This window comes from Chelmon rostratus, chromosome 1 (genome assembly GCF_017976325.1).
Source record: "Chelmon rostratus isolate fCheRos1 chromosome 1, fCheRos1.pri, whole genome shotgun sequence".
Lineage (NCBI taxonomy): Eukaryota > Metazoa > Chordata > Actinopteri > Chaetodontiformes > Chaetodontidae > Chelmon > Chelmon rostratus.
This window is the reverse complement of record NC_055658.1, coordinates 31,060,951-31,131,084: the sequence shown is the minus strand read 5'-3', so window position 1 is coordinate 31,131,084 and position 70,134 is coordinate 31,060,951. Positions and strand designations below refer to the sequence as shown.

Below are 70,134 nucleotides of genomic sequence, written 5' to 3'. Positions count from 1 at the left end.
AGTAATATAAGCAGTGTTCAGGTCCTCTCTGTGCCGCAGGCAGCTGGTTTCATGGACAGTAAAGCTGTTTACCAGTAGTTAACCAGAGTGCCTAAGTACATGTATTCAAATACTGTACTTAAATAGAGTTTTAGGTACCTGTACAATGAACTTGTACTATTTTTATCCTGCTTGACACTTTTACTCAAATATATTTCAGGGTGAAATACACAGACAGTCTCATTTAAATAATTGTTCAAAGCTTTTTCTTCTTTCCTATTAATCATCTGACAACCCCTCACATATATCTGATGACCCTTTGAAGGGGCCCGACCCCTACGTTGGGCACCACTCGACTGAATAGCTAGCTGTATATAAAGTAGTTGAAACTAGATTGAACTGCAGCAGCTCCGACAATAAGATGCTGCTCTAACACTGATGGATCAGTGTTACGACAATGTCAGGACCAAGGAGACATGTTACTGCAGAATGAGTACTTTTACTGCTGATACTTTAAGTAGACTTTGCTTCTAATACTTCTGTACTTTTAATTGAGTTGTGCTGAAACGGTTTCAGAGACGTGTTGATTCAACTGTACGGTCACTTCTGAGGATGCAGTTTGTGCTGCTGTTGAACTGTGCTGCTTTATACTGATAGGTGTTTCTATTATTTTGTCCACCCCATTTACGTCAGTGAAGGTGGACTAAACAATACAATCGCCTGTTTGTTCATGGAGAGAGGATTTACTGCAGAACTGTTGTATTTGACTACACTAGTTTAAAGAACTGGTATCTGACAGTATGTTTTATTTTATTAAATTATTAGATTATTATTACTGTAACAGCCATTATTAAAAAATGTCAATCTTTTGGATTATTGATGCATAAACATGTGAGAAGAAATCTCCATCTGAAATGTCGTGGTGGACATTTAAAGTACAAGTACCAATGAATTGTACTTGAACAGAAACAGCAGCACACAGTCAGCCTGCAGGACCCAGTGTACAATAACTGAACAGCTCCTCCTGGTGGACGATCCTCAAACTACTACAGATTAATATGTTAATGAATTATTATACAATCAAAATCTGATCATAATAATCTGATTATTATATTTTTATTTAAATTAGCTGAATTTTTTTGTTGCTCATTCAGTCAAGTTTTTAGGAGCTCTTCTGTATTCTGAGATACTGTTACTTTACTTGAATACTCTTTTACTTTGTTACTGTTCTACACTACTGCAGTACATGACTCTACTTTATGCTGCTACATAAAGAAGCCTCATAAAATGTAAAATATTGTTAGAGATTAAATAATCCCACAGTATGAAGTTTAGTTTAACACTTTAACATGAGCCCATTCTTTATAAAAAGTACAGGTAAACGTACAGGTGTCCTGTTTTCATGGTAAACACAGTTTTCTCTACATACTGTACTATGATTAAGTCGTCAGGTATTTATCATTCAGGGCGGCTGTGGTTTAGAGTAAGTCACTGACCAATCAGAAGCTCGGGGGTTTGACCCCAGTCTGTACTTTCAGTCGATGTTTACTTGACTTAAGGAACCGAGAAACAGACAAATTGCACACTTATCACATTTGTCTACAAGCTTATGAAAGCAAAATCACTGCCTCTAATGCATCTTCTGTATATACTCACACAATGGCTTTGAGTTTGCAGCCACTGTCGGTCATCGTCACGTTTTTCACCTTTCCCTTAGGGACAGGTTTCCTAACACAGACTGGACAGCATTGTTGAGCCAAAAGGTGCGGCGCAACTGGAGCTGTGAACACACAAACACACACATAGTAAATACTCTTAAATACAGTTCAGATCGACGGCTCACGCAGAAATCAAGCAGAGTGACTGACCGGCAGAGATGTGGTAAAGGCAGCAGATCAGAGTCAGCAGCAGCAGAGTCACCAGAGTCTTCATGTTTCCCCGACAGAGACAGACGAGCTTCAGCTGGATCTCCTTTAATCTTCAGGGCTGGTCTGTGTTGGAGACCTGCTCTGGCCCCCCTTTATATGCATCTGATGTCTCCATAGTTGGTTACATTCTCAGAATGTGCGATTCAGTGATTCCCCCTCTGTTTCCTGTTCTTCTCTTTTCTCTGTCACTGTGACTATTTTCTGCACTAAGAAGAAACTGAAGATCATAACACGTAGAACAATTCTGCAAAAAGCCTTACAGAGAATATAATCTGGGCTTTCACCGTTTATTGTAACTTGTTCCTTGGACTTGATGTAACAAATATCTGTTTATTCATGGTTAACTGACCCTGAGGGCAGCGGTGGGATGTAACTAAGTACATTTACTCAAGTGCTATACTTAAGATGGCGCTGGATGACCAGCGGCTGGTTACGGTTGCTCTGACCCGTTTTCTTACTTTTCCTTTTTTCTATTGTAAATAAACACTTTTCTTTATCTTTCTTTAAAGTGGGCGAAGCACGAGAGATATTATTGCACTTTTATTTTGTTTGCCACTGTTTTTTCATTTTTCAGCGCTGGGCGATGAATCAAACTGTTACTTCAACAGATTTGATTCTCCCCCCACCCCCTCTGCCCCCTCCTTCCCGCTCCCCCCTCTTCACACGTCTCCAGCCAAGTGGGCACTTCCCCCCTCCCCAGACCACCTTCACCTGCCCCCTGCTCCTCCACACCCACACGAACTGTTGCACAGACTATTTGCACCTCCATTTGCTGTTTTGTGCAGAGCGCAGCTTATATGAAGTTTGCAACAAGTTCACAGAAATATCTTCACGGTTTTGTTTTTAAAGTGAAATGTTTTTAAAAGATTAATGCTTTCTGCCTTTTCTCATATGAACTCACTGCATAATGAAAACCTGCCAATGTGCAGAATAACAGCAGCAGCAGCAGCTCATGTATTAGTGTGATTGGTAGCAGCTGTGTGAGGGACCGAGCAGGCAGGCATAAGAGGGCACAGCTGGATTTCCACAAAAAGATTTATTTAGTTACAAGAAATAAAGTCAGTAAATAAAGCTCTGGGCCCATAAAAGAGGTCAACTGAACAAAACTTGAACCGAACAGACCAAACCAACCTGACGACGACAAAAACAGACCTAATGAGCTGCATGCAAAGGGGAACATATATACTGCCTGATCAGACCACTGTGACAGGAAGGGGATGACAAAAAACAAACATTACCAACTAGACTGCAAACAAAACAAAACAGGAAGGAATATTTTAATATTTCAACCTAAACAAAAAACAAAAACCTCTACTTTAATTTGAAGAAATAAAGAAAATCCTAAACTAAACATTCTGAATCCCCCCTGATGCTGCAGGCACTTGGTACAGTCCAATTATCCACTTCCTGCATTCAGCAGCTCTGCTCCAGCAGACTCACCTTTGCACAGGTGTGGTCTGATGTCCCTCAAATAGACAAACTGCAGTGTGACAGTACAGAAGCTAACTAAATGTGCGCTACAAATAGAAACTAAATGTAAATTTCTCTTTGGAGATTAATAAAGTATCTATCTATCTATTCAAGATTCAAGATTCAAGAGTCTTTCTTGTCATTGCGCATGTCAATGAAATTTTCATTGCAACCCCCATGTTAGGAACAGATGGTAAGAAAGATAAGAAGACTAGAAAGAATAAAATTAAGATAACTACAATAAAATAAAATAAACCAACATGCAATAAAAATATTCGTAAAGCAATTAAAAATATAACAGAATGAAAATATACTAAGGCAATAAAATATACTAAACAATAAACAATAAAATATGGAAGTGAAATGTGCAAACAGAATAAAATATACAAGCAATCTATCTATCTATCTATCTATCTATCTATCTATCTATCTATCTATCTATCTATCTATCTGTCTGTCTGTCTGTCTGTCCGTCTGTCCGTCTAATGTTCTGTCAACTTATGCCAAATAAATACAAATGTGTTTTATGAAAAGAAAAGATACGTGTCATCCTTTATGTGTTTGCTGTCTGCATGTGCAATGTGGATGTCACGGGGTCAAAAAGGTCGACCAAAAGAAACGTTAAATGTTAAGAAAACTAAGGTGAATGTAGGAGGTTTACAGCAGCTGCAGCCATCACAAGCTGTTTGTCTATATGTACGACAGCAGCAGTAATAGTAAATAGCTGACATAGTAATGGTAGTACTAGTAGTAGCAGTAGCAGTAGCACTGCTAGTCGTATTTGCAGTGTAAGCAGCAGCAGTTTGTCGTTGTGAGTAGTTTGACTCGATCTGATTTTCACTTCCTCAGCTGATCCAGAAACAGCACAGCAGCGTTTCTGAGAACAAACTGTTGATGTTTGAAATAAAAATAAATGTTTTCATTATTCTAGTTAGAGATCACGTTTGATGAGGAAATGTGAAGTGAAAGTGAAACAACTTCACTCTCTTTTTCCTCATTCACCCGCTTTTTTTGTTCCTGTTGCTCACTTTAACAGTAATTAATTAAAAATAACGAGAGACTGAAAGGAGGAAAAATGAGCCAATAGAAACAACGAGGGTCAAAAGCAGAGATCGATAAACAGCTGAAAAAGTTTGAGCAATTCTCTTCAACATTTTAAGCAAGATTAATGAATTTTCTTTGTTTTATATAATTTTAGAGTGTAAAAAAAGGAAAGCAGCACCATCAGCAGAGATCGAACTGTCAGGAAGCTTTTACCAAATCTCAGAGTTAATTAGGTCGATGGTGCTGAGGCTTGTTCTCAATCATCGTTAGGACAAACAGATGCAAATGTAGAGCTTTATAGCCAGAGACAGACTGAGCCAGTGGGGCTCCTCTAAGAGCTGCCTGCACTCTGATGCACCAAAATCCACGACGGACGGTCTCAAGCTGAAGGTTTTGCAGTGGTCCTCGTCACCTAAAACCTGTGGATAGACCTCGAAGAGCAGAACGTGGAAAACAGGCCAAGAATCTCACAGAACTAGAAACCTTCTGAAAGAAAAAAATGGGCCAAAAGACTGAAAAACAAGCTGTGATAGTCCGAACTGAGCAGGCAGGGACCCAAACTTTGTCCCGGGCCCTTTTCTATTTTTGTTATTTTAGATAAAACAAAGTATCGCCTTAGATAAAAGATAACAAAGTTTAAAATATGAAAGAGCTGTGTCAGCTTTTATTTTATGCTGTTTGGAACTCTCTTAGTTATTCACAGGAACAGGAACCTTTTCATGCCACTGTCAGGAAGTTAAACGTAAAGTCCATTTACACTCGCAGATACATCGCTGTGGGAGTACGTATGAGTTCAGACTGCACAGCAAATGCATGCAAGTCATCCAGATTCAAGGAAAACAAAGAGAAATGAGACTGAAAGTTTAGAATCAGGTCGACGTGACCACTCGTGGATAAAATGACCTCAAACTGCTGATGAGGAGAGTTTGTCCACATGTTCAATAAAGGGAAAGATAAGATAAAAATACATTTTATTAATGCCCAGCCAGGGAAATTCAGGTGTTAAAGGCAGCAAAGCAGCAACAGAGCAGAAAATAGATCCGGATCTCAGCTGCTCCATTTGAAGACACAGCGTAACGTCCTTGATCCATTCTGCAAATAAATAAAACTAATTAGGACCAATCGTTGTGCCGGTGAGATCAGTGACACTACGTTCTGCTGAAGGTATAACAGGTTTCACCTTGTACAGATCAGGATCTAACGTTTGGTTGCAGATGCGTGAGTGAGCAGCAGGACCAGGACTTCTGGATCAGACTCTGAGCCGCAGCACACAGTGGTGGATGGACGTGGATCAGGTCTGAATGAACAGACTGAGATCTCAGATGGTGTCGGGGATGGAAGGTCTCGGTCAGCGTTGGAGGATTGATGTGTTGGACTGCATCATGCGGTCTTGGGTTTGTGTCAGACCTTAAACCGGTTCTGTAAAGGGGCAGTTTGGAGGAGGACGAGGAAATATAACCTTTCACGGCAAAGCTTGTACGTATCTAAAAAATGAGATTAAGGAATGTTTTAACTTCTAACTCAGGCATCGATTGAGATTGTTTAAACGCTGGGTCTGTGTGGACCAGGGTGAAAAGAGGCTTTGAGGGACTTGGAGCTCCATAGTGGACCAGCCCAGACCTTCACCATCTGAAACTGTCGAGAGCCAAATGAAGAGTTGAGTCATATTTGCTGTTCAGTAATGATGAAAGCAGTAATTCTGCATAACGTCTGCTTTAACTTCTGATACTTCAAGCACATGTTACCACTTTTACTCAAGCAGAACTTTGAATGCAGGACTTTTACTTCTAAGAAAGTATTTTCACAGTGTGGTACTGCGTTCAGTACTTCTTCAGTCAGACTCTAACTGAAGAAGATGTTTGGATGAAGGTTGTGATAAGTTCAAATGACTGAGATTTATCAAGCTGACGATCCACAGCGAGAGGATGATGATGTTCCTTTGCTTCTTCCTCTGAATTAGAAATGAAGGAAGTTCTGCCTGTTTGATGCAAATTAGGCAACAAGTTCGTAGAAAGACTGCCGAGGGGAGACGAGGAAGTGAAGAGAGGAAAAGAAAACGACTGAGCCAGACGATTCTGCAGTGACGTCACTGCTGTTAGCGTTTTGTTTGCTATGAATTAACCCTTTAACAGACAGTTTCCTCCCTTTGTCCCACTGCAGGAGCTTCACGCTGCCTGGAAACATCTTTTCACACACTGTCTGACTTACATACATGCTTGTTATGATAAAACTTTACTGATTCCCAAGATGGGGACAAGGACAACAGGTGCATAAAACTAAAATCAGAGGAGAATGAATATGTAAACGAGAGCATTAAGAGACAAACATTACAAACTGGTGAGATCATCAGCAGCGTAGAGTCAAATGTTGACAGTGTGCACCACAATGATATGATTAAATAATGGTACTTAGTGTTGTCTGTGTAAGAAAAAACAAGACTATGATGCCTTCATCCCTCAGTCCTCATCCTTACACTGTAATAAATTTCACTGTAAAATTACAGTAAATTACTGGTTAATAATTGCATTACTTTCACAGCAATTAGCTGTAAATATTTTCACAACAATTTACCGTAATGAATTCACAGTACTTTACTGTAATTATTCCACAGTAATTTACAATAAAACAACAACACTTTACCGTAAATTCATGGTTGCCATGCCCAAGGAATTAACGTGATATAGCAGTAATTAGCTGTGGACTTACGGTAAACTAATGTGAAATAAGTACAGTAAATTGCTGTGAAAATATTTACGTTGAATTACTGTAAAAGTAATGCAATTATTAACCAATAATTTACTGCAAATTTACATTTTAATTAACAGCGTAATATATTGTAAAATCAATTTGTTAATTGTAATTTTACTGCACCCTCTCACTTTATGCTCAAAAAAGAAAAGAAAACAAAATAATGATTTTTTTTTTTTTTTTCACTTTTTAATCAAGCTTGCGATAAGTGCAAAGTGCAATATTACATTTAACAGGAAATTTTCCTGGGCAAACATGCTGCCAACATATTCAGAACAAGCATGCACCTTGACAAAATGTATAAAATGTGCAACAGCAAAAATGTGCAACAGTTAACCACTCACAGGAAATACAGATTTTTTTGTCTCTTACATAAAATCAAAAATAAAGAACTAACATTTTAAAATGTGCAACAGCAAAACTGTACAACAGTATAACCACTACAAGCGATGTTTTAAAGGAACAGTTCAACATTTTGGCAAACTGGCCCATTGCCATAACCCCTATAGTCATAGTCAGTAGGTCCATTATCTTTAATTGTTGGTACAAGCTATTTTTTTTAGATAAGGACTAACTCACAAGTTTTTAAAAAAACAAAACAAAACATTCTACCTTTTATGACCGTCTACATTGCCTGCCACTCGAAATCTACCAGTTTGCGCATTAGAGTGCTTACATGTGCGTTGATCCCTCCACGCTTCCTCTTTGTCTTCGAGCCAGTTTCTGGATTGATACCCAGGAAGCATCTGGGAAAAAAAAAACACAAAAATTGAAGTATTTTCAATATTTTAAATGATATGGGGGGAGGGATATTTTTATCTGGTATCAGAGTCTTGGATAAGTCAAAGATTTGTAAAAAAACAAAAACAATTTTTGATGCATAACTGTTCCATCAGTAGATGGCGATAATTACGGTCTTTTGTGTGTGTGTGTGCATTAATATTTTCATTTTTGAGTAAAAAACGGTGTCAACTAAAGATCCAATACAATGCTAATTTTGAAATTACTATACTGTAGCCTACCTCTGAATAAACTCCAAAGTGCAGGAACTGTCTTCAGGGTACTGAAGATTCAGATTGTAGCTGGCAAAAAGCGCAGCCAACCCGCTCACGATGTTGCTGTATGGTCCCATCACCACTCGTTCCTCAATCGACAACATCCACGCCCTTGGCTTCATCAGGTCACCTGAAATAAGCAGATGTGTGCTGTCATAAAGATGTGGAATGCTGAATGTGTCATTGAGATGATCAGCAACATTTAATGCTCAAAGAAAAAATTATCAGAAAAGATCACAATCAGAAGAGATGGAGATAAGACAAAATTTAGCAAGAAAATTTTCAGTCAGCCAGTTACAGTAAGTGAAGATATGTAATGAATTTATAATCATTTTTAAAATACTGACAGTTTTCACATTTTTCCTACAAATATAAAGTTAAAATCAAAGTAACAATACCTTGTACAATCAAGCAGGGGGTGCTTGGCAGCTCCTGTGTCCTTTGTATATCAGCGGCAGTGGCACATGGCTGTAAAATAAAATCCCTGTATCATACATCTGTTCCAGCAAAATGTGTGCTTACTTATGCAATCACTACATGCTTATTTCTCTTCTTAAAAACTTACATCAGTCTCAAGCATCAGGAGTAGAAGGACACACACAGCCTTGTCTGATGTCTCTGGCTCGTAATCAGCCACGATTTCTTCAATTTTGGGATGACGACTGAGTTCCTGGTAAATGGGAGGCATGAGATAAATATATTGCTGAAAAAAGTGTCAATTAATAAAATGTTACATTCTGCAATTTTTGCTATTTTACTGATATCATAGGCCAAATTTGCATTTGGTCAACTTTTGTAGAGCAGTATCTAAATGTGTATTTACCTTCATTCTTAAGGCCATTAAGCATCTTACGGAACTGGATTGGTCGAAGGCCTCTCACCAGATCATTCTCTTCAAGTAAAACAAGGTCTGCTCTACTCTCAACACCAAGCTCTTCCAACACCTCCAGCAGGGATGTAAGAGATTGAGCAGACAGGCCAGGTAGATGTGTTGAGATTGCTTCCCTTATGTCTTCACGATTCATGTTCTTTAAGATAGGAGAGAGTGACAGACAAATTGATTACAGCAATGTACAGTCTTCAATTAATGGTGCTTTATTTATTATAACAGTGGGGGCCCTAAGAGTGCCACCACTAAGACGAACAATTCCCATCTTAGTTTGTTTCCACTTGCAATACCTCTGTTCATCAAGGGTAACAGTCATCTCAATAAATAAAAAATAAATACGCCAATTTAACGAGTTTCAACTGTACTATGATAATAGAAATTAAACCATACATTTGTTCCACTCCCATAACTTTTAGACCCTCAACACACTGTGTGTCATGACCACTCTCTCCCTCAACTGCAAAATAACCTGCCAAACCTCATTGTTACAAGGATCTTTGATCCTGTCTCCCACCAAGAGAGGTAGTAGTCTTAGCAGGCACCAGTTTTGAACTGCGTGCCCACTTAATCTCTCACTTCCAGGGAGGACATCTGCTGGTTTGTCATTTCCTTGGTATTTGAGTCATAAGAGACAATACCCTCGAACAAGTCGTGGCCTAAGCATGGTGGAAGGCCAGGTTGACAGACATGGAAATGAGCCAGCTGGTTAAAAGGAGAGTCACACTTTATGCCACATACTAAGTCAGTGCAAGTAGTTGTTAAATGTTGCAAGTGACTTTGGTAAGACTGTTCTGTTCTAGGGGTACCGCACAACAGGGGTTCGTTCAAAAATGTGGCTCTGTCTACCTCACAGTAGCGACAGAAATGATCAGCCCGGCTGAAGTTTTCTAAAAAGCCACCAACAGAATGGGATCCCAAGTTATCTCCTGAAATGGCAACCAATGTACCTTTTACAACACTATCGTCACTTGTCACAAGATGAAAGAGAAACGTAAGCTTACGTTAGCGTAGGTGTTTTGCACCGTATCAAACCAACTATCTAACTTGCTAACGTTACCGCAGCCACAGCCTCAAATCAAAATGTGGAGCAAACGGTGACACAAAACGTCCCTTTAGCTCACACAAACAGTTAATCAAACCAACTAACCGTGTTAATCCTCCGGGTGATTGTCCCTCGCGTCCCTTCGGTGAGGTGGGTGTCACTCGGTTTGACTGTGTAGAAATAAACGCGTCAGAGAATAAAGAGTGATTAATACGACGAACGTCACACTAGTTTAAAATGTCAATACAGTGAACGCAAAGGTGGAAAATGAGGCTGAATTACCTTCTCTTGTTCTCCGGGAGGGTGGTACCAAGTCCATGCACCGACAGTTAATAATATTTGAAAAAATCCACGGCAGGTCCCACAATTCAGTGCGGTTCATGTAATTTGCTGTGTTTTTGTGTGGAGAGTCTTAATACGGTATTTTGCACTGAAATAACACAATTAAATGCTGTGAAATCCCAGTAATAATTAAAACAACAAATAATACAGTAGTTTACTGTGATGGCACTGTTTTTACAGTAAACTTCTAAATTACAGTGTCATACTGTGAACATTAAAGTTAAATACTGTAAAGTAATAATACTGCAATTTAGAGTGAAGTTTTACAGTTGACTATTGTGAAATCCTGGTAATTATTTACAGTGTATATATTATCCTTCATCATCTTTGCCCTCCTCCATCCTTAATACACATTAAATCATTATTAACCTGTGTCTTATTGCTTATTTATTATGATAGTATCAGATATGAGATGTTGCATATGGTGAAATGTATACTATAGTATAATATTTACTACAGTACAGCAAAATAACAGAATGGACTATCAAAGATGTTAAGGTGTGGGTGTAGTGTAGCATCATATATGATAGATAATGATTAAAGTTATATCAACATGTATATGGAGTGGTGCTGTGGAGGATGGGTCTGTGTGGAGGTGAAGCCGGCTGGTTGCCGTGGTGACATCCACCGTGTTTTCCAGCCCAGATGTTCAGTCTGAGAGCAGCCGCTACAAAGCAGCACCTGAAGCGGGCGGAGCTGCTGTGTGCCGCAGGTCAAAGGTCACAGGTCAGAGAGGCTGGGAGGGGCGAGCTGCTTTTGATCTTGTTCTTCATCCTCCTCTCTGAGTCCAGACTCTGCAGCTCCACTCTGAGCTGGTCTTCCTCGCCACCACCGCAGACACTCACAGACCAGGACAAGGCACAGTCCATGGGCCTGTAGTCCTCATTTGACTCTATTTTCTATCAGACTGCAACTTATGATTCTTTTCATTCTGGATCAATCAGCTGATTATTTCCTCCATTAATCGATCGATCGTTTGGTTTGGAAACATTGTGAAAATAGTGAGAAATGTGGAGACGATGAGGCCAAAGTGAATAACAGAGATAAATAAGTGAGATGTTGAACTGTTCTGTGTTACACAGAGACGACTTCCTGCTGTTTGATCACCCTCATCGACGTGAATGGAGTGAACAAAATAACAGAAACACCTGTCAGTGTAGCACGAAGCGGTTTCATACAGTCCAATCAACACTCTTTAAAACAGCTTCAACTCAAACTGAACATTTAGCACAGAGCTGCAGGATCAGTCTGCGCCTCATTAACGCGCAGTGACACCTGCTGGCCAGTGGTACCAAAGACAGCAAGGCATGATTTTAGTTAAAAAAAAAGACTTAATCAACCCATAATTCATTGCAATTTAGCCTCAGTTGAAAGCGGAGAGCTGAGAGGACGACAGATTCGTCCCATTTATAAATGTTAATGTCTGACTGTCTGACCCCAGCTGCAGTAACCGGAGTGTAAAAATACTAGGTCACAAATAATACTTTTACATTTTTGCTCAACTAATTGAACAAAAGTATTAGCATCAAAGTGTATTTCAAGTACCAAACTACTGAAATCTGTTTTTATTTATGTTTTTCCCAACTTTTTTAGAATCGAGTTTATAGAAGTTTAAAGCAGCAGAACATGCAAGTATTCAAGTAAAGTACAAGTATCTCAAAATTGAACTTTAGTGCAGTACATGAGTCAATGTATTTAATTACTTTCCACCTCTGCTAATAAAGATTTACCACATTAAACTGGGGGAAAATGTTCATGAACACAGTGCTGACGCTGAGAACAACGACCAGGTTGAATTTTAATCTTTTTATTGGTTAGGTCATCCTAATTCAATTCAAATACTTAAATTAAAAGTTCTTTTAAATATTGTCTTCAAAGAGGAAAGCACAACTAAAAGCAAAACTCATTCACGCATCATTTCAAATGTGAAAAAACAGAACAAATCAAGGTTCCTCCTAAAACACTCCGATCACAACGTTAAATAAGAGTTGAAATGAAACACACTATACACAACTGAAGCTATGAATCTTTGAAGAACTGGTGCAACATGGGCCAGAACAAACACACCGGTGCACTCATTTATGTTCATCCAGTCAGGTGAGCAGTCTTTCATCTTCCCGTTACGTTCGTGTCGCTCCGGGGCTTCCCGCCGTTTCTCCGGGGGCGAGCGGGGGCTGTGATTAGATGTGGGTGGGCGTCAGCGTGGCCGTGGCGTGCCGCAGGCAAGGCCGGTCACGACCGTGGCTTCTCGCTTTAAAAACCAAAGGTGTTCTCCCCGCTGTAAGCCACGTATAAAAAGCCGTCCTCGTCCTTCTCTTTCTCATACAGCTGCCCCATCGTGATGCTGAAACACGAGCGAAGACAAGCGTTAGTGCTGGACCCCCCCGGCCGATCAATGACACCAGCTGTTGATCCGCTATTCATATTAACAGTGAACTGATCTGCTATCAGTTCTCGGTGTGTATCACAGTCTGTCTGACCAGCTCTCAGCGGCGAGGACCGTCCCGCTGTCCAACCAGCCTGAATATACCGTCCTAACAACACATGAACTCGTGGTGGGTGACATCATGTGGAGGCTTTTAACACATTATTCTCTAGTTAAGATTTTCCAGAGGTCTAATCAATGGAATCAGCTCCTTTGATCAGCTTTTATTAAATTCACCTTATATGGAGCACTGACAGCACGTCTACACTAAACCACGGAGATGATAAGAGGCCACGTGGGAAATTAAAAAGGGACAGAGTGACTTCATCCAGACTGACGGCGACTGAAACTAAACAGAGTTCCTGTTGATAAAACCATAAATGTGATTTGACTGCAGTTTTATCTGAAGTACCTTATATGACCACGACAGCAGTTGTTTTAGATCATCACAGAGACAACTACAAGCAGAAAACCAATTCCTCTGCCCCGCTTTTAAAGACGGTGATTTAAAGAAAACTAAGTTCCCAAAATGTGCAGATTCACAGATTTCTTTGTCAGACATGAACGTAAATAAAACATCTTTGGGTTTTGACTGTTGGTCGGACAAATTAAGCAATTTGGAGACGTCACTTTAGGCTCTGCTAGGCGCATGACTTTTTGACATTTCACAAACAAAACAAATAAATGTTCCTTTTTGAAAATGATTAGCAGATTAATGGAGAATGAAAATGACTGATAGCTGCAGCCCTACACTGTAGTATTAATAGTATTGTATTAATATGATTAACAACAGAATTCAAGGGTTTAATCTTTCGATCTATTCAAAGAACCTGATTCAAGCCTAAAACTTCAGCTCTTTCATGCACTGTTACACATCCTGTACGTCTCTGTTCAGGTGTGATCTCTCTATTCATACTCTGAACGCACAAATGACACAAGTTAGAGCATGATAACCGGTTACCTCATCTAATTACTAATCAGTATACTGCTGTTGTGGATGTAATGGGGAACAAACTGCATGTCAACGTATTTACTGCAAGAACTACCTAAAAAATCTGGCTATTAATCAGATTTTTTGGTGGAATCATACAATTTCTGGAAGCAAATGTTCTCAGGCCCAGTAATGGTTACTGGGAACCTCTGATAAGGCTAACCCCCCCCAGTGTCCCGGCCCTGACCTGGACTGAGGCACCGTCTTGTCCACAAACAGGAAGATGGCCTTCTCTGACGGCAGCTGGATGCGTTTCCTGATGATCCACATGAACTGAGCCACTGTGATGTCGGAGGGGACCAGGTACTTCCTCTTGTCGATGTCCACTATCTGTGATCCAGACACTTTCTCCACAATCACCTGCCAGAGCACACGGAGACGTTCAGACACGATTATAGCAACAAACCGTGAAACGGACATCCTCTAAACCAGCTGCGAATGACAGAAACATCTCTCACCGGGACCCTGTCAGGGTACTTGTTGCGGATTTTGGCCGACTCTATGCATCGATGTTCTGGAGGACAAAAAGCAACATCTGTGTTAATTATGTGAATGCTGTACATGACAACAGACGTACATGTTCCTCATCTTCAGTACAGACACGAGAGGCAAAGCAGTGATGGACAAAGATCGATATCTGACGCCTGAGGTGGGACATTCACAGGCAGCTGCTGTGGATTAAGACACACTGAGACCAGCTGAACCACAACACCCATCAATCCCGTCACCTCAGAGGTGAATGTGAAGCATTTAACCATAAATAAAACATCACCACGAAAGCAGCAATGCAGCTTCGACGCTGCATTGCTGCTTATTTTACAGCAAACTCTCTACAATAGCCTTCTTTCTTCTTTGGGTGAATTTATTATCTAAATTATTAATCAAACAGTTGTATGACTTCAGACTGCTTTTATTATAAACAAGGAATGCTTTGCTGATCACACTTTGATCACTTTACACTCTGGCTCCCTGTATTACTTATTATTATATTAAGTATATTATACGATATTATCATACCACAGAAGAAGTCCCTCCGCCTCCCCTGAATTTTTTACTTCAGCTCCATTAATCAGAATTGGGGGTCAGTCTTAGCCAATGAGCTCAAGGATTGAACAACTCTTCTTAAATGACAGCAGACATCTCTGCACTGACCTGAAGAGCGCAATGCCGTCTGAAATTAAACAGGTTTAATGTTGTTTTTTCACATAATAGATGAATGATGTTCTCACAAAACTGATATTTACATTCAGGCTCTACTACTGCTGAAAAATTAGTTAATTACTGCTAAAAATTTTGATAATTAATCATTTAAGTCATTTATTTATGAAAAAAGCCAAACACTGACCAGATCCAGCGTCTCAAATGTGAGGATTTGTGCTGTGATCTGTCTTATATGACAGTAAACTGACTATATTTGGATTTTGGACTGTAGGTTGAATTAAAAAAAGGCATCTGAAGTTTCACGGAGCATTTTTCACTATTTGATCTAATTTAAACAAAGAATCAACTGTTTAAAAAGAACGAACAAATTATTCGATAGTAAAAACAACAGTTGCAGTCTTTTCCTTATGATGCAGCCACTGTCTGGGTAAGGAACATCCTCCTTTTCACAGGCCGCGCAGGGGTTTATGGGTAATGTAGTCCTAACACCAACACTAACAATAACACTGGTGGAGAGAGGCCAGTTGTCTCTGCCACCTTCTCATTTGTTTCGCACTTTACATGTTTAAAAAAAGACATTATTCCTTAACAGCAACATGCAAACTGAGCTTATTAATACATAAACTGAGCATTAAAGCCTCTTTTAAAAGTCTGAAAACACTAGTTGACTCCATCAGATTGCCTGTCAACAGGAAGTTAATTCAGATTATGAATTAATGATTGGATTGATCTGAAAAGTTAAAAATAAGATATGTTTTGGTTTCCAACTCACAAATGCAAAAAGTCTACATTTCAGTGTTTCATGTGTTTTATCATGATATCATGTTTTCTACACTTGAGTCCTTTTGGCTGTTTTCAGGAAGCACTCAGGCCTCTGATAACTTGCAGCCCTCTTGTCTTTATTTTTGTCATTTTATGTAAACAATTAGTCGATTTATTGACAAAAATCATAATTTGCGGCCACATAATTCAATGATATAAAAGGCTTAAAGCAGGATTTTGAAACCAGCCAGCAGGCCTACAAACGCTCTGCCGGAGAGACTTCTTGCCCTGGTGACGCCTCTCAGGCCTCCAGTTCATGACAAGTGGAAAAAATGACAAATATCATGTTTGTCTGCATGAACAGACAAACCACAGCTTCATCATCCAGCTGCTAGGTGTAGCTGAATGCAGAATGGAGGCTTAGCAGCTTAATGTCTCCTCCGTGTCAATATCCACCATCAGCCTGAAACCAGGTCGTCGTCCGGTGGCGATCGGGACAAAGACAGGATGACTTGTCCATCGACACCGACCCAACGGATCAGAAGCTGCCTGTCTGTCACGCAGCTGACATTTATATCCACGGCTAAATTTAATGTGGAAGTTCTGTCGATACAGCTAGCTAACAGCTAAAGCCTCCTCTCCAAACAAAAGCCTGAAGGACAGGCCAGCCTGAGTGACCGACGTATTTTAAAGAGGGGTTTCCGAAACATTAAACCTCAGTTTAGTCCCCCCGTGATGAAATAAAGGATTTCGCCTTAAAAAAACTAATCTGCGTAGACATTTTTGTGACTCTACCATCAAAATAACACCTCCCTCCTCCCTTACCCAAGGAGTGATCCTCTTTGAACATCCATTTCATGTTTGCCGTTTCCGGGCTCTTTTAGCTCGACGCAGCAGATTAGAAACGCGACACGAGGTTAATCTAAGAGTGAAAATATTCTTCTTTAAATTCTCCTAAAAGTTATAACGCCTGACTCAGTGTGTAAACAGCACAGCGGCTCGCAACACTGCAAAACAACAAACAACTAGCTGCTCTTCACTATATCTGCCTGCTCAGAGCACCGCCCCGCCGATGACGCAACTGTCAGACTGTTCCATTGCGCGGCACAGAGGAGGGGTGCGCTACAGGGAAAAAAGTGGGACGCTCCGACTTTATGCTACTAGATTTATTTTGATTAAATGCTTGAAATTCTCCTTTACATTCAATTTTAAAATTGTATTGTTTGAATTTCAGCATTTATAGTAAATCTATACATTTTACATGGCAGCCTTTTAACAGTCCCTGTTAGCCATATTTGGTCCCACTTGCTGTTCCTAGCTTTGTGAAGAACATAAACATAACCATATACTGGTAACATGTAAGTTAAGGTAAGGTAAGTACTAACTTGCTATTTTCATTATTTATTAATCCGTAGATTCCTTCCCTGGTTATTCAATTAAACATTTGGTACATAGAATAAGCAAATAATGAAAAATGGACATGACAACATCCCAGAGCCAAAGGAGACTTCTTCTGATTGTCTGTTTTGTTCGACCAGCAGTTCAATAACACACGAATATTCAGTTTATAGTGATAAAATACACGCAGGTTTGGATAACAACCCAAAAGACCACATATAAAGCGAGTCAGCTGTTTTAATAATTTGATTGATTACAAATTAGGGAATTTGCAAAGAGGTCAAAGATGGACAGATGTTCAGTCAACAAGTTCCTTTTTTACCAGCGCAAAACTGTTTGACATTTTTTCATGACAGAAAAAGATCCTTTGATTTTCAAAATTGTAGCTAATCTTTTGAGCACCAATCATGTTGTCAATGTCATCTACACAGCCCAAAATCACAATCACAGTCCATTTGACTCAAAGGGCTTTATAGTCAGCACAGCATACAACACCCTTCATCATTACACCCTCAATTAGAATAAGAGAGAACTCCTGCAAAAAAACTTTAATGGGGAAAGAAGGAGAAAACCTCAGGGAGAGAAACAGGAGGGAGAGATAGATGTCTTATATACATACTATATAGAAATAACAATAGAATAAGTATTCAAATTCTTATGTAAAGTAGCAATACACTGAAGTAAAGTAGGTTGTGTGCATGTGAATGAAAAATATTTTGTTTCTGTCTAAATAAAATAAGTTCAAGTCATTGTTCTCTAAATTGTTTTATTTCAGCTTCAATCATGATATTTGGATGTTAAAGTGATGTCATAACATTCATGAATGAGTCTAAAGGCACACAAGCGAAGAGGAGGTCCTACTTCCTTCCACCAGAGGCCTGAGCTGAGACCTGGTTGTCAGGCGGCAGTGGTTTCCCCAGATGGTGTCCTGTGGTGAGGCCGTAGGGCTGAGACTCTTGCTCCTCCTTCACCTTGGGCCGCAGCAAGAACTTCCCCTGAAAGCTGAGGTCAAAGAGCTCACAGGGGGCAAAGGTCAAAGGCCTCTCTGCCAGCAGTCCTTTAAGTCGGGCCCGCCACCCGTCAAGCATTGCGGTTCGCACGGCGGGGGTGCTGTGAACCGGACTCCAGAATATCTGAGGAGCCAGAACCTGAAATCCACAGAAGTGCAGAGTGCCGTTCTGAAAGACACAAGAGACAAATACATGAGACAGACAGAGAGAGACAGACAGAAAGTTTATTTTCGGCTTCATCAGATTAGTTCACAGATGCAAAGAGGAAACTTGAGGACGAGATTGACAACAAAGAGCTTCTGTTTTCCAACTGTTAAAGTACTAATAACTACAGTCGTATGTCAGAACTTCAAGCCTCTTGTGGTCTCTAAGAGGCCTCTCAGGTCTGCCAGTCTGGACATCTCAGGTCCTCCAGAGTCCACAAAAAATAACAAACTATATTTACATGGTTTATCATTATATTGTGTAATAACTTTTTGAATGTTTGTTTCATTCTTTTTGTATGTTGTAAAAAGTGTTCTTGTATTTCACTGACGCCACTGTTTTCATGCTGCTTGTTTTCTGTCATGTTGTGTTTTATCTTTCAGATAAATCCTCTATGACCGAACGATCGTCGACAGCGTCTCTGTGTGTTGTTTTTAATACTGTACACGACGAACAGGCAGCAGATGACGTCTTCCTGATTCCGAGTCGCTGCATGTGTGTGTGCATCCCTCACCTGCAGAGGCCACAGCGTGATGTTGATGTCTCCATTGATGCCATCAGGCTGGAACATCGTCTGTGTTGCTCCGGTGGTGAAGGACAGCATTGCTTTCTTGTCCTTCAAGGAAACACAGAAATGCACATTTTATCCAGCGTGATGAGGGAACCAGCAGATAATCTTCACTGAATACTCAGAGAAGCTGCAGTATGGTCTGCTTTCTGATGCATTTTAACTATTTTGTTTAAGAAAATTTACTTTACTGTGATTTTTATTTACAGTCAGTCAGTGGTGGAGGAAATATTTAGATCTTTTATGTAAGAGTGCTAATACCACACTGTGGTACAATACTCCACTATGAGTTACAGTCCTGCATTCAAAGCTATACTTCACTAAAGGTATGGACGTATTATCAGTAAAATGTACCGAAGGATCAAAATTCTGCAATAAAATGTTCCCTGTTAGTGTTTTACTACCGTAGCAGTCAACACATCTGGAGATACGAGGTTGTAACTGGACAGGAAGGATCTGAAAAACTGTAGAAATTTGCCTCTGAGATGAAGTGGAGTAGAAGAATAAAGCTGCAAGCTGTATTTCCATCAAATGGAAATACTCACGTAAAGTAGAAGTACCTCGAATTTGCACTTAAGTAAAGCCCTAAAGTAAATGTACTTCGTCACACTGCATTGCAGTCTGTAGCACAGAGGACTCAAGTGTTTCTGCCCGAGTACTTTTTAACATTTAGGCTAATTCAGTTAATGGTAAAACAACCATCAAATCACATGAAATTCACTGGAGTCAAGAAAGGCAGCTACTGAGATCCACTAAGATAGCTATATTCATGCTAAGCTAGCTACCTTTATGCTAAGCTAGCAATCTTAAACAGGGATTTGCTGTTTTTTTCATCTCCATTATGATTTGATTTAGCTGCTGCCTCGTTTAATTAAACTGAATAACAAACTGAAAAAACATCAGTTCATCAGCGTTTTTTATTTTTCATGTACAGATAATAAATAAACTCAGCTTTAGTGTTAGCTAGCCACGGCTATCTCACCAGCTAGCTCTCATCTGATGTAGCCTCTCAGCTGTCTAGTTAGCTGTCTTTCAATGGCAGAAAGTGCAACCTAGGCAGTAATACACAGCCAGAATGCAGTAATACACAGTCAAAGTGCTGTAATACACAGCCAGAATGCAGTAATACACAGCCAAAGTAACAATACTGTGTTTTTGGTTTTTAGGTCCATTTTGTAGTTACTGCAAACTTAACAAGCTGAAATATATTTTTTTGGAATAATGTTCCTTAAATATTTCATTTCAGGAAGTCAGAAACAGGTTAGAACTCTGTTTAGACCAAATGTGTATTTACTGCGTCTGACCTCTGTGGGGCAGTATTCTGCATGTATTCATGTGGGGGCAGTGGAGACAATGAGTTATCCTAACTGGTTTCAGAAGCTTCAGTGGGCTTTTCTGACAATGGTTTTTCCGCTGTGGAAACATGACTGGAAACCTTTTTAACTAATGTGATTTCAAACTGCCTGCAGAAGATAACCATAAATTAACATTTTAAAATCCCACTGAACCGTAACAGTGACACAGTCTGCCACGTATCTTTCTATTGCACATAATGTTGTATTGTGTTGAGTCTTTCTGCAGTCATGGACAAATAAGTTTTAATTCATCTTACACCTGACATGTACCTTAAGTTCTCCTCTTTAGTATTTTTAAGTAGTGTAAAAACATTGAATAAGTGGTTTGTAATACGCAATAAAGGAGTTGTAAGAAGATATAAGGTGATTATTAAAGTCTTTGTTAACTATAATTCTTCTTGTGGGGACTAATAACTGGAGGCTGCTGTAGACATACAGATAACAGATGAAAATATAGTAAAACACAGTTAATAATATAAAATATGTCGTCATATTTCCACATTCTGCCTCAGAGCAAAGCATCACTGCAGGTTTCATTCTGAATATGTTTGAATTAGGAGCCATAGACCAGTGTAAGCTTACTTTGACTGTGTTGTCATGCTTACTTTATTTAATGACGATCAGTCTGTATCCTCTGTGCTCGTTACGGAGATGCACTGTCCAGCTGAGAGACACTGACCTTGAATACACCGTTGTTGTACATTTTTTGCAGGGAGAAAGCGAAGCCTTGTGTCAGCACTCGGTCCATCCAGCCCTTCATGATGGCCGGCACACTGAACCAGTACAAAGGAAACTGCAGAAGAGGCACAACATGCCGCACTGATATATGTCGTTTATGTTGTTACAGATAACATATTCTGCTGAATCTCTGATGTGTATTTTTGAAAGTGTGTTATGTACTGTACCGATTATTTTGTGTCATTCAATAAAGCCAAATAATTCTACTTTTAAAATGTCCTCTGTGAAAAAGACATTATCGTTGGCAGTTGGCAGCAGATTCCACAACATACTGAGAAAAAGCAAAAAAAACAACTGACACTGGCATGAACAAGGTGATAGAGATTTTACGTGGGATCCTCGGGGGCAAAGCAGGTGTTATTATCATATTTTCCTTATTGTCAACAAATCCCATAAAAGACCAAAGCCAACAATGTGTTTGTCATCTCTCTCTTCCCATTGGTTCCTGCTGAAAATCTTTAAAAACACCTCCCCAAAACAAAAGCTTCTGTAATTTTCTGAAGCAGCTGCTCACTTGGGGACTATTTTCAGCGGCGGAGTAATTCACATTTGGTGTTGGAGTGAGTGTTTGAGGCAGCAGGACGGTGTGTGTGGGACTAAGTCATGAAGAAAAATAAATAGTGTCACCTTTATCCATTGACCTGCACTTATGATTGTGTAGCCTTGTTTGACACGGGGTTATATAAGGCCCGGCCTAAGTCTGTGTCTATAAACAGGTGTGATCTTGTGTGAGTCACGACAACAAGGTGGGTGAGGCAGATCAACACAAGTCCACGAGTCCAACACAAATCAAAAAATGGTTTAATGTGTGTTCACACCACAGTGGCTCTTCATGAGACATTTAAAAGCATAAATTAAGAGACGCAGATATGTGATTGGTTGAGTCAGGTCAGCTGATAGTAGCAACTGTCTCTCTGCTCTGAAGCTCAAATGCTCAAATTCTCGACAAACAATAACAGCAAACAGGACAAAATCGCGATGTGAGTGACCTCTGACCTGGAAGATGATGAGCTCGGCCTCCTTTACTTTGTGCTGCTCGGCCTTGATGTCGTCACTGAGGCGGTCCTCCAGCCAGGCGTGCATGGTCTCCTCGCCGTACTGGAAAAGCTCCGGGTTCTTCAGATCACCTGGACACGACACACTCTGGTTTATTCTGACTCTCACACACACACACAGAGTCCTGCTGCCACAAACGCTCACCACAGCACCAAATGTGGATTCATCCGCCGCTGAAAATAGTCCCAACAAATGCTCTATTTCCTCCTGTTTGAGTAACATTTGATAAGTGAGCTTTTTAAGTGGGCTTGAATTAGCTTTGTGCTCACTGACTATTATTACAGACATTAACAGAGAGCGAGCGGTCACCGATGATGTCGTCCTGCGTGGCGTTGGCTTTGAACTTCATGGCGTACAGGTCAGACACGATGACCTTGTAGCCCTGTTCCACCAGCTCCTGCATGGCCACATCACGCACCGCCGCATTGAACGAACCCGCACTCTGGTGGGCGTACACAATCAGGGCCGTCTTCTGAGCTGTCGCACACACACACACACACACACACACACACAGTGCAAGAAGCATAATAACATAATATCAGTGGCATATTTTTCTACTTTCTAATAAAGCTTTAACAGCTTTGTTAATCTATAGTTGTGCTAGCAGCCCAGTGGACAAATTCAAATGGTGATGATGGCGCTAGATGAAACGTCACCTGATCAGGAAAAGACTCTATCATTCATCCTGAGGGGAGCGTGGGGATCTGTACCACATTTCATGGCGATCCATCCAATAGTTACAGTGGAACAGTGAGATATTTCAGTCTGGACGAGGGATGTGGTTAAAATCATTTTACAAATGCTTTAAAGGTTATAATTCAATAATTAGAGCTGCATTTCTCCTCTTCATCGATAAAGATATAACGCTGACATTCTAGTAAGTGATCAGTTCTGCGGTTGGGAACGATAACAAAGTCATGATGACTTGTGAGTTTCACACCAGGTGTGTCTGCGTTTATGAAAGCTGGTAAATCATTCATTAAATGTAAAGAGCTCAGCAGGACTAACATGGACGATCAGTTCTCCAGCTTCAAATGTCATTAAGTGTTTTCACAACAATCCACCACGTCTGCAGTTTCAGATCTAGAACCGTGCATGTAGAGAACCAGCAGAGTCTACCTTGAACCTCGAACTGTTAATAAATTAATTTGCTGCAGATGCTGGAGGAGGAAAGAAGTCTGACCTGAAACCTAAAGGTTAAGTGTTATTATAAAAGAGTTATAATTAATCTAAAGACATTAGACACTTATTATTACAAGGTGGCACCATTCCTTGTTTAAAAATGTAAAACTTGACATTGAGAACTTTTCTGTAAGAGTGAGCAGCAACCAGCTCTGAGTTCTCCAGGGCGGCTGCTTTTAATCTAAGATGATCAATGGAAGGATGTGTTAGAGGCAAACGATGAAGCAGCAGGAACAATGCTGTGTGTTTGTGGACGCTCCACCTAACGATGAAGATTAAAGAATCCATTCACAGAGCTGTGGAACACGTCTGACGAGGCGTCACGCCGGGTGATAACCAGACACGGCTGAGAATTCAACACCTCAAATCTTAAACAATCTTTTTAATGCTCGTTGTGTATCCTTTCAGATTGTTAATCAGACATTTAAAGTCATCATTTATTATGTTTGTAGCAGTTCCACCTGCAGTTTTTGGGCTTTTAGCTCTTGATTGTTTTTAGCTTTGTGACAAACAGCATTGTTCCTCTCTTCCTGTCCACTGTTTGTTTAAATCTGTTGATGTTTGCGGTTGTTTTCACATGAAGTGAAAACCATAAAGTTATTTAGTCCAAAATGTCGACATGATTAAACAACCTGACACCGACTGTGTGAACTGACATGACTCCAGGACGGCTTGTGTGTCGGAGCTGCAGCAGAATGCTGAAAGGAGTGAATGAGTCTTACCCATGCTGTGTCTGCTGGCTCCGTCTGCGCTGTAGACCTGGTTCCTGGTGGCACCGCAGCTCTTATAGACCCTGTGGCGTTCTTTGCGTGAGAAGCATGGTTAGATTAGATATCAGATGGAGCAAATGTGTCTGTAAGTCACGACTACACACTGCAGGAAGAAAAAAAACTCTGCCGTTGGACTGTACGACCGGTTCAGTTCAGTGTTTGTAAAGGTGTGTGTGTGTGTGTGTGTGTGTGTGTGTGTGTATGCGCGCGCGTGTGTGTGTGTGTCAGGCTGTGGGCTCACTGGTGCAGGTGAATGAGATTGGTTTCATTTGGCCTGGAAAAGAATGTTTGGGTCATTTTCAAGGGATTATCCGTCAGGGTCATGTGGCTTAATAAACTCTTTAATCCGACTTAATTTCACCTCGTTAGAAGAAAAGTGGGGAAAGGCGTCGGTTTAGTAAAGCCTGAGCTGTTCGGTCAAGTCCCCGAGTTTAATGTCACCTGTCACCAGTTTCCCTCCAAACAGGCTGTTTTGACTGACTGGTCAGTCAGAGCGGACTTCACAGGAGATGTTCTTGTTATAATATAAAATGATAATAATCATATTTTGAGGTGAAGAGTGGGGCAAGACAGGTGATTTTTTTTTATCCCTTATTTATGCCTTAATATCAAATAATTTACTTTTAATCACAAATACATAAAAACCAAAGAGCAAATAAGATTTTGGCAAAACAGTCTCACCACAAGGTCCAGCTTTTAACCTAAAACAGTATTTGATATAAGATGAATCTGTCCACCAGGAACATGTTATGTATGTGAAATTTTCTACGAGAAAACCAAGATTTGATGTGCTTTGTGAGAGTTACAGTGAGAATGGAGGCGCCAAGTGAAATTGACTTTAACTGAACTTTTCCAAAAAATCTCCACACGAAGTCCAGTTGAGTGTTTCTGTTCTGTGCTACTTAGGTTGCTGAACATGCAGCATGCACGTGTTTGATTGGTAAAAGCCGTGCAGGCTTTGAACACAGCATCCCAACAGACTGCAAACATGCTTTCTTAAAGCGTGTGTGTGAGGTACAGCAGACACTCTGAAAGCAGAGACGTCCTGCCGTGGATCAGACACACCTTCAGCACGCTGACGCTCGACAGACTGGAATGTGACAGGAATGTTACCTGGACACTTTCTGTCTCCTGCTGATCACCTGGCCGAGCTTCGGTGGTGAGAGCTGCTCAGACTACCTGCCTGACGGGGAGGTTTTAGAGGCTCTGCCCACAGGTCAGAGCTCTTTATGTAGCTGTGTGCAGGGAGCATCAGTCAAATGAAAAGTGTAGTTCTGCAGCCAGTCGTGGAAGAAGTACTAAGTTAAAAGTGTCCAAGAGGTATGAGAGGATTCAGTTTTAGGACTCTATGAGTCTGCTGCACTAACACTAAAAGGAGTCCTGGCACGGGGCACCTGAAGAACCAGCCAGTCAGTGGAGCCGGTTACAATGGACCTGGTGCCAGTTCAACAGAGGTGTCATGTGTGATGGGTATTTTCAGACCAGGGCTTTATATAGATAGAGACACCAATGCTTATTGTGTCTCTCAGTTAGAGAAGACCACCCGACCTCATCGTGGAGGACGCAGGGCTGAGTGTTGTAGCTGTGGGCAGTAATAAGCCTCAGGGTCGAGGGGTTAACAGAGTCCACAGACCAGAACTGATGGGAAGGTCGATCCAACCGCCTCGTCGAACAATTCAAAGGTGGTTTTATTTCAAAAGTAAAAGTACTCACTCTGCAGTAAAACGTCTCCTGTGGCTGATTCATCAAATCACATCAAATCAGGTTTTATTGACACCTATCAATCAAGCACAGTACAATGTATAATGAAATATCAGTTTACAGTCAGTAATGACTTTAAATGCAGTGGAACAGTATGACCAGTGTGTAATAATATGCATTAAAAGGTGCCATTGGTATGACAGTGGTGACATCTGACAGTGCCGCTCGACCTTAACCGTGGTTCCCAACCAAGGGGTTGGGCCCCTCCAAACAGTCACAGCATAAACCTTATCGGTCGTGAGATGTTTAATGGCTGTTGTGGCGTGTGCACGAGGCAGACGGGGCCAGTTTAGTGATTTTAATGGTATAAAATAAATACAGCTTGCGGGCAAATCAAAAGCTGGTGAACGGGGGGATTTGGGGAATCAAGGACAGGTGAGCAGGTGGATGTAGGAGTCAGGTGGTTGGGACTGATGGAGAAGTCTGAGGCCATCTGGTGGCTGGATGGAGCATAGCAAGACTGGAGAGCAATGCACTGCATTTGTACAGCAGTAATGCATGGGCCTGTGGGGGGTGGTCCAAGACAATGGCAGAGGTGGAGGAAAGAAACCTGCATTTCTTTCAGTCCACCTACACCTGAGAACCCGAGTTCATGGCTCATGACGACAAGATCAGCTCATCTTCTTTGATGAGCCGATCTTGTGCAGCCAAAGATGTGGCCAAAATAGCACTGAGGCTCATCTCACTCACAGCACCTTTTACATGTTTACACATACCTGAACAGCTAGTCGTCCAGTGTATTGAGGTGTCAGAATGTGTAACGGAGGTCACACATAATCCAACACTCAAGGCGAGACCGAAGGGTCAATCTGCAGTCTCGCAGATGACACGACACACCAGCTTCACTGCATGACATGCAGGTCTCTCATAAACCAGGCAGCTCTGGTGCCGCCTACTGGTTTGGCGTGCTCTCGACGGTGCTTCAATTGTGTTTTTATGTTTTCATATTGCACAGACATTTTTTTAAAATATTGTTTGTGTGGATGGGATTTTTTTGAGAATGAAGTTGGGAAGACCCAGTTTAAAAAAAACGGTGTATAAATACAGGCTTTTATTTTTCATATCCATGATGCAACTGCTCTGCTGTTCATCGGCGAGCTAAAGCTGCAGTTTCACTGCGGATTCACTGATGTGCATTCATGGTTATAGCCCTGCAAACATGGCTCCTCCCGAAGCCTGAGCGGGCTCTGACCTGATTGTTTCCTGTCGTCACCTGCACAGATACAAACAAGCGCACTCAGGACTTAACAAATTACGCACAGCACCGTTTTTCAGAGCGTCCATGCAACACGGGCTGAATGTGTGTGTCCTTCCTGCCTGTTTCCAGTTCATGCACCTCATTTGTGACGGTTTTGTTTTCCTGTGTGCCCTGCAGGCCCAGCTGGTAATCCAGACATGCAGCAGCCTGAGAGACACGCTGGAGGGATTAAGACAAATTTTCCCCGCGAGTACACAGCAGAGAGTCTGATCCTGTCGTGTTACTGGATCTCATTATTTCCCTCTAACATCATTTGCTTTTATTCGGAGTGAAAACTGAGCCAAGTTCACAGTCAGTGTTTCCTAGAACTTCTGTCACCTGTAGCCCAAATTTCTGGTTGACTGCAGCACAAAGTAAAAGGAAATAACACGTTCATACATTTTAAATTCAGATGATTGATGCTTTTCCCCACAAATGCACTAATTAAAGGTCATCAATGTGAGGAATTGGGTTGTTTTTGATAAAAATTCAGGCATCAGTGTCTTTGAAAGATTAAAGCTGAGGCACACCAGCCTTTAAAATGAAGAAATCAAGATCAACTATTGATTCTTTTCATTCCAGATCAATCTGCTGAGGCCAAAGTGACGCCTTCACAGTGTTTGTTTAGTCCAACCAACAGTCCAAACCCGTAACCATGAAATGTTTTTACATGAAAAATGACTTCAATGATTAGCAAATGGTTGCTAATTAACTTTCTGTCAGTTGACTAATTGATTAACAGACACATTGTTTCAGTTGTACGATCCGTTGGTTAGTTTCATATAAAACAAAACATTTTAGAAACTCTTTACATATTTTGTCTTCAAAAACTGATGATGTGTGACAATGTTGCACAGCTGTTGCTGGTTGGCTGAACAGTGTTGATGCTCAAAAAGTCCTTCTGCACAACATTATGACATCACAGTGAGGTCGACCTTTGACCTTTTGGATACGAAGTGTCATCACTTCCTCGTTTTGTCCTCATTTGCGTGCATTTTGTCATAATTGGTGTATGAATTCTTGAGTTGTGGTTGAGAATGGGTTGTGAGGTCACAGTGACCTTTGACCTTCAACCACCACAAGAATTCACAAGAATGATGCAGAAGCGCAAACGAGTGTTGGCTTTCATCCATCCGTAAGCCACCGCGCTGTCGCCTTGGGAAATAAAAATGACAAAAAATATTTTTTATTATGTTAAATCATGAATATTTTCTTCATCCAGACGGTTTGTGGAGTCCTTGGGAAACACCTGCAGAACAACAGGCAGTGTTTTTGTGATCATCTGCTGCTCGTCTACTGGAGGTCTCCAGCAACAGTCCACAGAAAATCAGGGCTGCAGCCTTTGTCCATCAGGCCCCGAAGCTCTGCAACAAACTACCTGCAGATATCAGGGAGGCAGCTCGCTGAATATTTTCATAAGAAAGCTGCAAACCGATCTCTTCACTTCAGCCTTTAACTATCTCGCTCTCTTTATGTCCATTCTGTCTTCTCTATGTAAAACACTCACTTGCTGAATGTGACGTCTTTCTTGTAAAGCAGAGGTGCTATACAATTAAATCTTATTATTATTATTATTATCATCTTCTAGACATCTTCTAGTTGCTTCTGTGACATGAATGTGTTCTAAGATATGAGAGGCACAAACTGGGGTGAGTCCTGGACCAGTTTGTCCATTGAACACTGTCTAATTCAGACAGCAAACAAACCGTAAAGTAACGGAGCGTTGCCGGGGTTACTACAACACGACTTCATCTGCTCTGCATTTACTTCACTCTTTCGTCATGTCCTCAGCTGTTTATGCTTATTAGAAGCTAAAAGTTCGCACTTGGGATGTTTGCATGCTGAATCACAGTTGCAGCCCATTTTCCTGGTGGTATTTGACGCACCAACAGGGTATCACATACTTCTAACAATAGAGGAAAAACAAAGAGCGTGACTTTATTTGCCTTCGTGTTTGGCACATTTTCAGGCATTCACTCCACCTATGTGAGTCATGTGAGGGGATTCTCTGTTTGTAACAATGGCGCACCCGCCAGCCCTGACAGCCCTCAGCCCAGCTTCTGGTGGTCCCTGGCTGCCCTCACTGGACCCACACCTTAGCAACCAGGATGCCTGTTTCCTACTTCCCTAACAGCCAAAGCGGAGCACTTTTACCTAAACCAACAGGCTGTGACATCACAGCTGGAGGAGTGTGAGTCACTGTGCTTCCATGAGTGAGAAACACCAGATATGAGCCACATTTGGAGGAAACCTCAGGAAGAGTGATTGTAAGAGAGGTCCCCCCCTTCCACGGATGGCCGGCTGCTCTTTGGAAACCACCGTCCCCTGCAGCTCTTCCAGAAGTCTTGTCCCTCTCCGTCTGCTCTTGCTTCTCATTTCCCGGGACTCGTGTTGGATTTTGATGTTGAACCTTTAGCTGTATATATCAGCATGTTAACATTGTTATTATGAGCGTGTTAGCATGCTGGTTTTAGCATTTAGCTCAAAGCGCCACAGTGCACACACACTTTAGTGCCATGCACTCACTTCTCTCTTAAGGAACAATCTTTAGGTTTTAATAACATTTCACAAGTTTCTCTAAGATTTTTAAATATCTTTCAGTGATTTCATACTGATTTCTTGAATAGTAAATTGCACACTATATACTGAATGCAGGTATTCAACAGATATATGTATACCTGTATATTTGTAGGCGGTATTGACACCGAGAAAAAAACTATACCTTCCTGTACTTTGTGCAAAAAGTAGGTGAATAGAGATGAAGATGTGCAACATGAGCTCCATAAAAACTGTCAGTCTGCACATATCTGGCCTGGATGTGACAACTGGGCAGGGGTCCTGGGCTACTTCCTGTGAGTCACAGATGTGCTCAGTATGTTTGAAAAAACAACATACCTCAACCCAAACTACTACAGGAAGTGGGACAGAGCGAGGAGGAGGAGGAGCGACATGTATGTTCAAGAATCAAGAATCCTTTATTATCATTGAGCTTGTCAACGAAATTTGCATTGCAACCCCCCGTGTAGATAATAAGTAACATAAGAAAGATAATAAATTAAAGTAAACATAAGGGAATAAAATAAACTGACATGCAGTAAAAATATGCGGAAATGCAATAAAAAAGAAAATATACCAGAAATAAAATATACTAAAACAATAAAACAATAAAATATACAAACAACAGCTGACAATTAGGTAGCGTGTGTGTACTTAAATGTTAAGTACACAGAAGGTGCAGGTGGAGGTGTAAAAGTGTGCTGTGGTTCATAGTTCTCACAGTCTCTCACTGCAGTGGGGGGCTGCTGGGGGTGATAGCTCTGACAGCTCTGGGGAAGAAGCTGTCCCTCAGTCTGTTGGTGGTGGTGCGGATGTTCCTGTACCGCCACAGACAAACAGTCTGTGGCCCGGATGGCTGGGGTCCGTGGCGATGGTGGATCCTGACCCGGCCTTCATATATAGAGTCTAGGTCAGGGAGGGGGCGGCCCACGATGCCCTGTGCAGTTTTAACCACCAATTGTTTCCTCTCCTGTGCTGTGCAGCTGCCATACCACACTGTCACACTGAGGCAGAAGATGCTTTCAATTGTGGCCTTGTAGAAGCTGACGAGCAACCAAGAGGAGAGTCCTTGTAGTGCCTTCTTCACCAGGCGGGAGGTGTTCATGGACCAGGAGAGATCAGATGTGATGTGGAGGCCCAGGGACCTGATGTTGTCCACACTCTCCACCACTTCTCCGTCCATGAGGAGGGGGGCGTGATCCGTCTTTCTGGACCTCCTGAAATCCACAGTGACCTCCTTGGTCTTCCCTGTGTTCAGCACCAGGTTGTTGGCTGAACACCACTGGGTGAGCTGGTGTATCTCCTCTCTGTAGTGGGTCTCGTTGTTATCTGAGAGCAAACTTCACGACTGTTTTGGGGGGGTGGATGGCAGCACAGTCGTGAGTAAACATGGTGAAGAGGGCGGGGCTGAGCACACAACCCTGTGACGTGCCCGTGCTGAGGACCAGAGGGGATGATGTTGTGTTCCCTGTTCTCACCACCTGCGGCCTGTTGGTGAGAAAGTCTCTGATCCAGTGGCACAGAGACGCAGGCAGACACACCTTGTGGCGCTTCAGCTGCTGCAGCAGGTGGGTCAGGGCTGTGTGCAGGGTGATGGAGACAGCATCCCATGTGGACCGAATCCCTCTGTGGGCGAACTGAAGTCTGTCTAGGTCCGAAGGGGTGAAGCCTCTGATGTACCTGAGGATAATCGGGGTCAGAGCAACAGATGTCGCGTATATATCTACTATGTTTGTTACAGCTTCCTGTTTTCCCAGTCTGTGTCTCTCTCCCTTGAGGCCACATCCCCTCTTCCCAGCCCCCTTCCACCCACCAGCTGCCCTCAGACTCTCCCAGTCACCTGACTCTCACTCTCACCTGCCCTGCTGTTTCCACTTGTTTCACAGGTGTTTTCACCTAGAACCAACCTGTTCCCACTTCTCCCCTCTGGTGGGCGCCACAGAGCTCTGTACGCCAAAACAACCAGATAATAAAGCAGTGTCTCCCCGCCGTCCATCGCCGCTGTGAGCAGTTAAATCAGTGAACACTGTCAATGTCTACACATCTGAAAGGTTCAGTCGGGATTTTTTAAACATTGATGGTTTTGTTTGTAATTTATAGCAACATTTTTCACGGCTGTAAGCACCAAAAATCAAATTCAATCCATCTCCTTCTCTTCTTTGACACAGAATCCTCAAGCTGAGCTACACTGAACTGTCAGTGCAGTTCAAAGTTCTTCTTCTTTTTTACTTTTTACAGGTTGATCAGCTTTGATTTACAGGCTTTACAGTCAGTCTTACATCAGTCTTTTCAGGGAAAAACAAACAGTGTTGTCACAGCAACATTAAATCTTACTACAACATCAAAGTAGAAATACCCAGTAGACAGCTAGTGTTGCACAGCCATTGCATCAGGTGAGTGAAAAGTGACTTGTCATGGATGTTGAGTCACCTCTCTGCTCAGCTCTGTCAGTGATCTCATTCTGCAGCTAAATGCAGGCAGCAGGCTTTTATACTGACGGGGAGGAGACTGCCGCGACATTGCATCACCTCATTGACTTGACTGATGTTTGGCAAGAAATGTCCAGGAATGTCAGCTATGTGAGCGAGAGCGGTCATGGTCCACGAATGTCACTGTGCAGAAACTCACCACGTGTTTACGGTGAAAATAATTCAACACCTTTTTCCAGACCTCTGACTGCACAGCTGCCAAAAAACGGAGAAGAAAAGCTCTGAGTCCGTTGAAATGTTAAAATGCTAATCCGACCCACCTTTTGTTAAAGCTACTAAACTTCTGCCTCGTCTTCAGTCTTTTTTTTTGCCCTGGATTTTGCCTGTGAGGCAACTTAGGAGCTTCCCTGGCATCTTGGTGGTCAGTTTCAAGCCTAAGTGAAACGTGTAAACCGGGTGGGGTTCCTTCGTCTTGGTGGGGGGGCAGTGTAAAGGAAACTCTTCCACTGCTGATGACGATGTCGCTGGAAGTTGCTGCCTCAGCACATGCTGGTGTCTTTGGGGAGCAGGAGGACTGGAAATGTCTCCGCCTCTGGATATTTGACAAAAAGTCCCATGTTAGACAGCAAGAATCCAGAAGTAACCGCAGCCTGTTTGACTTGTGTTTGAAGCAGCAGCTGTTTCAGGCCTGCAGTGCAGGAAGAGACAGAGCGGACATGTTGCAGTTTACTGCTGCAGATGTTTCAGGTTGAGCTCAGTTGAACTACTTTATATACTGTTGGCTGGTTTAATCTACAGTGATGCATCATATTATTTAAGATCATCATATGTTTGTAGCCTGGCTGTCCTGTGAGAACCTCGTATCTCAGAAAAACAGCCTGTTTTCAGCTTTGTGACGATGCATTTTTCAGATGATCCAAGAGGCTTTTTAAACAGTTTATTTAGCAGGAGAATTTTCTCAACACATGCAGGAAACTTCATCCTTTAGTTCATCACAAACACTCAACAGCAACACATCTGGAGATACGTGGTTTTAACTGGACGTAAAGTATAATATTTTCAAGCTGAAAAGTTCAGAAAGATCAGAAGCGCAACTGATCAACAACTGATTGCCTTTTCTGATCAGGTGATGAGCTGATAGCTTGAATTTTATAGTGTGCAGTCTTGCATGTGTTCCTGGGAAAGCAGGCCGTCACGTCTTCTACAGCCATGAAGGTTGTGCTTATTTAGCTTTAAGCTAAATGCTAATGTCAGCATGCTAACATACTGATGCTCGGCAGCGATCCCACAGGTGTCCAGGAATTGTCTCTAAATGTCAACCTATGTGTGTGATCAGCAGTCAGTGGAGACCTTCAATATCTCTGACACATTTATTTTCAGCTCATTCAGCAGATGTTGAGGTATTTTATCCGGAGTCAGCAGCTGAGTTGGATTCGTCGTCTGGAGAATATGAATCTTTGACAATATTTCAGGTGCTGGGAATGAAAACAGGTTTTATCCTGTGCAGTGGACAGCCAGCGGTCTTGGTGCTGACCTGTTCATGTTGTGATGCTCCAAGTTTTAAAAGCCACTTTGAGTAGAGCTTGAAGGTTTCTGACTCTGGAGCCTCCCAACAGTAGTTTCGCCATAAGAGACGCTGTGGCGGAGGACCGAATGCATCATGGTGTCAGAAAATGAAAACCCAAATCCAATAACCCAAACCAGGATGACCAGAAACATAATGTACAACTGTTCCAGCTGAAAGGAAGAAACGGCTGTTCATGCCCACAGCTGTGAGGTGAACACGTAACTGTGGAAAACCCCTTCCAATCCCCGGCATCTACCTGCCGGCTTCCTTATCTGAAGGCGCTAAAAGACCCAAAATCTGGACAGGAAGTCAGCTCACCTGAAGCCGAAATTTCCAGGTCATCAGAGGGTGCCGGCTCCCCGCGGACATCAGCGTACCTCCAGTATGTTGTGACCTACAGAACCTACAGAACCCACAGAACCTACAGAACCCATGAAATTCATCCGCATGTGTGTGGAACAAGCAGACTTTACTTGTTTAACAGACATTGTTTGATAAGTTGACGTTCTTTGGTGCTTTGGTGTCATGTTTGTTTCTTACTCCCCTTTTGAATATTCAGAAGTTTTAACAGCCACGAGGAAGTGAAAGAGCCAAATCTGTGCATGACTAAGCTTCCCCCGGTGTCTAAACATAGGCTGCAGAGCACTTATATAGGCCAGGTTGACAAGAGGAGGAGATAGTTAGATTATGGCGCCGCTGCACAGCAGGATTGGCGGCCGCGTCTTCACGCCGTGTGAGCTGATCTGGCTAAGGGTCAAAGTGTGAGTGTTTTGGTTTCGTTTTTGCTGGATCTAAGGAAACAGGCGCACATGTATCCAGCAGAAGGAGGAGGTGCCATTACAGGAAGTGAGGACAATAGAGAGAGAAAAGTAACAGCAGCGATGGAAGAAAATAAAACGTCAGCATGTGATAAGTAAAGGAAACTGTAAATATGTTATCTATTATTTGTGGATACACTTCTAGACGGACAGGTAGATGATAAGAGGTGGAAAAAGCACTCTGATAATTCAAAGCACCACAGTGTAGAAATACTCTCTTACAAATATAGTCGGGATACAAGTATTTAAAAATACAAAGATTATCTTAAGAATACACAAGTACCAAAGGTAAAAATACTCATTATACAGGATAATATTTGAATTTTGACTATTTAATTAATGAATGCATCACTTTAATGTTGCAGCTGTTAAAATGGGGCTAACTGTTATTACCTTTTATCCTGATCCAGCTACGTCTCTCTCAGGTCTGGGATTTCCCGTCACTTCTTCACATTTGACCTGATTTCTCTGAATAACTGTAAAGAAATAAGTTTTCCTGCCTGCCGGCCTGCGCGCGGTGAGAGGCGGTCGCTACGCAACGTACGTGTTGCGCAGAGACTAGGCTCATTTTAAATCAATAAAATATGTTTTAATCACTGTTTTGTGTCACTTTATTGAATGCTTTAGTAGTAAACCATGTTCTAAGCGAGCTCACTCTGTATCATCCCTTACAGAACACAGTGTCATGTGATTATAGCAGTAACACTTTACTTTCACGCCTGTTATTTAGTATTTATGAGTGTTATATTAGTGATGACATTCTTGATGATATGACAAAATACACAGAGCATCACAAGTGGACTGAAATACAGTAACCAAGTAAAATGTACTTAGTTACTTCCCACCATTGTACACTATGAATCTATGTGTACAGTCCATGTAAATACTAGTATGTAAGTAGTACATGTTAAAGTTACTGTGATATTTATTCATTTCTTTTATTCCATCATTTTTTTATCTTGTATCTTGTTTTTAAAATCCTGTTAATGCATTTCTAACACTCTAAGTCAGCTGCAGGCCACAAGAGGTCAGAGGCCAAAGGGGCTGGGCACCACTGCCTTAATCTTCTCAGTGCGTTAAAACGTCATCATTTACGTCTTCCATGTAAAATCTTAAACTTTCAGGTTACTTGTAACTACAGCTGTCAGTTACACGGAGTGGAGTAAGATGTACAACATTTCCAGGATGCCCCCGTGTGGAGGTGCTCCAGGCTACAGTCCAGCTCAGGGCTGCAGCTCATGATTATTTATATTATAGATTCACTTGATGATCCTTTTCTTAATTCATATTTGGCTCAATAACATGGCCTTCATTAGGTGACCAACAGTCCCAAACCCAAAGATATTCAGTTCACTGTCAGAGAAGCAGCAAATAGTCCCATATGAGAAGCTGGAAACTGGATTTCTGGCACTTTTTCCTAAAGAAAAATGATTGGCCTGTGAACACCTCGGGATCATGAACTGCTCATACTTTAAATAAACTGAATATCTTTAATTCAGGCGCCGTACGATTCCATGCCCCACCTATTTTATTCTGCCGTTTTTATTTCGTTTTGGTCTGGAAAGCCACTCTTTGCTTGTGTACGGCTCTTTGAACCGCCTGTGTGTTTGAAATGTGCTCTGCAGATGAAGCTCTTCTTGCACAACAAATCAAGCCGAGAGCTGATCAGGTCAGAAGTAATCATAATAAAAAAACTTTATTTTAATGCTCCCTTCAGACACAAACTCTTTCCCACTTTACAAATGGACAAGCTGACTATTGTGCAAAATCCAAAACTGCAATAATTTGATGTGACTGCAAAGATTGCAATTTTCCAAATGTAATGGAGTAAAAGTACTATATTCCCTCTGAGGTGCTGTGGAGCAGAAGTACAAAGAGGCATGAAAAGAAAATCTCAAATTTGTACTTCAGTACAACTTCAGTAAATATACTCAAGTTATATTCCAGGCCCGAAAGATCTTGTTTACTTAAAGATTAGAGATTAAGAAGTAATTAGAGTACAGTAGTTTCATGTGTGCAGTCAGATCTCCGTGACGAGCGCCCCGCCCACCACAGAGGGGCGGGGCCACGCGCTCACGTCTCTCTGTGATTCAGTCGAAGGAAATAACGTTAGCGACTTTAAGGATTTTCCAGCAGGTTCCTTCATAAATGGATGCTGTATATATACCGGGTCCAATGGCGCTGCTGGTCTCAGTGTGGCCTATCCGGGTTCAGGATGACGTGGGTTCGGCTGCAAACGGTAACTGTGAAGCGCACTTTGACGCAAACTGGCTGTGAGCTGAGTCTCTTCACTGTTTCACACGTTTTCTCTCTGACTGTTCGCAGATCTTCCTCTGCTCGCTGCTCATCTCTAACAGCCACACTTCTTCCTCCTCCTCCTCTTCCTCCTCCTCTTCTGCTGATGCTGCCGGCAGCTCCAGGTGCATCAGCGCCGACGAGATGAGTGGTCGTGTTGACAAGTTTCAGAGGAGATACTGGGACAAGCTGAGGGTTTCTACAGACCTGCAGCCGCTGCGGGACGCCAGGACGTGCGCACAGACCGCCGCAGGAATGCCCGAAGACCTGAACAACCGCTCCCTGTCCCCGTGGAGGTACAGGTAGGCGACAAGTACGGAGACCGCGGGAGGACAAAAAGCGCAGTGGTTTCTCAACACAGTGCAGGAAGTACTCAGAACTTTTAGTAAAATTACTAATACTACAGTGGCAAGTACTCACATCTTTCCCTTACGTTTAAATAGCAATACTGCAATGGAGAAGGAAATACTCAGATATTCTAGCTATGTAAATGTAGCAATTCCACAGTGTAGTACTCTCCAGTGTGTAATACTTTGTTACTAGTAAAAGTCATGCATTCAAAAGTTTGCTCTGGTACAAAAGTATCAGCATCAACATATACTTACCTAAAGTGAAAGTACACATCATGCAGAATAGCCAAGAAGTACAATGATCAGTACTACTTCTACTCCTCTAAGTAGTACTACTACTACTTAGAGGAGTAGAAGTAGCAGAACATGTAAAAACTCATGTAAAGTACCTAAAAGTACAGCACTTGAGTAAATGTACTTGCCACTACATGCAATACTGTTTTTTCTACCAGCTGATTGCGAGTGACTGAGCTGTTAGTTAATTATAAACTCAGGCTGCTCTCATTAATTACTTATTAACCGATCGATTGTGATCACTCAGTGGATCCGCTGGATCAGACAGATCCTGAAACATTTCATTGAACATGTGGCTCGCTTGAGTTATATTTTATAAAACTTTATTAATTTCCTCTGATGTTCACAGAGGACGTCATGAGAGCCAGTCCTGTATGCGAGGTGTGTGGACCCTCCTGGACTGATGTTTCCTCATTAGTATGCACATATGTAAATCAGACTCTCAGACTTTACAGTCGCTGGTCTGCCCCCCCGGATTCCAGAGTCTTCGGTCCCCTGTGTGGATCCAAGTGGACTCTGTCGGGCCATCTCCTGGTTAACTCTGTGAAACTGTTGCAGTTTGCTAAAGTTTAGGAAACAAACTTCTTGTTTAGGTTTAGGAAAATATCTCGGTTTTGTTGAACGACTATGTTCCTGGTACGTACTCGACGTAACTTCAGAAAGTTAAAACAAGTCTACACGGACATTCGGTTTCACGCGCGACATGAACAGCAGTGAAAGTCCTGTGTTTGACCCATCCATCCATCCATCCATCCATCCATACACGGCGCTCATAAAAACTCAATTCTGATTGGTCAATCGCCAAATTCAGCGGCGTTTATTTCTTGAGAGACCGCCGGCTGCTCAGGTACTCCGTTGCCAGGGAAGCCATAGCAACAGTCACAGACTAAGCCTGAGTTCTCCTGCCTGCCGGCCTGCGCACAGTGAGAGGCGGTTGCTACGCAACGCACTCTGTTTACTTTCAGAGCCACTGCGCAGTGAGAGCGATGACATAGGAGATTAGGCTCATTTTAAATCAATAAAGTATGTTTTAATCACTATTTTATGTCACATTATTGAATGTTTTAGTAGTAAGTCGCGTTCTAAGCAGGATAATGTAGAGTGAGCAGGTTCCTATGGAGAAATAAACCCTGATAAGATTCACTCTACATTATCCCTCACTTATACTACGTCGCCTGACTTCCTCCTTTGCTCCCACCATAATCATTATGACCACTGGAGGTCGCCACCTAACAATAAACGTAACTATGGATCATTAATTTAATTTGCTTGGATGATTGATCGGCTGATTCTGGATCGGGTCAAAACCAGACGCTTGCACAGAAGAATTCATCTCTGCGTTTTGAGACGTAGCTGGTGAGCTAACTGCTAACACACTAGCTCCCAGTTTATCCTCCCTGACATGTTGTCCTCAGGGTCGATCATCGTAACATTCAATTACAGTTCATCAGTCATTCAAGAGCCACTGCCTGGGCTAGCTAGCTTAGTCAGCTAGCTTAGTCAGCTAGTTAGCCAAAGTGTTTTTATACAGCACATTTTATACACAGGAGACTGAAGGTGCTTTACACAATAAAGTTTTAAAGAAGAAGCAGGTCAGAGAGTACAGCAGCATAAAACCATAGAATAATAACCATAAAAATAGAACAACACAAACAAGTAGTTATAGTTGGTCCATATCTTAGATCTCCTGGCAGCTTGTGGGCAGACAGTCACTGAATGCATTCTGGTCCGACTCTGGGAACACCTGTTCCAGGTGATCAGGTCTGGGGGCTCACTGATTCGGGCCGGTGGCGTTTTATCCACGCCGCCGTTTTGTTCTGTCCTCCATGCAGCTTCATGTCCCACAGAGACGCTCCAGAAGCCCTCTGCCTGTCTCAGTTTGTTGACTTGCTCAGATTTGGTTGATTTGGTCATTTTCTCTTGATGTTTGTGCTTCTGCCACTTTCTAACTATTTGGTTTCTGTTCTATTCGTGTTTTTTGTTGATGTATCATCGGGTGTCTGCTTGGGGTGTTTTATTTTGAAAAGTGACCGGATTTCATGTCCTATGTCTGACTTTGAGCTGCTCAGTGCTGATTGACGTGGTGTCCGTTAAAAATAGACGAGGCCTGTATTTACTCACTGACTTCATGTGGCCGTTTGAATCGAGGTCATAGCGTTTATGACTTGGTTTTAAACAGCAGTTTTTTCAAAACACTTATTTGTACCACTGACTGCAAACCATCTGTCTTTGTGGAGCAGTTTATACTCCAAATAAACAAAACTGGATCGTGCAACACAGCTAATAAGCGACACCTGGCTTCCATAGGGTGGCAGTAGTTCAGTCCATAAGGTCTTGGCTTGGGGACCGGAGGGTGGCCGGTCTGAGTCCAGCATGGTAGTTGATATGGAGGTGGACTCGTAGCTGGAGAGGTACCAGTTCACCTTCGGGACACTGCTTAGGTGCCCTTGAGGTGTGAAGATGAATTTCCTCTTCTTCTTCTTCTTCTTCTTCTTTTTGGATTCTCTGGCTCTCCGTTCTCTCTGGTCAACACTGTCAAGGTGGCTTGAAATTGGAGCAGATTCACACGTCAGGGTTCACAAAACTCAATTTATTTTGCGTGTGTGTAAATCCAGTAATGCCAGTTCCACTGGAATGAACTGATTTGTGCTGTTTTAAATGGCGCTGATGCTGCGAACAGGCCTCCGTTATTCTCAGCTCAGTTTCAGATTGGATCTCTTCTCTCGGCTCAATTCACTTCTTTATCATCACAAATTGGAAATTTGTCTTACAGCACAAATCAGTGGATTAAGACAATATATTCAGCTATAAGAAACAATCCCAACAAAACCAAAGGTGTCAGATCCATTGTGATTTTTCCAGAGCTTCTTCACTGATCGCTTTGTGAGTCGCTGATGTCTGTTCTGTCCGATTGTCTCCTGTCAGCCTGCACGAAGACGTCGACAGGATCCCTCGTGAGATCGCCTTTGCCGAGTGTCTTTGCCAGGGCTGCATCATTAACCAGCGTGAAGAGCTGAGCTACAACTCTGTGCAGGTGTTTGCTTGGCTGATGGTCCTGAGGAGGACTCGGTGCCCACGTGACCCCGACAAATATGTGCTGAAAAGGGATTTTCTGAAAGTCCCCGTGGCCTGCACATGTGCTGTGCCCAGATATGCTAAATGATCAAAGATCTGAGCTTTATTTTGTTCTCTTTATTAACCAAGTTAACCAAAACAAAATAATCCTTCTCCAATCTTGTAGTGAAGTTTATCTGTTTCTTTGTGAATTCGTGTCATTAAGTCAGTTTTATGTTTGTGGAAAATGTCATTTTTTTAATTTATCCAGTATTTATACCTGCAAGTCTAATGACACTCCCACCAGCCTCACCTGCACTTTGTTTAAAATGTTACACATGTATCTGCTGGAGATCAACGTGCCGCTCCCATTGTGAGCATGTTTATGATAGCATTAGCATTTAGCTCAAAGCACGACTGTGCCTAAGTACAGCCTCACAGAGCTGCTAGCATGGCTGTAGCCAATTAGTCTAATTTAAACGTTTAAACAAAAATCACTGGACTTTGTTCAAATCATGAAGGTGTTGAAGGTAAATAACAAGAACAATAATCTGATGTTTGAATGAGCGTCTGCTTCAGATGACCTGACAAATTGTCTAATAGGTAACTAAATCATGCAAGGAGGACTGCAGCAAGTGATTACTTTCTTTATCGATTATCCTGTCAACTAGTTTTTAAAATGAATTTTCTTCATTTTTTAATTTATCCAGTCTATGAAATATTGCAAATACTTTATAAAGGTCTGAAAATGACCAAACTACAACAACAACATTTCCAGCAGCATTAACTGTCTGACCAACAGGCCAAAAATGTTTTTTAAACTGCCATCAATTAGTCTTCTAATTGATAATAATCTTACTGTATAATTTCAGCACAACCTAAAAACATCAACAAGGCTGTCACACACCACCAAATGCTCTTTGAAGTATTTATTTAGAGTAACAGTTTACACTGACTGATCAATGTGAAACTTAGTATTATAAATGTTCATTTTACGGCACAGAGGCGAGCAGCTAGAAATACACCCAAACATGTTCTTATCGTTGACTGAGGAGACCAGAGCCGTTCTCAGTCTGTACAGTCAATATGAAATATGAATGCAGTGGAGTAAAACAGTGAAGAAGCATAAAATGGCATAAAATGGAAATGCTGGAGTACAATACTTGAGTAAATGTACTTCATTAAACCAGAGCCTCTTAGCACCTCTGAAGATCAACAGCTACATTTATTAGGTAGACTTTATTAATCTCACATTGGAGAAATTTACTTATGTCTCATTTGTTGAAATGACCAAAAAAAAAGAGAAAAAATAGTGTAAGTGTAAAAACGGCTGTTTGACACTCCAACGATTGTCTTTACACTTTGACAGTCAGGCTAGCCACTTTCCAGTCTTTATGCTAAGCTAAGCTAACCGTATCTGTCGGCCCACAATTGACTGTCGAGCACGAGAGCGGCATCAGTCTTCTGAATCAGCGAGTTTCTGAAAATATCAAACTGCTCCTTTAAAATAGGACAGCGTTTAGGCACATGCACATTATGTGCAAGTCATACACAAGTTACAAAGCACACTGTGGTGAGTTACCGTGGTGAGTTACTGTGGTGAGTTACTCACTGTGGTGAGTTACTGTGGTGAGTCACTGTGGTGAGTTACTGTGGTGAGTTACCGTGGTGAGTTATTCACTGTGGTGAGTTACTGTGGTGAGTTACCGTGGTGAGTTACTCGCTATGGTGAGTTACCGTGGTGAGTTATTCACTGTGGTGAGTTACTGTGGTGAGTTACCGTGGTGAGTTACTGTGGTGAGTTACTCGCTATGGTGAGTTACTGTGGTGAGTCACTGTGGTGAGTTACTGTGGTGAGTTACCGTGGTGAGTTACTCACTGTGGTGAGTTACCGTGGTGAGTTACCGTGGTGAATTACCGTGGTGAGTTACCGTGGTGAATTACTGTGGTGAGTTACCGTGGTGAGTTACTGTGGTGAGTTACCGTGGTGAGTTACCGTGGTGAGTCACTGTGGTGAATTACTGTGGTGAGTTACCGTGGTGAGTTACTGTGGTGAGTTACTGTGGTGAGTTACCGTGGTGAATTACCGTGGTGAATTACCGTGGTGAATTACTGTGGTGAGTTACCGTGGTGAGTTACTGTGGTGAGTTACTGTGGTGAGTTACCGTGGTGAGTCACTGTGGTGAATTACTGTGGTGAGTTACTTTCAGGAACACTGTAAAACACAGTGGAAACACTGATTATTGATGTGAAGTAAGCCTCATTCAGCTTTTTATTGTCCTCACTGTGAGGTCTTTTTAAAATTATTTTCAGAGGTATTTTTTAATTGTGATCAAAGTGAACGTAGATTTGACTGCTGTGAAGGGACCAGTGAATGTCGGCCTCTGCTGGACGAAAGGTGTACAACACCTCTTTAGCTAGCCCGCTCTGACTTCCTGATGCAGGTGTGAAACTTTTGTGCTGTGCCTCTCTCTGATGCACTGATGCACTTAATTTAAAATGATGTATTTTACCTGGTTTTATGCATCCTATGTAATCTATTTTTTTTATTTAATTATTTTATTGTGGGGTTTTATGCATTTATTTTCATCTTTATTATCATTATCAAGTGGGTTATATTCTCTGTCTTATTTTTTTTATGTTTTTATGTCCATTCTGTCTTTTCTGTGTAAAACACTCACTTGCTGCATGTGATTTCTTTCCTGTAAAGCACTTTGAGCGGCAATCACTGTATGAACGGTGCTATACAAATAAAGTTTATTATTATTATTTATTATTTAATTCTATTTCATGTAAAAATACATGCTCTATAAATTCAAAATAAATATATTCTTAATTACTGAGATAATGTATGTATGCTCATCGTGAACACATTTCCTACTGTTTTACATGAATGTACGAGTCATAATCTAGTGATGTCATTTATAATAGTACGAGAGTCACAGGGGGCATTTTCCTGCACTGAGTACTTTTGCTTTTTATACTTTAAGTACATTTTCCTCATTTTACATAATACAGTAGTGGATCCTTCACTCAAGTTAAAGTAATGCTAGTATTCAGTAAAGGATCTGAATTCTTCCTCCACCACTGACGAGGCTAATAAATCCAACAAATCAGGTCCACAGAGCTTCAACCAGGATGACAGTATTCTAACATCTGCAGTAATTATACACATCCAGATACTTTAAGGTTGTTAACATGAAACATCTCCTCTCTTGACTGGAACAACCTAAGTGAATAATTCATAATAATTCATAATAATTAATTCTTCCACCACCCACCCTCCTCCGGCTGAGAGGAGAGAAGAAATCCATTATCAAACACCTGATCCAAAATAAACAGCTCTTTATCAGCAGCAATCAGGTTCTCACTGAAGAATTCAATTTAATTCATTAAAAGCTCTTCTGTTCCAGCTTCATAACCTTTAAGTCTTTTTGAAAATGTTTCTTTTTTCTCAACCATTGCCTCACCTGTGGGGCTAGAATAGTGGCTTTTTGGCTCTGAAAATTAAATTTGGCATTGAAAGAGAGTGTGATTTACGTATCTGCATACTAATGAGAAAATGTCAGTCCTCTGGACCCGAGGTCTGCTCCGAGGCCTCCGACATGACCACACACCACAGACAGCGCTGACCACCACCAGCTCACCCGAAACCCCCAAACTGCCAGTGCATGAAGTCTGTTTCACTCTGTTGGTGTTTTTCCACATGGAACCGGCTTGCATTTAAGTTAACCTTCAACTGACGAGCTAACATTAGCTAATGTCAGCTATTGGAGCTAACACTGGGTTCTTTGTGAAAAACAGCAGCAAATTATTCACAAATATAAAAACACATCAAAATACAAAAACATCAAAATAGAGACAACACATGTTTAATGTCTGTGTTTTATTTTTCAGAGAAATATTTACAACTTTTTCCAAAACAATTGTTTTACTCACAATTTTTTTTTGTGTTCAGATTTTTGCCAAAGTTTAAAGTCGCGTGTTTTGACCCCCATACGTTTCCTCCAGGCAGAAATGCTTCATGAATCATTATTTTTCAATATTTTCTATTTCAGATACATTTTTATATTTAATTTACCCACCATGTGTAAAATCACTTCTCTATTTTCTTCCATTCCTCATCATCCAGAAACTGACCCCCAGCATTAGGTCACATGTTTAAGTTGATGCAGTCAGGTCTCTGTGGGACCGAGCTCTCAGATCTGCGCTTATTTCTACCTGGAAACTGGAAAAATGCATTTTGTGTAAGGGAGCGTGTGATGGAGACGCCAGGGAGAGCTGCTGGACATTAACCCTCGACGTTTCCGTCCCCCCTTGCGGTCGTACGTAATGACGCACTCACGTCGCACCAAACGTATGGCGTCATATCTTCCAACACATCCGCCGCTTCCTGGCCGGCCCAGGCAGGCGCCTCAGGCCCCGCTCCACAGCGAACCGCTACCCGCAGATCCTCCCCGTCCTCCGGTTAAACACGGCTCCTCCGCGCAGACAGAGAGGAGCTGCGCCCGCAATGAGTGAATGAAGGCGGGCAGAAGCTGAGCGGAAGTCCGGGACCCGCTGCTCGGTCAGTGTTTGCTGGAGTTGGGGAGTTAAAGGGCTCCTGGTTTTTGAGCTGGTTTGTTTTGTCTTCTTCACAATGAATCACTGTGAACTCTCGAGTCAGTGGTTTGTTCTGGTTTCTCTGTGCAGGATTTTAACTAAAACAGCTCGTTTTATTTGTATTTATTGATTTTAACGTTAGCTTGATCCTCAGGGGGCTCAGAGGTGTCCCAGTCTGCAGACGTCCAGGATGGACAGATGGTCTGTTCCCTCTTTGTAGGTCTGTCTGACGTCTTTCTGACCTGCTGTGGTTTCTCAGCTCGGTCACATCACCTCCACCAGCAATAAGCAGTTTAACATCCACCCGTCTGTTCTGTCTGCAGCATTGGGGCTGGAGGAAGGTGGAGCCTGAGGCGTAGCAGCTGTGGTGATGGTGTTGGACTCAGGTGAAGTCTTCATGGATCAGGTTGAGGGTGAAAGTGTTGGGAGCAGCAGGGACCTGTTGGAGCCAGAAGTCCGGGCAGATCCACCTAAAACCAGCAGCAGCTCCACCAGAGCGCCGGCCAAAAGGAGTAATGTCGCCAAGAAGGGGAAGGTGTCCCACAACGGACTTCCAGCCCAGACGAACAGCAGCCAGGTCGTAGAGAGGAGGTCATCGTCATCGTCATCCAGAGGCGGGGCCACGTCCAGGCCGCCGCTCCGCCGCCCCCTCAGCCTGGAGATGACGCCCCAACGGCTGCGAGGGTCTCAGGACCAGGTGGCGGACAGGCGGATCGTGCAGCCTCCTTGGCGCAGCTGTTCGGCCGCCCCCTCGCCCCCGGCGCGGAGCCTGACCAGCCCCAGCCTGGGCGCAGGAGGCTGGATGCGCCGCAGCGAGAGCACCTGCTCGGTCAACTACTCCCTGGGGCTCCGGGCCGGCAGGGGCCAGATGCGACCTGCCACCTCTCTGCCACATATAGCGAAGGGGGTGGGGGGCACGACGCTGCCTACACCCTCCAGGCCCTGTCTGCTGGTCGCCCTCAGGCCTCTGAACCTGGAGCAGGAGAAGCGGACTTTCTTCCAGTCCGACTACAAGTACGAGCCTCAGTTTGAGTACACTCAGCCTGAGCCCAGGAGCGTGCTGGAGAAGTACAGGGACGGCTCAGGCCTCTTCCTGGAACAGGTACAGTACGTCAAACACCTGAGTCACCTGTGAGTTCTCATGGTGATGATGATGATGATGATGATGGCCTTTCTGTTTAACCGCAGGCGGTTGGAATCATGGAGTGCGTCCTGAGGAAGTTTGGCTCCTATGAGAACTTTGAGGAGGTGACGGGTGGCAACATCCTACCTAAAAGTCAAGTCTGGGCTGCTGTACGCAAATATCTGCAGAAGGAAGGCTGCGTGGGGGAGGTGAGTGTAGAGAGCAACAGTCAGCTCACCTGTGCATCAACTCTCCAACCACAGGCCTCCCACCGCTGCAGACACTGATGGTGACAGACCAGGACCCTGAAACTGAAGCAGCTACATGGAATTCAGCCATAGTTGTCTCCACCAGGTGTAAGGCTGGAGGGTGTGTGTGTGTGTGTGTGTGTGTGTGTGTGTGTGTGTGTGTGTGTGTGTGTGTGTGTGTGTGTGTGTGTGTGTGTGTATGTATGTATGTATGTATGTATGTATGTATGTATGTATGTATGTATGTATGTATGTATGTATGTATGTATGTATGTATGTATGTATGTATGTATGTATGTATGTATGTATGTGTGTGTGTGTGTGTGTGTGTGTGTGTGTGTGTGTGTGAGTGTGTGAAACATGACATCTGTAAACGTTGGAAACACACAGTCTGACGGTCTGTCAGTCAAAACCAAGCAAACAAAAGAGAAGTGTGATGATGTCATGAAGGAGTGTGGGATCATGGGAGTTGTATTGTTAAGCAACCATCATTTCTGATGAAAATCTGTGCGTGCGTGTGCGTGTGTGTGTGTCCAGGTGGTGGTCCGTCTGTCTGACGAGCTGCTGTCTCAGGCGGTGATGGTGGTGGAGAGCTGTCGTCCAACTCTGACCATCAACCTGGCTGGAGCTCGACAGCACTGGCTGGAGGGGATGCTGAGACACGAGATCGGTAACGTTCATCAGATATCAGCACGAGGTCTCAAAGTGTCAGATATTAAATTCTTGAGCCAACCAGTGACGAGGTTCAGATAGATAGATAGATAGATAGATAGATAGATAGATAGATAGATAGATAGATAGATAGATACTTTATTAATCTCCAAAGAGAAATTTACATTTCCAGCAGCTCAAAGGGTGGAAACACAAGGGCATGCAAAAAAGAACAACGTTCAAGTAAGGAGGCTAGAAAACGATACAAAATAACAACTAACAATATAAGAAAAAAAGAAATAATAAAAAATAGCGAGATAAAACTATAGAACTAAGCTATACAAGATAAACATCTGGCGGTTAAATGTGAGCCCGGTAGTGCAGTTGTGCAAAATGACATTGTGCAACAGTCATTTTCAAGTAATGAGGCAAAAATACAGTACAAAATCAGACTAACGATATAAGAAGAAATATTGGGATAAAAATAAGACTAAGTTATACAAGATAGACATCTGGTGGTTAAATGTCGTATTTTATAAGAACTGAGGCTCAAAGATTCAGTTGAGTTCTGGATTTTCTGACTTTTTCTCTTAAACTCTTAACGAGTTAACGAGGTTGATGCAGAACTTGTTTCCTCGTCGTTAATGGATAACTGTCTTTATGAGTGTTGTATATTATTGCATAACCGCAGCTCCACATGGAAGCTGCTGCTCTTTGATCCCGACGGACTTCTCCCCCCACCACTCTGCTTTATTCACCAAATCATTTCGGCCACGTTGGCTTCATCGGGGCGGCGCCTGAGGCTGTTTCTGGCTTCCTTATACACAACATCACATGATCTGTCATGTGATGGATATATCTCCATAGATACAGTATACATTATTCTTTAACAAATACACTCTTTCATCTTAACTCATCTTAAAAATTAAGAGGTGGCCTGTTTCTTCTCTTCTGAGCGCTTCGTCAGAGTCGTGAAAATGTGAAATGGGCCCAACTTATGCTGCATTCAAGTCATATCAGAGTTATCGTAACTTTGAGTTTCCAACTAATAAAGAGCGTTCAGGTCAGAATTATGACAGAGAAACTTCTATATATTATTTAGTATATTTCTGGCTGGATATCAGCAAAGCACTTAATGATACAGAAGAGCAAGCGAACATGAACACCTCACATCAACCAGAGACAGACGCTCAGCTTAATTAAACCAAAATTCAATCGTGTGTTTGTCTGTTGGCAGTATTTTGATCCTTACGCTGCTACAACCTCACCTTCCATCCCACGGAGTGTGAACGTGGTATTAAATATTAAAAAACACACAAAAAAAGCTTGAATGGAGAAGAAATGAGCAGGACCAGACAATCAGCAAATATTAGTGGAGATAATAAAACAACATAAAAAACCAAAATAAAGATAAGTTAAAATGACAATAAAAATGAAATAAATATAAATATTTAAATTAATAAATAGACGATCAGAAAACATAAAAAGAAAAATAATGATCAGATAAAGTAAAAGGACAATAAATAAAATGTAAAATAAAATGATTGATATTTTGATGTTTGTCCTCAGGAACACACTATCTGCGAGGGGTGAATAACAACCTGCAGCCCTGGGCCACCTCTGAGGGCAGGAAGCAGTTCGGCCTCAAACCGGCCAATCCCACGGAGGAGGGCCTGGCCAGCCTGCACAGCGTGTTGCTACGGAAACAGCCGTACCTGTGGCGCGCTGCTCTGCTGTACTACACGGTGTACCACGCCACCAGCATGAGCTTCAGCCAGCTATTCAGCCACATCGCTCGCTTCGTCCAGGACCCGGACGTCCGCTGGGAGTACTGCCTGCGAGCCAAGAGGGGACAGACGGACACCTCGCAGCCCGGTGAGGACGCGCACACACACGCACACACACACACACACAGAGCACGTCAGACGTTCTTCAAAGAAGGGAAAAAAAAATAAAATAAAATAAATTAATGTGGTTTTCTGATTCCAACACTCTTGCCCTGGGCTTTGCCTCTCAGGATGCAGGTTGTACCTGGAGTCCGACAGCAGGACTGCAGATAATATGTGTTTTGGTTAAAAAAAAATAGAAAATAGAAATACTTAAATCTGTAGTTTAGATTACATGATGCATGATTAACGTGGTTTTCTGATAATTAAAAATTAGCATGTATTGTGGCGTTATTAACACACTAATCTTTCTTAAAATCACATTTAGTTTTAAGTGATAGAGCTCATACTTCATGACAGATAAATATGGTCTTTGTATCTTTACTTGATGTTGAATTCCAGCGTCTTTTTGGAGAACGCTTACCGTACGTTAAACTAAATGATCTTTTCTTTGACAGAAAAACCTTCAGGGAATTTGGCCGTATTTTTTCCAGCCCTGATTTGTCTCTGCAGGTACAGCCTCATGGCAGAGCGACTATGTAGCCTGAGAGTCAAAACATGGGGCAAAGAAGGCTTCTAAACATTATCATCAGTTTGTCTTTTCCCGGCAGTAAAACAAGTGAGGGGGGCATCTCGTCTCCCTCCTCAGTGGATGATCAATGAGTGATCCAGTTATTAAAGATGCTTTTATTTTTACCCTCCCTGTCTGCTGCATGTTTTTGTCTCAGGATGCTTCAGTAAAGATCAGGTTTATCTGGACGGGATCCTCCGAATCCTTCGCCATCGCAGGGCCATTGACTTCAAGATGTTGACTTCCTTAGGCAAGGTCAGTGTCAGCACCGTCGAATTAGAGCATTTATAACCAGCATGAAGCCGACTGTATGTTTACATGCAAAAATCAGCAGGTGATGAGTGAACTTTGTTTAGCTGTTGTTGGCAAAGACAGGTCATTTGTAAGTTATTGATTTCTGTTTTTTTTTCCAGACTTTTCTGAATCGAGGTTGTATTACTATCAGTTAAGATAAACATTTACTGACCACGGGGGTAAATCCACAAGCTACACAGCTATATAAAAAAGTAATTAAAATTAGCTTTAGCAGCTGCAACATTAAGGCGATGGACACATCAATGCATCAGTAATTATTATCCATATTTATATAAGTCTGAGAGCAAAATGAGAGCTTTTTTTTTGTGCTTCAACTAGATTTTGATGTCAACTTTACTGGTGTGCCTTCACTACAGCAGTTTTACTCATAACAGAGTACTTCTACACTGTAAAAGATCTCAGTTCTCTCCACGTACACATCAGCATATGAGTGTTATATTAAGGTAGACTTGTGTCAGGCTATGGAGGAGTTTCCCCTGTGTGTCCAGATAAACCGCCTTCTTCGCCGCTGCAGGTGTCCTACGAGGACGTGGAGAGGCTGCGGCAGCTGGCAGTGTTCCCACGGACCAGAATCCCACACTTCATGCGAGACCAGGAGCGGTACCTGCAACATCTGGATCACATCGTCGCCGTGAACGAACTGGACGACTCAGCGCTGCAACATCTGCTCCCCTGACCGTCCTGCCCCACCCCCAGCCCCCCGCACCACCTGAGTCCAGGAGGTGAAGGATGCCGGACTGTCTCATGTGGTGCGCTGTCACTTAAAGTATCCAGTATTATCGATGCTTCATTCGGCCGATTTTTTGTAAAACTTGAATGATGCGAACAAAAGGGACGTACACACTAACACCTCTATCTACATTTTCACTTTTGTCCAGTGCATGTTTATGTGGCTTCTTCACAGAGCCGAGTACAGTTCAAGTGCCCCCCCTCGCCCCCTTCGCCTTTACTCCTACTATGAAGTTACCTCAATACTGCAACTCTACGATGTAACCAACATATATATGTAGACTCATACATAATCACCGCATCCAGCGCCTGTACAGGACACTGCTAACATGTCGTGTACAGACTTAAACATTCATAATCACGTGCTTTATTTATGCAATTATTTAAGATTTTTTTACGTTAAGAGAACAAACTGAATGTCTCTGGTATTAGCTTTATACCTTTTTTTTTTAGATGACATTGTTTTATGCCTTAGATCGTTTGCATTTCAAAAAGGACACCAAGGACACGTTGTTTCCAAACCCTGAGGAAGACCTAACTGAGACCATGAATCCTTAATATATCAAGTGCCAGTGGACTCAGTCAAGTGTTACAAAATTCCCCAGGGTGGTTTTTAAAATATCAGTTATTAATTAGATAATCAGCTGTGTTGTTTCTGTCCTAACAGCGTCCTTGGTGGTCTTTTGATATCAATATGCTACTGTGATGTGACCCGTCCCCGAGCTCCCCCCTCTGCAGCAACCAAACTTTCTTTTGCAACGCTAATGGAGAAGTTGTAAGCTAATTAGCTTTCTTACAAAAAGGTAGATGAGAAGATTGATGCCACTCTCATGTATGTGTGTTCAGTATGTAGCTGAGGACAGAGAAGAGACTTTCAAAAACCACAACAGCAGAATTAAATGGAAGGAATGTCTGCCCTAACATTAGCACATTAGCACATGTGGCTAACTAGCTCAATACTTACAGTACTAACTGAGCATTACTTGCAAAGCTAAGGAGCACATAAGTAACTAATTACATTAGTTTGAGGCGTTACAGGTTGCGTTCACAACCAGCACATCCACTGTGTGGTATTTCCTGGATGCTATCTTGAGTTTATGCTAACGTTAGCAGCTCTATCCTGCTCTGTGCTGGATTTGGAAAAGTTCACACTCGAGCAACGCCAGCCAAACTGGTAACCAGGTTAGAGTTAATGTTTGCCAAACACATCAGTTAGCCCACATATGAAAAAAACATTACCAAGTCAAAGTATGTAAGCTAACCGAACGGGATTATCTTAGAACAACATAACAGACTTTATATTTTTCCTGCAGATAACACCAGGACTAGTTAACTCTACTCTGCAATATGAGAACAATGCTGTGTCTTTATTGCCACGTGGTTTCTACATAGTGAGGATGCTGACTTTTGGCTTTGACATGTAGCTTTAGCATCAGGCTCTTAGCACGATATTATGTATGTAGCCATCAAGTGCATTAACCCTTAACCTTAAAAAAGAGTCAGAGGGCGTTTTAACCCATTTATTTAACTAACATTAGCTTAATTAGCTAGCTGATTTTCAAGAACTGCAATGGTAAACCTGACACCATTATCATTTTAAATTGCACATGTGCACAATGTAAAGCTCCACAGGCATAGCAACAGTCACTAAGGGAGGGCGGGACTTAGTGTACAGTCAGTCTTCCACTTTACGGCGGGTTACGTGCAGAACTGTTTCCCAGCCAAGAAATAATCCCACACATAACCAGCCATGGACTGGAGAACTTTTTACATTTTGGACCGACCCAGGCGAGCTGTTGTCTCGGCCTTTCGGCTAAGCTAAGCTAACTGGCTGTAGCTTCATATTTGACAGATAGATATGAGAGTGGTATCGATCTTCTCATCTAACTCTGCAAGAAAGCGAATGAGTGAATTTCCCCAAATGTAGAACTGTTCCTTTAACATGTAGATGAAGAGCCAAAGTGGCATTTTTAACACTGTTGGGTTGTTTGAGAAGCAGCCAGTCTTTGTAGATCCTCATCCGGACTGGCCGAAGAGGAAGCAGGGGTGTTGTGGGCGTGCCTTCGATGGGTGTAGAGCTCATCTGCTGTAGCTAGCCATGTGTTTGTAGGCTGCTTTTTACTGTGTTTGACACTTCAAACTTCAGATGTCAGTCAGGGCATTCATTTTGGGCCAAGCCGTCTGTGAGCAGAACTAAAACCAGGTCGCGAATAAAAGGATGTGGGCCAAACAGCATCAGTAGTCCCGCTTTTTAACCTGGATAAAAACCACTTGACCAAAATGTGAATTCTACTTCTGTGATGCATTTTAAATACTTGGATTTGAAGATGAACATGTAATTGAAATTTACTCTGCTGTGTTTACAATTTCAGCCATTTGGTAAGCAGTTTTAAATTTGAGCGGGTTGTCCTCAGCTGACCTCACCAACCTCGGCCTGGATTCGCCTAAACGAATGCACCTATTTGTAAAGCACGAATGTTGCACAAGTGTTTTATGTTCTGGAAAACACCTTGAATTTCCAGTTTATTTATTAAAAAGTACACACACTTAATGAGCTCTGTGGTCTGTTTCATTAAATGAAAAAATGTGGTTTAACTAATCTGGGCTAACAAAACAATCCTGTTTATTCTGACCCGGCCAACCTGGTTCTTTGAACGCACAGGTTTGATTTAATAATCCTGGATCCAAGGGGTTCCTGGTGGACTGGCAAGAAACTTCTTCTCTCTCCTGCAGCTTCTTAAACAGTCTTGAAAAACAAAATGAAGGAAATCCTAAATTGTTTTTGAGTGTAAACTGTCCAATAGCATGTAGCTGTTGGGAAAGGGGCGGGGCAAGTTTGAAACCCACGTGACACAGATACAGGAAGTGACTCTTTAAATGCGTCATCTCATTTCTGAACCATCAACCTCTCTCTCACAGCAACTCGCCTTTTCTTGGGTGCGAATCACCGTTTCCTCGTGACATTTTCGTTTGGCGCGTCATGTTTCTCTCCTGTGAAGCGCACAGGAAGAATGTCATGTGACTGATGACATCACTAGTGCTTCAGAACGTGTTTCACTTTGATAAGATGGGAGAGCGAGGAGAAAAACAGTAGAAAGCCCCTCAGAAAGACTATTTATATTTATAGTAACATTAACATAATGCACAATAAGATCCACATTTAGTGCAGAACGTCTGAACAGAAGTATGCAGAATAAAAAACCGGCAGGCCTCTCTGACCTTTACTGCATAACGAGGTGTGTTGGTGCTTCAGCGCTGTTTTATCACTGTTTGCTGAGTTTGATGCTCTGAAGCTTCATAAGGCTTCATTCGACCATCACTGATGGAAACGTCCAAGTTTTTCCAACAGGGCTTCTGCAGGTATCGCTAAGTTAAATTTAAGACTGAAAAAGACCTTTTTAATATCACACAGAACGTAATATAATACCTGTTACACAGCCAAAGTATGAAAACTGATGGAAAACCAGCAGGAATGATCTACAATAATTTATTCTTATACATTTCTTCAATACATCCCAGCTTAATTAATTTCAATTGACTTGGGCCTGGAATAGCAGCATAAAATAAATTGATAGATTCAACAAATTCAAATTATTAGTTCTTTTTAAATTAATGTAATTTTTTGCGAAAATTGACTCAACTTCCATCCATTGCTTTCCTTCCGTTCTGAGGGACGACCAGTTGATAACAGAAGAGGCAGAGTTTCACCTCCTCTGATCTGTCCTGAGACAATAAAAGTCCACACACATCTTTAAATAAAAATGGTTTATTCTCTTTCAATATAGCTTTTGTTCTATCCGTAGCAGAAAAGAGCCTCCATGCCACTCAGTGCTAAAACCTGGAACCGGATCTCAGGTCACGACAGCATCGTAATAACGGACAAACGTCTTTACAGCACAACACCGGCTTGATACTGATCCAACAACAGTCGTTATGCTCATTTTAAAAACAGGTTGAAGGGGGTGTTGGGAGGCAGGAGGAAGAGGAGGAGGAGGAGGGGGAGGAGGGGGGGTCAGGTCTGATTTCAGATCTGATTTATCTGTGACACGGACCAAGCAGCGCAGATTCTCCGGGTTTTGTTGGGAGAAGTTTAATCCGTGTGTGTTTGTGTATGTTGCAAAATTGACATCTTGCTCCAGTATGGCTGTTGGTGCGGAGGCAGAAGTTTCTGCCACGAAAAGGTCACAAGTTGAGGTAACAAAGATTCTTCCTGAAAAACACACAGCGGAACGGTCAGAGGTCAAACACTGATCACCTGGTCGATTTGATCATTGTGAAGGGAGGGGGAAAATAATAAGATTTGTGTTTATGTAATGAAGGTCGGCTTTGTTGTGTTTGCTGTGCGCATTACCTGCTCTCTGGTTATCATGTTGCATTGGAGCTGCTTATGGCCTTTGTGCCGTCTGTGTTGGCGTTTGCGTGTTCCTTCACCACAGGATCTGAGGACAAAGACAAACTTTAACTGACAAACTGTAACAGAAAACCAGGTCTCAGGTAAATCAAGTAAATACGGCCATGTCTTGTCCTGATGCCTGTTCTATGAAGCAGGAAACGTAACTTGTGAAAGTGAAAGTAGCCGACTTACTGCTTTGAATTGTGCTTTTCTATTTATATATTTATTTGCTACCATGTCTGTTTGACACCACAGCTAAAGAATCAGGCTAAAACTGTCATACATGTCACAAGAACACATCAAAGTAACACATTTATTTAATGGCATGCACACCGATGTAATTAGAGTCAGATCTCCCTGAGCCGAACGCTGATGCAGTGATGCTATCATCCTGTTAGCTTACACGTTCACACAGTCCGTGATCTTTGCCAGCTGCCCTTCCTGCGTTTGGCAGCGGTGTTGCTTTTAGCCTGGATTCTGTGTTTAGCTTCCTCACCTGATCCAAAAACACTCAGTAAAATAAATTAAATTCACTGCTGCTGCTTTTCTTTTCATACCAACAATGTGCCAGTTAATCAGCTGAAGTTCAATCAGGCTTACTGACCCTGCCAATTTATGGACACCAATCATGAAGCCTTATAATAAACTGGTTACAGCGAGAAAACATCCCACTCCTTAGGTTTTACTTTATAATATTCATGTGGTATGAAGGGTATATCCTTTAAAATTAACTACCTGCACCTCATTTCTCATGCTACTGAATGCGTCCCCTGTGGTTTTGCCAGCCTGTGTGTGGGTGGTACTAACAGAAGTATGGGTGCTGCATGGCCTCCGCTGCTGTCAGCCTCTGCTGGTGGTCGTAACGTAGCAGCTTGTCCAGCAGGTCCAGAGCCTCCGGACTCACCAGGTGTTGGTTCTCTGACTGGATGAACTGCTCCCAGCGCTTCCGTGTTTGCCTGCACACAAACGACCCACATTGAATCTGACTGACTGTGGGACTTAATCCGAATGTAAATTATACCAACAGGGTGTCAATCTGACATTCACAGCAGGTTGGACGTCAGGATAACAGTCCTGCAACAACAATAATTTACCAAAGCAAAAGCAAAACTGGTACTAATAACATTAAGGATGGCTCACGTACACAAAACACAGCCAAAATATGATTTAAAGCTGCACTAATCATTATTTTTATATTAACAGTGGATCAAAGACTACATGTAATGTGAAAGGTGTCATTCATAGTGACGCACAAACAGATTTATCAGCAGACTCTGCAGCTCTGCAGAACTATTTAGCATCTTTCAGCTCATTGTTTTGGTTTTACTGCCCATAACTTTGCTGTTTTGGTTCAGTCTCATCGACTTCCTGTCCAAAAAGTTCCTGTCCTGTCAGCAGAAGGCAGCTGTTTGAGTAAATAAGCTCTAACAGCCCAGTGAACACTACGAACACGACCTGCTCAGCAGCAAACAGCAGACAGACAGTTAGAGACCAGCTGGTGAACAGCCAGATATTTTTCTTAGAGTTAATGAAGACTAAAACAGAGCTGAAAGGAGAGTGAATATTAGACACAAATAATAATGTTGCTGTGTGCCTGCTGGATGTATACACACTGTTATATTTTCTGTTCTGATTCTCATCAGTTTCAGTTGTTTTACTTTTAAATGTAAAGTTTTCTGAAAAACCAAAAAATCAGTCATGAAAAGTAAAAGTGAAGCCGTTTGTAACACACTGCTGCTTCTGAGCAGTTCAACTACAGACTCTTTTTTGCCTCAACCAAAACCTGGACGTTAAAACCAACAGGCGCTACTGTTCTGCCTGAATCCGGCATGGCAGAGACAGTATGTTCAGTGTTTCGCACACATCCGAATGAGTTTCTGCTGCCTAACTGTTAGATTTCAGTCCAAAAACGATCACTTTTCCTTCCTCTGCTGATACTCACTGTCCAAGCAGGTCTTTGAAGCGAGTGTCCAGTTCTATGTGATATTTGTGAAGGTAACCGAAAAGCTCATCGGTGCCAAGAACCTTCGCAATGCGGACCAGCTGGAGAACAAGATACGCGCACATTTAATACATTAGTTACATACTGCACATGCATTTCATCACAATAACCGTATTTTTCAGTGCCACAAAGGATGGCAGTAGATACATTCGCAGTAAGTATAAGTACTGTAATGGGACTGTGCAGTCCTGCAACAGCTTCACAATGAAAGCCTTCTTAGGAAATGAATGGACTCTCTACACTAAAACTCTAGAGGTCTTTTAATTTGAAATGGATACAGCAAGTATTGAGTCTGTATTAACAGCATTAAATCAGTAACAAAAATTAAACAGCAAACAGATCAGAAAACAAGGAAACTTGTACTTAAATATGACCAAATATGGTCCTCAAATATATTTATCAAACTTGGGGATTAAGTCTGTCTCTAAGATAAGCCTGCTTCAAATAAAGGCCTGGTATCCTCTGGATCTGAGCTAAATAAAGGCCCCGGCCACTATTTGAGAATGTGCCTGTCAATATGTCAAAGCAAATACATATCTGTCCTAATCTGTAGTCCCTGATTTTACGTAGAAGTGACATTATAATTTCTGGAGGATATAAATGTTTGTATGGTATCACCTGGTCATAGTTGTCCTGACCATGAAAAAACGGTTCCTTCAGAAAGATCATGCTGGCCAACATGCAGCCTAGACTCCACATGTCCAAACTATAGTCATACATCTGGGGGAAAAAAGCAAATCATACAATTATTTCAAAGAAAAAAGAGACTGTACAATAAACAAAATCCATAAGGTGTGTTTTTTCCTTCAAGTAAATTCAGAGTAGAGTGACTATCTGAAACAGCAGGTACCTGATAGTCCACTAGCAGCTCAGGGCCTTTGAAATAGCGCGAGGCCACCCTGACGTTGTATTCCTGAGCGGGATGGTAAAATTCTGCCAAACCCCAATCTATAAGACGCAGCTGTGACACAGAGAGGAAAAACCCATTAATATGGTTTACATTGCAGGTTAAACTACTCCTGGTTGGAATAATCCCTAAAAATATATAACACTCAAAAACTTAAGACAACTAGAAAAAATGTATACATACTTTCTTTTACTTTTAGAGCTTTCATCTACAAAAAACATCAAATAAAGCTTGACTTAGAGCTTTAAGGTGTATTTTTTTAAACATTTTTGGCCACCTGGGGGCAGCAACACAAGCTTTGATCAATGACATATTTCACCTTATAAAAGTTAGTACACTTGTTAGCAGCTAACTGTTACACAACTGGCAGACATGAACATCATCAGTCATTTGGGTCATGTTTCTGGTATCCTGAGGTCCAACATTTAACGTCTTTTAGCTATTTTTGGTCTCCAACAAATCCTGTGAAAAGGTCTTGGCTCTTTAGCTGCTAATTGCTCCTCTATGTTCATAATATAACCGCTAACTTTGTTGGTCTGTGCTGGGCTGGTAGTGTGTTGCAGGTTTATCTGAGGTTTTTGTGCTGAAAACAGCTGGAAATGAGGTCGTTGACAGTGGTGAGACCCAACCAACAGTAAAATTAACAAAAGACGCAAAACAGTTCAACTGTTTTTCACAGAAATTTTACCCGTTGTTCATATAAAGTGCATCTTTAAATAAAACAAACTGTTTCAGACTGAACCCATAAGATAAAAAAACTAAATGATAAGCAGAAGTTAAAAAAAAAACCCACCAAACTTTACTACAGGGTGTAAATCCTGATTCATGTACGGAATAAATTCTGGATTAGGTTACTAAAAATACCTTTCTCAGCTGGTGGTCGATCATCACGTTGTGGGGCTTCACATCCCGGTGCATGATCCCCATACTGTGACAGTAGTCCAGAGCCTTAAATGAAGAAATAAAGACACAGAAACCGATTCAGCACTGCAGACAGTCTATAACCATCATCTGTGTCATTTCCTGGGCTGACAAATCAGAACCCATGAAAGCAACAAGCACACAACCCACACAGATCATTTTCATTAGTTCACTAGCGATCAATCCCTTGACTGTTTTTTTTTTTTTTTGGACTTGTTTAAAATAACCATCAATTTTAACGTCACATCTTCAGATCTTTTTTCCACTCACCAACCAAAAGTCCAAAAACTGAAAGATATTCACTTTACACTGACTTTCAGGAGATAACTCCTCAGAACATGTTCACAGTAGCTGTGGCACCATAGTGTTTATTTTAAAAGTGGTATTTAAATGGATATATAAACAGCCATAATACTAGGGGTGATGTAAACAAGATGTTTTTACCTTGAGCAGCTCATACATGTAGTAACGGATATCATAGTCTGTCAGCTTCTGGTAAAGCTCCTGTGGAACCACATGAAGACGTCCGTGGAAAATCATTAGTTACACGGTGTCAGCAGCTCAACTGTCCTCTGTGCATGTACAACATTAACTGGAGGGTTATTTGTGTTATTAATAATGGATATCAATGACTTTGCATGAATGGAAACTCTGCTGGTAGTTCAGCATGTATGATGTCGGCCAAACTTAAGTACCTTAAAATCTGTGTTATTGATGCACTCAAAGACAAGCGCTGGTGTTCTGGACTGCAAAGAGAGGACAACAAGGCTTAACTGAGGAGAACAGCAGGTAGGTGGTGATCATTATCACTGCATGGACACACGCACACACGCGCACGCACACATACACATACACACACACACACACACAGGAGTGGATTACTACAGCTGGCATGCCGACATGCATTAAAGTGATGGCAGGGCTCTAACTCACCACCGGGTCTTTGACTGTGTCAACCAGACGGATGATGTTGGTTCCCCCTCGCAGGTTTTCAAGAATTTTGATTTCCCGTTTGATCTTCTTCTTCTTGACGGGCTGTGGTTTGAAATAAAGACACAAATTCAATATAACTGAAATAACAACATGATCAAATAAAGTACTGGAAACCAAATTGTCGACACCTAAATACTTTAAGTGCAGTATTATAAACCCCTCTCAGTGTAACAAACGTAGGTTTACTGTGAAGTAAGTTGGACACAGCCAGCTGCTTTCTTTGTGTGAGCTGACTCAACAAAACCTAAAACCCCAATCAGAAAGAAAGCAGTTATCAACTTTCTTTGCGAACCCAGGTTTTCTTCATCAGTCTTCATAAAAGGAAGCGTTTGGTGAATAATCTGACTTTTCTTCAGTAAAGAGAACAGGTCATTACAGTGGAGAGCTGTGAATAATATAAAAATTGTAACAGCGAAAAGCTGCAAATAAGACAAGAGAGGTATACTTGAAGAAAACTGAAAGAAATTACATTATAGTTAATATATTAAAACCACACCGCTGTGCATTTAGTTTGTGCTGATGTAATTACAGGCCTTTGTTCGAGATTTGAGATATTCCCTGAGAATCTATCGCTCATAGAGACCACCATCAGGAAGAGTCAGTGAAAGGGGCGGCACTTTTATAGCCAGTTTAGATCTGAAACTGTGAACAGAACTTCCTCCAGAGCAGGTTAGGTGTGCAGCATCAGTTACCATGGTGATCGTGCCAGGTTAAAAGAGAGCCACCTATGTGACATACCTGCAGGCTTAAGGCTCAACAGACCTCAGGAACCCATTAATCTCTCTCTGTAGTGCAGGTCTCAATTAAAGCGTCCTCTTGCATCTGACCAGCAGATGTCGCCACAGAGTGATGTGGAGCTTCAGAGCATCCATTTGTTTTTAAACTGACTGACAGCGGTTTGTCTTAGACAGCGTCATACATCAGTACTTGTCAGAATCTATAAAATGCACAGACTATGATCAAACATGTTACAGAAGAATGATGCGCTGGAAACGAGCGTATTTATACTGGCGAGATCTTCTGAACTTCTGCTGGTGAGTCAACACGTCAAACCTGACAGGAGTTCGATGGAGGGATGAATGAAACTGTAACTTCTCTAAAACTGTGAGGGACTGAACCTGCAGAGTCATCTGCTGAGAGTGGGAGCACCGCCTGCCTGCAGGGATATTCTTGGTGCAAAGCCTAAAAATAAGTGCACTTCGAAGAGAGTTCAAGTTAAATAAACTGTGAGAGGAAAGAAACAATCCCTCAACAAAGGAACAAAAGAAGCACGGAGCTCACCTTGAGGATTTTCACCACCACTTTCTCATTGTTGGTCACATTTATGGCCTCAAACACTTCACTGTATTTCCCTCGACCCAATTTACGAACCAACTGATAGTTGTCTTGATTGCTGAGAAAGAGCAGAAACAAAGGAAGTCAATTTAAGACACACACAGACCATGACAACAAACAAACAACTGGTTGGATCAGATGTCTAAAACAATTAGTCAATTAGACATTTAATCAAGATTATTCCACAACAGTTATGACATCTGACTAATCATTTTAACACATTTATTAAGCAAAAAACACCAAATATTCTCTGTTTCCAGCTTCCCCAAATTTTGCTGCTGGTCACATTTTCACTGTGAACTGATTATCTGCAACATTTCAAGACATTAACTCGATTTTGAAAATTCAATTTCAATATTTTCTAATATTTTATAGACTAAAAAATTCAAATCATTTATTAAAAACAAATCAAAACATTCATTGATAATAAATGAGTCACTAGTTACAGCAGATCATGTTCAGATCAATTATTTCTTCAAAGAATGCAGAAATCTTTCAGATGGTAACATGTTCACAGAGTGATGGTCATTCTTATTCTACATTACTTCAAACACTGATTTCTGTTTAAATCAGACATTTTTGGTTCAATGTTATTTGTATAATTTTGAGGAAATAACTATTAAATATTTGGTCATTTCACAGCATTACTTAATAATGGAAATTATATTTCAAAATGCTTGATGAATTACCAAATTTGATGCACGTTTTCATTTTGTGTGCTTTGTAAAATAATCGACTTTAACTGTAATCCGACGAGACAAAGAGCCAAACGGTTGGAAGACACTGTAACAACGGTACCTCCAGTTTGGCACATGTGCGTCATAATCCCAGTACTCTCTGTTCTTCTGTGTGTTGACGTCGGTGTACACCCGAGCCTTGCTGCTGGCCGGTGTGGATCCGGGCATCGCTAGCTTTGAGGCTCCGTGTCGAGGACCTTCACCTCCCTCTGAACACTTGTTGGCCCGATACTGGAAGGCACCGCACCGACTCTGCAGAAGATGTGGCTCTAAGATCCCTGTGCTGTGCTTATCATGGGCTTTGGCTGCTTGCGCCCTCTGATGAAAGGCGTCAGGCTGGTTTGATGCAGCTGTTGTGCAGACCGACAGAGCTACAATGATTGAGTGTGTGAAGCCCCTGAGCAGGATGTTGATGGGCAGGATGGAATGAAGACCCGCCAGCTGCATGAGAGGAGAGAGGATGAAGCAGAGGATGGAAGTGCAGGTTAAAGGATGCAATAACAATGAGGCTGAAGTCGACGTGTGAAGGAGGGCTGCAACTAATGATTACTTTCACTATTGATTAAATAAATGGCGTGTTTTATTCAACCATCACCTAAACCCCAAAGATACTTACTTTATTTCATATATGACAACATCTCTGAAGATGAAACAAGAACTTAAGCATTTTTGTCAAGTCAATAATCAAAAAAGTTGCCAATTCATTTCCTGTCAATAAACTAATCAATTAACTATGATTCTCTGTTTTCACACTGCTTTGAGTCATAAAAGTTGGTGCTAATGGCCTTAACTCTGTTTTTAAAAAAAAAGCCTTTTCGGGTTTATCAGACTTGTTGTACTCCATTTCTCTGCCTTTTTTCCACTGGGCGCACATTAGACCAGATCGACCTGAAAAACCACAGTACTGTCAAACCTTAACTAGCTAAACATGGAGACTAGAAACTCCGGCTAAAAACCCTGTCCCACAGAACAAGCAGCCAGGTAGTATATGATATGTGCCGGTGTCCTGTCAAACATCGTAGCTTCCCTGAGCTCACACACCATTTCATCAATGATCACATTTCAGAAACCTTTTTTCTGGAAAAGGGAAATATCGCTGCTTTTTCACCATCCAGAACACACTGGACTTTAATTTAAAACCCACTATCCTCAGACCTGTTTAACCTACACTTGATAAACATGGACTCTGAAGACTGTTTAAACCCAGTTCCAAATGTGACACAGTTATTCTATTTTCTACTTGAGAAAAAAGGAAAAGCAGCATCTCTAACCAAAACAATATCCAAAAAACCTTGAACCTGGACTAGATTAAAGAGAACTGGATTTGAGATCAAGGAAACTCAAATGCTCTTTCTGATTTCTAATACATTTATTCTATTTGTGAAAAGAGACAAAGGTCAAATTTCACAGTTTGTTCCTCCATACAGACCAGTGTGACTCCATCTAGATCAAATATTACTGAACTCAGACTTCTCAGACCTGGAGAAGGTTCACAATTAGACAACAGACTGTTTACAATCCTCTTTACAGTATGAAAATGTATTTAAGGGCCATTTCACTGCATTTCCTCCACCCAGACCTCAACAGTGCAGGTGGAGTCCAAATACTACTGTACTCAGAGTTGTCAAACCTGGACCAGATTAACGTGGATCCTCTGCAGACTGTCTAAAAACCCAGCTTCAGATTAGTAAAAAACACAATTTTCTCTATTCGGACCACATGAGACCAGATGAAACCTGTCAAACCTGCACTAGATGAACACGAAGACTCTGGTGTCCTGTTTAATTTCAGACCTCAGTCAGAGGCTTCCTCAAAGCCCACAAACCATTTTTATTTTATACCCAAACCTGAATGTGGAGCCCGTCACGACACGGGCTCTCCGGGGCCTTTTCCACCAGCAGAGAGCTACTATTTACACTGAGATAAGAGACGAGTTAACATTAATGTCACTGCTTACCGCCAAGTTTTCTCAACATTTAAACAGATCTGGGAGGACTAGCATCATTTAACATCATGTCATCATACCACCAAGCTAACAGTTAGTTACGGTGACGGTGAATTTAGCAAAACATTAAATCATAAAATTTTATCCTTGGATTAAGAAATAAAGGTTCGTGTAGACTGTGAATTCCTATATAACAAGAAACATTTGTATCCTACAGAGTATTTATTAGTGCCGACATTTCTGAAATGTGAAATCAATAATGGGGCTAAAGTTAGCCGGCTAACCTCGTCGCAGAAATATCCGAGCTCAGAGGAAGTCCGCCCGACATGAACGTTAGCTCGTTAGCACCTCGTTAGCGGTACGTTGCTCTCCGTAAAACGATGTAGCACCATCAGGTTTGAAGTTATTAATAATGTATGTAATATCAGCAGTATCAGTGACTTAATAATTTCATCAGATGGGTGGTGGTGGTGGTGGTACATCGAGCTGCGGTTCGTTAGCAGAACCAGGATGGTCTTCCCTTTTGCGGTAAACATCACCCGGAAGTAAATCAAGAGGATCAGTGACCTGCAACCTGCTAACGACCGAAGATATAAAGATGCTAAAATCTCCTTCTAAATATATGTAGGTACTGGATTAAAAAATATTTAAATCATTAAACTCATTAAACAGAATCGCACATTTCCTAATAATATACGTTCTCTTATTGAATTATAATAATCGATGCATTAATGTGGTCATCACTTTAATGTTGCAGCTGGTAAAGGTGATTAATTACCATCGCTTAGTTATGAAGTATTGGTTAACACCTGAAAACACGCACTTTTTTTTTTTTTTTAACTATTTTCTACCAGTTTATAGATGAAACAGTCACTTCATCATAAAAATGCTGAAAAGCTTAATCGATAATGAAATAATTGGTTGTAGCCTTAATGACTATCACATTTGGGAATTTTATGCCTTACAGCTGCAAGCAAACATTATTTTCATCATTTTTCAATCCCTCAATTATTTCTTCAAATAATATATTTAGTTGGTAAAATGTCAGAGAACAGTGAAAAATGGCCGTCACAGGACATTTTACAGACAGAAGCGAAGAAAATGATCTGAATATTATTTCAAAATGATTGACAATGATGAAAATAATCCTAATTTAACTGGACAAAACACCTGCAGCAGAGTTATCTGATTAAAAATGATGTACACCTGTGTTTTCATAAGGGTGGTTTATTTTAATTGTCTGTATACAGTATGAACAGGAGTCTATATTGATATCCGTATGTGTAAATCCAACGCTTCGTTCCACTCGTTCACCTCCAACAGGAGGTTTTGAAGCAGACTCACTGGACTTGAACCATGGCACAACCACACAGCCCCCCGTCCCATCCCACCCCGACTCGAAACCCCTCTGCCCATGATCTTTAAACTCCAAAACCCTTCTTTTAAATATACTGCAAAGATTGTACAGAATATAGAAACCCACACAGTTAACTAAAGTACACAAATATTTTACTTTATGTCCGGTATAAACCAACACATAAATCGCAACTTTGAGGCTACTCGGATTAATCTGCTGACCGTCTGGTGTGGACCAGGAGCAGCCTGGAATCCTGTGAGGATGTTACAAGGCCAATTCTTCAAAATAAAATAAAAATAATATTACTTTTGTTAGATCTATCACACAGTATCTAATGCTGCTAGTTTGTGGCAAGTGAGGAACATGTTTAGAAGTCTTATCTGGTTAAACCTCATGATCCATCTGGAACTGAAACTAAAGTGCTTGCAAAATACTGCAAGCTCATTCATGGTGAATACAAAAGCAGGTAACAGAAGCACTATACAGTTTTCAATGTTTACATAAGCGTATACACACAATCTATAATATAACAGAGTAGACTATGCCATGAATCAGTAGTCATAAATATTACATTGTGCATGTTCTATTGCACATGCCAAGTGTTTGTATGACATGATAGGTATGGGTTAGTTACCTAGATGTCATTTGTTTTAATACAAAGATGCAACAACACAGATTTCATAGGACACGGGCTATACATTTTCACAAATCCACTTTTTCTTCTTCTTCTTAGGATGTTTTCCTAAATAAACCAAACCTATAATACAACAGTGATATTAAAGTGTGATAAATATTCATGCACAAACAGATGATACTACCTAAGATCTAGTATGTGAAAAGATACTGCTGCACGAGCCAGCCGCTGTATACGGATGGGAGGTTTCTGTCTATACTGGACATGAAGATGAACAAAACACAAAATGAGTGATCGGTAAAAAAGGCACATGGATCTGAGAGGAGCTTACGCATGAGCACACACATCTGACAACTGTCTGGAAGTTCTCGTCATCGTTCTCAGTGACAGAATCAACAGTTACAAAACAGACAATCACATGCAACCACAGAATAAGGTCCCACACTCGTCACTAAACAAAATCAAGATCTTCCCACATTTTACATTACACGCCTTTTTCATTCTGTTCAAGTTTTTTCCATGTGTTCCAAAATAAATCAAGGGGTCCTGATCGACTGTTGATTTGAGGTGTTTTGCCATTTACTCAACAAAGGATGAGGATGAACTTAGTCTTAATGTCACTAAAAACCATTAGACATGATTAACAGGTGCATGTTATAAACTACAAATGGGAGAGCGGAGGCTGGCACGTTGCTTTGTGGGTGAACATCATGTTTGATGCCCAGGACTGAGGCGCTGTTCAGTTCATGGGATGCAGGGAGCTTCAGGGAAACTCTCACCCTCAGCAGTGTGCTGGACCGTGTGCTCCTGCAGAGCTGTGAGGTCAACAAAACGCTCGCCGCACCACACGCACTTAAACTGTGTCTCCCGCGAGTGCACGCTCTGGTGCTTGGCCAGATGCTCGCGTTGCTTGAAGCTCTTGTCGCAACTGGCACACTTGAAAGGCTTCTCCCCGGTGTGAACTCGCCGATGGCGCTGCAGCTCGGACGAGTACCTGAAGCGCTTTTCACAGTCGGGACATTTGAGCGGCTTCTCGCGGGTCGGGTCGCAGCGGTGCTGAACGAACTCGGAGGACGACACAAAGCGCTTGTCACACAGGGAGCATTTCAGCGGCTTCTCTGTGCAGTGAGAGTTTTGGTGTCGCTGCAGCGTCGAATTCTTTTTGTAACCTTTGCCGCATACGTCACACTTGTAGGGCTTCTCCACTTCACCACCACATTTGTGCCTCAGCAGTTCTCCTGACTGGCTGAAAGACTTCTGGCAGGACGCACATTTGAACAGACTTTCCATACCATGAACCTGCTGGTGGTAAAGCAGGTGGGATGGTTGAAGAAAACCCTTATCACAGAGGTTACACTTGAAAGGTCGATCAGCTGGATTTTTGTGAGTGCGACGGTGGCGCACGAGAGCGTACTGTTGTTTGAAGCTCATCTGGCACTCCTCGCACTGGAAAGGTCGCTCCTCTGAGTGGGTGCGTTCGTGCTGCCGCAGGTCGGACGGGCGCTTAAAGCTCTTTCCACAGGAACCGCAGCGGAAAGGTCTCTCCCCTTCTGGCTGGCACTGATGGTGCAGGAGCTCAGACGACTCCTTAAAGTGCATTTCACACAAATTGCACTTGAACAGGTGCTCGCCTGAATGAGCGTACATGTGCCGCACGAGGTGGGAGCGGTGTTTGAAGCTCTTCTCGCACACAGCACATTTATACGGCCGCTCAGAGCTGTGCGTACGCTGGTGGTGCGCCAAATGTGAAGACTGGCTGAAGCTTTTGTCACATGTGTCACATTTATATGGCTTTTCACCAGTGTGTACTCTCTCGTGGCGGGTCAGCTCCGACAAATGCCGGAAGGACTTATGGCACACCGAGCACTTATATGGCCTGTCTGGTGCAGAAGCCTCAAATGCAGGAGGAGATGAGGCACTGATTGCTGCACCACCACTGGATGTCTCACCAGTGGAGGGCTGCTGAGGATTGGCAGCTGACGAGGTCGGGGTGACGTTTCCAGAACCCGGCCGGTATGTTTTCTCACAGATGGAGCACTTCATTGGGTTGTTTCCATTGCCGTGCGAGTTGTGATGCTGGGCCAAGGAGGTGAGCAGAGAGAAGCCCATCTTACACACACCACACACAAAAGGTTTCTGCTCCACCTGCACACACTGATGCTCCAGAAGGTCCGTCGCCTGGCTGAAGATCTTCATACACTGTGTACACTGGAAGGACCGGTCTTGGTTCACCATGCACTGGTGTTCGTGAGGGTTCGCCAGGTGAGAGATGTCATGGCCACAGGCCCCACACTTGTGCCCCCTCTCGCCCCCTACCTGTAAGGAGGCCTGTTGGGCTTGAACTGAGAGCTGCTGGCCATGCTGGGGCTGCTGCAGGGACGCATCTGGCTGCAGGACGACTCCGTACACAGCGCATCCCAGAGGGTTGTCACTTCCCTGGGGGAGCGTGTGCACAACAGAGGGTGGAGCCACTGCATGTTGCTGCTGCTGCTGCCACGCCTCTGTCATCCTTCCACTTGCATACAAGGATTCAGCACTCAGCAGATGATTTGGGTTTCAGTGCCAAACTGAGGGGGGGGGGTATGGTTTTGGAGAGGTAACCACCACACAGAGAGTAGTTGAGTGCTGTATCTGTGTTTACACACGTCCTTTGAGACAGGTGAGAAAACCTGAAGGGAAAAAACACAAACAACACCTTACTAAACAAACTTCAAATACATAGAACACTATTGGAATGAGGAAATACAACGCACAAAGCAGAGGGCTAATGAGCTGCCATACATGGACCATCATAAATAACCACTATAACTTATAGGACTGTAGGGTTTCCTGAGGTTTCCATTTCAGCAAGGCAAGACACTGCGTCCAGAGTCAGGATAATGTGAGTGTGACTTTTAGCTGTCAAGTCTTGTTTGTGGTGGGAGAACTGAAACAAACCACCTAACTACCGTTAGCTTCGCAGGCCTACGGTTTGCTCCTCGATTATCCAGGAAACAAAGTACTACAAAAACATTGTTATCTGGTAGGCAGATAATATGGTGACATGTACAGACCCGAAGCATTTTCACAAAAGGAAAGCCGCAAAACTAACCTCAGAGAAAGCTCCATCAAAACCAGAATTTGGGATAGGTCTATTTCCTGAAACGCAAATCGGGCTCGCAATGGCTCCATTTCATGGCTAAACGTGTATTTTAAACGTTGCGTGATGCAGGTGGCTTTATGATATCAAGTCTGCTCTCTGCAACATGTTTGGCTGGAAATAAATATTATTTCCTTCAGGTTATTTAATATTTTGTCTCTTCCAGGATGCAGCTACCCGACGTTAGCTTGTCAGATGCGGCGGCGTAGTTAGCAGCTAACGGCTAACCGCTAGCTTCAGCTAACGTTGCTAAACAACTGGACTTCCTTTGAGATTATCACCAGCGGTCTCTCATCAGCAAATAAAATAATCGCCGGTTGTGTTGCGATTAAATGTGCAGATAATAGTGAAGTACAACAAGGCAAAAGCGACGGAAGCACCGCAGCCTGGAAGCTACCGTCGCTTCGCTTGAGACGCTTTATGAAAGGCCACCATAACGTTTACTGGTCTAATGTTTGATACGAGCCTTCACTGAAAACGGACCCCAAATCAAACTAGGCCTCCCCGGAGCTGCAGGGGAAAATCCACCTTCTGGAGCCGAGCCCCACACGCCTTAAAAACGATCATTTACAAGAAATACAAACACAATAACTCACTCAAGCAGGTTAGTGATGGTTTTCACTGCCGTCTTCAGGCTGAGGTCGACAACCTTCAGTGTATTTAGGACTCGGAGGACCGGCGGTAGAGGGGATGCGGTAGAAGCCGGACGCCATCCTCCTGCAGACGGACGGACACCGGAAACCGCCACGCAGTGAGCTGTCGCAGCGGAGCCGCTGCCGCTACAGCCGCCCCATGCTGGAGGTCCGACCAGAAGCCCCCAGACTACCCGAGGAGGGGAGAAACAACTGCTCTCTGAGTTTGTTTCAAGATAATTCAACCAAACACAAAGGCCAAACGAGCCTGGAGGATATTAGCAGAGACAATTCCTCTGTTGGACAGTAGGGGGGAGTGTTTCGCTCCTGCAAGTCAACAGTCTCACCTGCAACCGTAATTTTCAGCCATTTATAGGTAAAACACACCATCCTCAAAGTGGTGGAAATGTACTCAGATCTTTTAATTAAATAAAAGTAGCAATACCACAACTCTCAACCGCGTAAGAGCTAATCTGAACACATACTGTTGGGCTGTGCCATTAATAACAATGTATATGTAATAAACTGATCATATG

At 42.1% G+C, this 70,134-nt stretch overlaps 7 protein-coding genes across 8 annotated transcripts in view; 2 read left to right on the top strand and 5 right to left on the bottom strand.

Annotated features, from left to right (window-relative positions):
• The window catches only part of LOC121610731 (C-C motif chemokine 19-like), a 2,489-nt gene extending 520 nt beyond the window's left edge, over positions 1-1,969 (bottom strand). Inside the window, exons 1-2 of the mRNA XM_041942981.1 lie at positions 1,848-1,969; positions 1,636-1,759 (exon numbers count right to left, since the gene is read on the bottom strand). Of these exons, the coding sequence (XP_041798915.1) occupies positions 1,636-1,759; positions 1,848-1,911 (188 nt within the window). The 5' untranslated portion in view covers positions 1,912-1,969. The remainder of the gene's footprint in view (positions 1-1,635; positions 1,760-1,847) is intronic.
• A 10,319-nt stretch (positions 1,970-12,288) lies between these two features.
• Positions 12,289-16,889, bottom strand: LOC121625211 (gamma-aminobutyric acid receptor-associated protein-like 2). Its single transcript, XM_041963323.1, has 4 exons — positions 16,662-16,889; positions 14,372-14,427; positions 14,101-14,273; positions 12,289-12,841 (listed from the first exon to the last, which is right to left on the bottom strand). The coding sequence occupies exons 1-4, from the start codon at positions 16,693-16,695 to the stop codon at positions 12,751-12,753; spliced, it is 354 nt and encodes a 117-aa protein (XP_041819257.1). The 5' UTR covers positions 16,696-16,889; the 3' UTR covers positions 12,289-12,750.
• Positions 16,890-17,179: 290 nt separating this feature from the next.
• Positions 17,180-24,271, bottom strand: nqo1 (NAD(P)H dehydrogenase, quinone 1). 2 transcript variants are annotated; one of them, XM_041942791.1, is made up of 6 exons: positions 24,070-24,267; positions 22,475-22,642; positions 22,106-22,236; positions 21,051-21,164; positions 18,963-19,064; positions 17,213-18,412 (listed from the first exon to the last, which is right to left on the bottom strand). In XM_041942791.1, the coding sequence occupies exons 1-6, from the start codon at positions 24,071-24,073 to the stop codon at positions 18,092-18,094; spliced, it is 840 nt and encodes a 279-aa protein (XP_041798725.1). In that variant the 5' UTR covers positions 24,074-24,267; the 3' UTR covers positions 17,213-18,091. The 2 variants fall into 2 exon arrangements, with proteins under 2 accessions (XP_041798733.1, XP_041798725.1); XM_041942799.1 differs by lacking the exon at positions 21,051-21,164 and having other exon boundaries at positions 17,180-18,412; positions 24,070-24,271.
• A 12,342-nt stretch (positions 24,272-36,613) lies between these two features.
• LOC121609371 (interleukin-25-like) lies at positions 36,614-42,039 on the top strand. Its single transcript, XM_041940983.1, has 3 exons — positions 36,614-36,724; positions 36,811-37,082; positions 40,350-42,039. The coding sequence occupies exons 1-3, from the start codon at positions 36,638-36,640 to the stop codon at positions 40,585-40,587; spliced, it is 597 nt and encodes a 198-aa protein (XP_041796917.1). The 5' UTR covers positions 36,614-36,637; the 3' UTR covers positions 40,588-42,039.
• Positions 42,040-44,890: 2,851 nt separating this feature from the next.
• LOC121605914 (uncharacterized protein KIAA0895-like) lies at positions 44,891-53,138 on the top strand. The gene is made up of 7 exons (XM_041936040.1): positions 44,891-45,045; positions 45,404-46,182; positions 46,269-46,412; positions 46,989-47,121; positions 48,672-48,977; positions 49,717-49,814; positions 50,389-53,138. Exons 2-7 carry the CDS (start codon positions 45,451-45,453, stop codon positions 50,548-50,550), a joined length of 1,575 nt encoding a protein of 524 aa, XP_041791974.1. The 5' UTR covers positions 44,891-45,045; positions 45,404-45,450; the 3' UTR covers positions 50,551-53,138.
• Positions 53,139-54,353: 1,215 nt separating this feature from the next.
• On the bottom strand, positions 54,354-64,364 carry LOC121603900 (casein kinase II subunit alpha'-like). Its single transcript, XM_041933183.1, has 13 exons — positions 64,121-64,364; positions 61,953-62,332; positions 61,101-61,212; positions 59,760-59,861; positions 59,522-59,572; positions 59,271-59,330; positions 58,770-58,853; positions 57,849-57,959; positions 57,617-57,718; positions 56,939-57,039; positions 55,804-55,952; positions 54,955-55,042; positions 54,354-54,813 (listed from the first exon to the last, which is right to left on the bottom strand). Exons 2-12 carry the CDS (start codon positions 62,057-62,059, stop codon positions 54,969-54,971), a joined length of 1,053 nt encoding a protein of 350 aa, XP_041789117.1. The 5' UTR covers positions 62,060-62,332; positions 64,121-64,364; the 3' UTR covers positions 54,354-54,813; positions 54,955-54,968.
• Positions 64,365-65,064: 700 nt separating this feature from the next.
• On the bottom strand, positions 65,065-69,863 carry LOC121611287 (zinc finger protein 319). The gene is made up of 2 exons (XM_041943753.1): positions 69,563-69,863; positions 65,065-68,496 (listed from the first exon to the last, which is right to left on the bottom strand). Exon 2 carries the CDS (start codon positions 68,333-68,335, stop codon positions 66,572-66,574), a length of 1,764 nt encoding a protein of 587 aa, XP_041799687.1. The 5' UTR covers positions 68,336-68,496; positions 69,563-69,863; the 3' UTR covers positions 65,065-66,571.
• Between the last annotated feature and the right edge of the window lie 271 nt (positions 69,864-70,134).

Bases quoted from the DNA above. Each gene is read 5' to 3' on its own strand.
- LOC121609371 (XM_041940983.1), top strand. From the start codon at position 36,638: ATGCTGTATATATACCGGGTCCAATGGCGCTGCTGGTCTCAGTGTGGC. The intron at 36,725-36,810 runs GTAACTGTGAAG...GACTGTTCGCAG, and splicing joins CGTGGGTTCGGCTGCAAACG to ATCTTCCTCTGCTCGCTGCT. The intron at 37,083-40,349 runs GTAGGCGACAAG...GTCTCCTGTCAG, and splicing joins CTGTCCCCGTGGAGGTACAG to CCTGCACGAAGACGTCGACA.
- LOC121611287 (XM_041943753.1), bottom strand. From the start codon at position 68,335: ATGACAGAGGCGTGGCAGCAGCAGCAGCAACATGCAGTGGCTCCACCC.
- nqo1 (XM_041942791.1), bottom strand. The intron at 22,237-22,474 runs GTGACCGCTCGC...TGTCGTGTCCAG, and splicing joins CACGCAGGACGACATCATCG to GTGATCTGAAGAACCCGGAG. The intron at 18,413-18,962 runs GTGAGGGATGCA...TGTGTCTTTCAG, and splicing joins TCACGCTGTGGCCTCTGCAG to AACGGCACTCTGCACTTCTG.
- LOC121603900 (XM_041933183.1), bottom strand. From the start codon at position 62,059: ATGCCCGGATCCACACCGGCCAGCAGCAAGGCTCGGGTGTACACCGAC. The intron at 59,573-59,759 runs GTGAGTTAGAGC...CTCTCTTTGCAG, and splicing joins ACACAGTCAAAGACCCGGTG to TCCAGAACACCAGCGCTTGT. The intron at 55,953-56,938 runs GTGAGTATCAGC...GTTTGTGTGCAG, and splicing joins TTCAAAGACCTGCTTGGACA to GCAAACACGGAAGCGCTGGG.
- LOC121605914 (XM_041936040.1), top strand. From the start codon at position 45,451: ATGGTGTTGGACTCAGGTGAAGTCTTCATGGATCAGGTTGAGGGTGAA. The intron at 46,183-46,268 runs GTACAGTACGTC...GTTTAACCGCAG, and splicing joins CAGGCCTCTTCCTGGAACAG to GCGGTTGGAATCATGGAGTG. The intron at 47,122-48,671 runs GTAACGTTCATC...GTTTGTCCTCAG, and splicing joins GATGCTGAGACACGAGATCG to GAACACACTATCTGCGAGGG.
- LOC121625211 (XM_041963323.1), bottom strand. From the start codon at position 16,695: ATGAAATGGATGTTCAAAGAGGATCACTCCTTGG. The intron at 14,428-16,661 runs GTAAGGGAGGAG...TTTGTCCTCCAG, and splicing joins CAAAGAGGATCACTCCTTGG to AACATCGATGCATAGAGTCG. The intron at 14,274-14,371 runs GTGAGAGATGTT...GTGCTCTGGCAG, and splicing joins AGTACCCTGACAGGGTCCCG to GTGATTGTGGAGAAAGTGTC.